General features: G+C 44.3%; 1 protein-coding gene across 5 annotated transcripts; it reads left to right on the forward strand.

Annotated features, from left to right (window-relative positions):
* The first annotated feature begins 16,056 nt into the window (after positions 1-16,056).
* On the forward strand, positions 16,057-51,470 carry RCOR3 (REST corepressor 3). 5 transcript variants are annotated; one of them, XM_040430379.1, is made up of 12 exons: positions 16,057-16,458; positions 16,570-16,626; positions 30,312-30,389; positions 31,208-31,260; positions 32,443-32,604; positions 33,702-33,826; positions 37,103-37,184; positions 37,718-37,936; positions 39,109-39,186; positions 39,310-39,367; positions 50,514-50,755; positions 51,042-51,383. In XM_040430379.1, exons 1-12 carry the CDS (start codon positions 16,332-16,334, stop codon positions 51,381-51,383), a joined length of 1,623 nt encoding a protein of 540 aa, XP_040286313.1. In that variant the 5' UTR covers positions 16,057-16,331. The 5 variants fall into 5 exon arrangements, with proteins under 5 accessions (XP_040286313.1, XP_040286314.1, XP_040286312.1 ...); XM_040430380.1 differs by having other exon boundaries at positions 16,057-16,368; XM_040430378.1 differs by having other exon boundaries at positions 16,058-16,461; positions 51,042-51,470.
* The last annotated feature ends 20,619 nt before the right edge of the window (positions 51,471-72,089 follow it).

Below are 72,089 nucleotides of genomic sequence, written 5' to 3' on the forward strand. Positions count from 1 at the left end.
GCTCCCCCGCTCCCCACTACTACTATGGCAGCCAGGACTTTAATAGCGTCCTGGGTGCCATAGTAACACTGAACGCATTTTGAAGACGGATCCGTCCGGCAAATAGAGTGCACGACGGATCCGGACGGATCCGGACAACGCAAGTGTGAAAGAGGCCTTAGTAGATGATCATTCAATGCAACACCATTGTACTTTGCTGAGCAATCAAATACTACTCTAATCTTATCTGGGGTTTTTTGAGTGGCAAACACCTTGATGTGGCATGTACCACACTTCTCCTTCTTTAGGCTGATTATTAACTTTCTCTGCATGTCCTTCTTCAAGGATGCCTTCCATGAATTTCAAGTAATAATTCTTGAGTTTGGGATCTCTATCCAACCTTTTCTTCAAACATTTAAATCTTGCTAGGGCAAGATTTCTGTTATTTGGCAGATGAGGTCGCTCTCTAAAGGGTAAGGGCATTTCAAGATGACCTTGTTGATTCTGCTAAATATTTTCTTCTAGAGTGTGTACAATCTTTATGTCTTCTTGGGATACACTCTTTTCTTTAGAACTTATATCTGCAAAGTCGGATTCAAGGATCTTGATTACTTTTGCAGGACTTACAGTTAGTAACTCTTGGACAGATATTCGATGACACAATCCTGTCACCTGTCTTGAGTTTGCGATCTGCTGTTTTCCTCCAACAACACCCCATCCTAGATCAGTTTGAACAGTGTAGGGTTCACCCTTTCCTCCTGTGATTACCTTTCATGGTACCAAGGCTTTGGGACAATCGTAGCCTATCAACAGTCCAACACCAGACTCCTTTAGCGGGGACACTTCATGAGATATGACAGATAGGTGCTCCCATTCATTGGCTGTTTCACAGGTAGGTATGCGATCTCGATCTAGAGGTATATCGTCTTTTGTATAAGCTGGAGGTAGATCTAATGTGCAGTTTGAATGAAGTCCTCTAACTCTCAGTCATTTGACCCTTTGACTGTTCACTAATGTGTCTCTCCCTGTCATTGTTGTGAGTTTGAGCGTCATTGGTTCTGTAGTCACTTGTAATTTCTTGCAGATTTCTTGATCAATGAAGGTGACGTCACTCTGGGCATCCAGTAGCGTATACCTTCTTGTTCCTCCTTTTAGGATTTAATATGCACACTGGTACAACCATTGATGTGCCATTGCTTTCTCCTTCTCTCACTCTGCAAGAGAATACCGATACTTACTTTCCTTCCTCAGTATCTTTAGGCATTAAGGATTTATCTTTCTTTGGACGTTCTTCATGTAGTGGTGTAGAATGTTGGCACTTATGTATGGAGTGGTTCTCTCCACAGAACATACACTTGAAGGTAGTCTAAAGATTTGTCGGTTCTGTCTCTCTACTGATCCCAGTAGTGACTTTGAACTTGCTCTCGTAGGTATCTGGACCTTTAGCTGCTGTGTTGGTTGCAAAGCTAGTTGCTCTTGCATGTCTTATCTCTCTTGCAGGCCTTTCTTCTAAGGATTTTAAGACGTAAGATGATGTTACTGGGTTACATGCTATCCGTGCTTCCTTATTGACAAACTCTGAGAACTCTTTAAAACTTGGGAAGTTCTTGCCTAGATCTAACTGTTCAGTCACATAGCGATTCCATCTAGAAGCCACTTCTTCAGGTAGCTTAGTTAGCATCCTGTGGTTTTCAAGATAGTCGTTCAGTACTTCCAGTCCTTGAACGTTTGGGATGGCATTGCTGCATACTTGCAGGAAGTCACCGTACTCTTGGAGTCTGAAGTGTCCTTTAGGACCTATTTTAGGCCAGTTATTCAATTTCTCTCTAAAAGCTCTTTGTACTAAGAAAGGATGACCATATCTTGCATTTAATTTTTCCCAAGCTTGCTTGTAGGCTTCTTCGTCTTTTCTATAGAAGTTACCTTCAAGAACTTTGCTTCCCCACAACATATCTCTGAAGGTAGAATAACTTGTTGATTGGACTGAAGCAATGATGCTCAATGATCATTTCAAAACTTGCCTTCCACTCTATGAACTTCAGTACGTCTCCTGAAAATATAGTGGGTTCCGGCACAGGAAGTCTAGCGAGTACTGTTCTCTGTTGTCCTGTTGGGACAATAGTTGTAACACTCTCCTGAGCATTTGCCGTGACACCTAGGAATAGAATCATCCGGTTCTATTTTCTCACTTAGTTCTGAATTAGGTGAGTCCTTTTCTTTATCGTTTCTGGTAGAGATAGAGGGTAAATTCACACACCTTTTCCCTAACACTGGACTAGGCCTCTCTTTGTTTTTCTGAGCAGGGATGGAAGGATAATAAATTCTCTCACTAAATGCTGGAGATTCCCTTCCATTCTCATGGGCGTAAGTAGCAAAGTAGGAGTCTGCTTCTTCACTTAGATTTGAACCTATGACTACTCTGATTCATATCCTCTTCGTGTACTCTGAGTCTGGCTTCTATGATCTTAACTTCTTTTTAGCCTTTCCAGACTTTTCATCTGTTGGCGCTGTGCATCTATTTCAGTTTCCATCTGATAGCGTTGTGCATTCATTTCAGCTTTTATCTGATGGCATTGTGCATCCTTTTCAGCTTCCTTTTCAGGGATCAGTTGGCGCTGCACCCCGATGGCAGCTTCCATTTCTGCTCTCTTGACAGCAAGTTGTTCAGTTAATTCCTTTCTTTTGGCTGAAGTATTTGAGGACTCTGATATGTGGGTGGCACTTTTGCTAGCGAAGGAAGTCACACTTGAGATTGTGGTTCCCCCTAAGGACCTAGCATAGTCTCTCATAAGAAGCTCGTTCATTCTACTTCTTGCTGTAACTTCATCATAATTAGCTGCAGATAAAAGTTCTCTCATGAGCTTTACTAAATCTTTAGTGACTGCAGTACATATGTCCATGTGCCTTACAATGTCCTGGGAAGGTGTCGTATCCTAGGAAGGTGTCGTAAGCGACCGCAGGTTGACATATGCTGCCATAAGCTCTGATTCAGATTCTTCTACCGTCTCTACCATATCACTCAAAGTCCCTTTTATACTTTTTTGTTTTAACTTTCCACGAATGTCTTTAATGTATAATTTCTACTTCTCATACATTCTGGTGAACTTTTTTCCTTTTAATGCTGCTTCTTGCTCCAAATTTTCTAGTATCTTTGGGGTCAGTTTTCTGGCACGTGATGAATGTCTTAGTTCATCTGTTTGGGCTATATTTGTTTGAGGCAAGACTAATGCTGCATAAGACTCTTCTACCTTAGACAGGTTCCCTTGCTCTTCCCCCTCTACTCTATCTATCTTTGTATCCTCTAACAGTGGCATGGTAATACTAAGCTCAGACATTTTACTTTAAATGATATAACAATCAATACAAATATTAAGAGTCCTTTCACTTTAAATGCAATATTGACAAATGCATAAATAAATGACTTTGACTTTAAATGTAACAGCGATAAATGCAGGCAATAAATGACTTTTACTTTAAATGCAATAGAGTCCGTGTAATACAAACTGTCCTTTGTTTTACTTTAAAGTCTCTTATTTCTGAACACAAAAAATGTCTCTTTATGCCAAAAGCTATGTGGAATGATAAGTAATAAAAGGAAAGCTTTGACCTTATTTTGAAGAGCAGAAACAAATGTCAGTCTTAAAGGAGACATGTCTTTTCTTGATATGATGCGATGCTCTGCGCTGACTTGCGATGCTCTGTGATGACTTGCGATACTCTGTGATAACTTGCGATGCTCTGATAACTTGCGATGCTCTGTGCAGACTTGCGATGCTCTGTGCAGACTTGCGATGCTCTGTGATAACTTGCGATGCTCTGTGCAGACTTGCGATGCGCTGGCTTGGATACGCTTCTGCAGGCTTTGTGCCTAGTGGCGGGAAACTAGCTGGCTGCAGTACATGGTCTCTCCGTGGATAGCGGTGCGGGCACTCTAGCTCTGGACTTTGGCCTCGCACCATGCGTCTCTTTCTCTCTCTAGGGATCGCAGGAGGGTTGGCGCTATTTCTCTGACTATTTTGCCTTTGCCGTTCTGCCACTTTGAGAGTCGTCTGCAGTTTGACTAATGCACACGTTCTATGGCCTCTATGGTAGCTCCGCTGAGGTGTCTTTGCTTGCTCACTCAGGGAACAGTTGCTGCACAGCGGTATATGCTGGTGCTCTGCTGCTCTAATGCGCTCTTTACTGTGCAAGTTGAGGAGCGCTATCGCTTCGCCCTCTGAGGGTAATAGTTCCACTGTGGCAGGCGCAGCACTATGAAGTGCCTTTTGTGCTGTGGCATTAGAAGAATTTTGATATCTAACCAGACTGTCTATTACTCTGTAATTCCTCTAGCGCCGTTCTATGGAAACAGCAGGTATAAAGAGCACAACAAAAGCTTTAAATAACTTCTTTATTAACTTCAACTTTTCTTCATATATAACAGTGCCGCCTCCGCAGTAGATAGTCCATCTACAAAACATGTGTTGAAAAGATATCACAAAATGGCGTTATGCATAGGATGGTGGTTCAACTGTTCAATCTTGTCATTCAACATAAAATGGTGGATATATTTCTCTTCTTGAGTATCTGTACTCTCACTTTAAGTTATTTAAGCACTTTATGATCTCTCTGAGAGGTATATCTGAGGTCTAACTAATAGTTCTACTTGCTCAACTTGGTTTAAAGTTTGCAGTTTGCAATTGCTTATGATCTGGTATGAGCAGTTCGCAGTTTGTATGCAATTTGTATGGAATCTGGTTTGTATGCTTGCAATTTGTATTTGCAATTGTATGGTTACAATTGGTGGAACTGTAAGTAAACACATATACAGTGGATATAAAAAGTCTACACACCCCTGTTAAAATGTCAGGTGTCTGTGATGTAAAGAAATGAGACAAAGATAAATCATTTTAGAACTTTTTCCACCTTTAATGTGACCTATAAACTGTACAATTCAATTGAAAAACAAACTGAAATATTTTAGGTAGAGGGAAGAAAAAATATAAAAATAAAATAATGTGGTTGCATAAGTGTGCACACCCTTAAACTAATACTTTGTTGAAGCACCTTTTGATTTTATTACAGCACTCAGTCTTTTGGGGTATGAGTCTATCAGCATGGCACATTATGACTTGGCAAGATTTGCCCACTCTTCTTTGCAAAAACACTACAAATCTGTCAGATTGCGAGGGCATCTCCTGTGCCCAGTCCTCTTCAGATCACCCCACAGATTATCAATCGGATTCAGGTCTGGGCTCTGGCTGGGCCATTCCAAAACTTTAATCTTCTTCTGGTGAAGCCATTCCTTTGTTGATTTGGATGTATGCTTTGGGTCGTTGTCATGATGAAAGATGAAGTTCCTCTTCATGTTCAGCTTTCTAGCAGAAGCCTGAAGGTTTTGTGCCAATATTGACTGGTATTTGGAACTGTTCATAATTCCCTCTAGCTTAACTAAGAAAAACCGCCCCTTGGCATGATGCTGCCACCACCATGCTTCACTGTGGGGATGGTGTTCTTTTGGTGATGTGCAGTGTTGTTTTTGCACCAAACATATTTTTTGGAATTATGGCCAAAAAGCTCAACCTTGGTTTCGTCAGACCATAACATCTTTTCCCACATGCTTTTGGGAGACTTCAGATGTGTTTTTGCAAAATGTAGCCTGGCTTGGATGTTTTTCTTCGTAAGAAAAGGCTTTCGTCTTGCCCTCTACCCCATAGCCCAGACATATGAAGAATTCGGGAGATTGTTGTCACATGTACCACACAGCCAGTACTTGCCAGATATTCCTGCAGCCCCTTTAATGTTGCTGTAGGCCTCTTGGTCGCCTCCCAGACCAGTTTTCTTCTCGTCTTTTCATCAATTTTGGAGGGACGTCCAGTTCTTGGTAATGTCACTGTTGTGCCATATTTTCTCCACTTGATGATGACTGTCTTCACTGTGTTCCATGGTATATCTAATGCCTTGGAAATTTTTTTGTACCCTTCTCCTGACTGATACCTTTTAACCCCTTAAGGACTCAGCCCTATTTCACCTTAAGGACTTGGCCATTTTTTGCAAATCTGACCAGTGTCACTTTAAGTGCTGATAACTTTAAAACGCTTTGACTTACCCAGGCCGTTCTGAGATTGTTTTTTCGTCACATATTGTACTTCATGACACTGCTAAAATTGGGTCAAAAAAATTAATTTTTTTGCATAAAAAAATGCCAAATTTACCAAAAATTTGGAAAAATTTGCAAATTTCAAAGTTTCAGTTTCTCTACTTCTGTAATACATAGTAATAACCCCAAAAATTGTGATGACTTTACATTCCCCATATGTCTACTTCATGTTTGTATCATTTTGGGAATGATATTTTATTTTTTGGGGATGTTACATAGCTTTGAAGTTTAGAATCAAATTTTGAAATTTTTCAGAAAGTTTCCAAATCCCACTTTTTATGGACCAGTTCAGGTTTGAAGTCACTTTGTGAGGCTTACATAATAGAAACCATCCAAAAATTACCCCATTCTAGAAACTACACCCCTCAAGGTATTCAAAACTGTTTTTACAAACTTTGTTAACCCTTTAGTTCTTCCACAAGACTTCATGGCAAATGGACATAAAATTTAAGGATTTAGATTTTTTGGAAAATTTTCCAATATAATCAATTTTATCAATATGGGTTGCCCTGATTCTGTAGTTTGCAGAAACACCCCATATGTGGTCGTAAACTACTGTTTGGCCAAACGAGAGGACATAGAAGGAGGGGAACGCCATATGGTTTTTGCAAGGCAGATTTTGCAGGGCTGGTTTTGTTTATACCATGTCCCATTTGAAGCCCCCCGTTGCACCCCTAGAATAGAAATTTCAAAAAAGTGACTCCATCTAAGAAAGTACACCCCTCAAGGTATTCAAAAATGGGTTTACAAACTTTGTTAACCCTTTAGGTGTTCCACAAAAGTTAATGGCAGATGGAGAAACAATTTAGAAATTTCTATTTTTTGGAAAATTTTCCATTTTAACCCATTTTTTCCAGTAATAAAGCAAGGGTTAACTGCCAGACAAAACTCAATATGGGTTGCCCTGATTCTGTAGTTTGCAAAAACACCCCATATGTGGTCGTAAACTACTGTTTGGCCTAACGGGAGGACATAGAAGGAGGGGAACGCCATATGGGTTTTGGAAGGCAGATTTTGCAGGACTGGTTTTGTTTATACCATGTCCCATTTCAAGCCCCCCTTTGCACCCCTAGAATAGAAATTCCAAAAAAGTGACTCCATCTAAGAAAGTACACCCCTCAAGGTATTCAAAACTGGGTTTACAAACTTTGTTAACCCTTTATGTGTTCCACAAGAGTTAATGGCAGATGGAGAAACAATTTAGGAATTTCTATTTTTTTAAATTTTTTCCATTTTAACCCTTACTTTATTACTGTAAAAAATGGGTTAACAGCCAAACAAAACTCAAAATGGGTTGCCCTGATTCTGTATTTTGCAGAAACACCCCATATGTGGTCGTAAACTACTATTTGGCTAAACGGCAGGACATAGAAGAAGGGGAACGCCATATGGTTTTTGAAAGGCAGATTTTGCTGGACTGGTTTATTTACACCATGTACCCTTTCAAGCCCCCTGATGCACCCCTAGAGTAGAAACTCCATAAAAGTGACCCCATCTAGGAAACTACGGGATACGGTGGTTGTTGTTTTGGGACTATTTTAGGGTAAATATGATTTTTGGTTGCTCTATATTAGACTTTTTTGAGGCAAGGTAACAAAAAATGTAAATTCTAAAATTGTTTCTACATTCGCCATTTAGTTTTGTGGAACACCTAAAGGGTTAACAAAGTTTGCAAAGTAACTTTTGAATACCTTGAGGGGTGTAGTTTCTTAGACTACATCAGGGGGGGCTTCTAATGGGACATGGTGTAAATAAACCAGTCCATCAAAATCTGCCTTCCAGAAACCATATGGAGTTCCCTTCGTTCTATGCCCTGCCGTGTGGCTATATAGCCATTTACAACCACATATGGGGTGTTTCTGCAAACTACAGAATCAGGGCAATAAATATTTAGTTTTGTTTGGCTGTTAACCCTTGCTTTATTACCGGAAAAAAAGGATTCAAATGGAAATGTTGCCCAAAAATGGGTGTTTTGGCACCGTTTGTATTTTATATTTTTAACGCTGTTCATCCGAGGGGTTTGGTCAAATGTTATTTTTATAGGGCAGATTCTTACGGACGCGGGCTGGGGGGGGGGGGGGGCAAGTGGGAGGGGGTCTAGGGTCTCAAAGCAAAAAAACAATAAGTTTTAGATAAAGTTCCTTTTTTTTTTCTCTTCTATCCCTGCCTAACGGTGCCTCTCCCTCACTGACCCTAACCTACCTGAAGGGTGATGGGTGCAGGAGGGTGATGGATGCCGATTAGGGGGGACTCAGGAGCGTGGTGAGGACGGTGTTGCAGGGTGCTCGTGCAGAACAGGAAGAGGAGGGGAGAGAGGAGCGCAGGAAGTTTGAATCTTGCGCCTCTTCTCCCCTGCACCAATCAGCACCCTGGACAGCAGCCATCAGCACCATGGCCAGCACCACCTCTCCAAATCTTCGTACTGCGATTGGTGGTGTGTAATTACGCCACCGATCGCAGTCTTTTTCCGGTTCATCGGGTCACCGGAGACCCGAATGGACCGGAAACGCAGCAAACCGCAGGTCTGAATTGACCTGCGGTTTTCTGCGATCGCCGATACTGGGGGGGGGGGGGGGGCCCTGGCGTTGTGACAGGATGCCGGCATTCAGCCGGCATCCTGTACCGATTAACCCCCGCGGCGCTGCAATCGCATTTTAAAGCCATGACGTACCGGTACGTCATGGGTCCTTAAGGACTCGGGAAACATGTTGTACCGGTACGTCATGCGTCCCTAAGGGGTTAACAATGAGATCCCTCTGATGCTTTGGGAGCTCTCTGTGGACCATGGCTTTTGCTGTGAGATGCGACTAAGAAAATTTCAGGAAAGACCAACTAGAGCAGCTGAACTTTATTTGGGGTTAATCAAAGGCACTTTAAATGATGGCCGGTGTATGCTGACTCCTATTTTACAGGATTGTGAATGTGATTGCTTAATTCTGAACACAGCTACATCCCCAGTTATAAGCATGCAACTACATTATTTTAGTTTTTTTTTTCTTCCCTCCACCTAAAAGATTTCAGTTTGTTTTTCAATTGAGTTGTACAGTTTATAGGTCACATTAAAGGTGTAAAAAGCTCTGAAATTATTTATCTTTGTCTAATTTTTTTACAGCACAGAAACCTGACATTTTAATAGGGGTGTGTAGACTTTCTATATCCACTGTATTTCTAGTTCAGTATACAGTTCTAAACACAATACTAACAATATGAACATTATATAACTGTTTTAAATACCTATTTTGGCCTCTTGTTCCCATAAAACTCAGCTCTCATTGGAGTGAATGTCTCTTCAGCTCCTGTCTCTAGTGAATAATTCTAGCAGCAGGAGCTGGGGGAATTCCCAGACAGGCTGTGTGTGAGGCTGGCTGTGATTGGTGAAAACTCTTGCTGTGTGAGAAGCTGGCTCTGATTGGTCTAGACTTCTGCCCAGCAACAACAAATTAACACTATACTTTCTGTTGTTTCTGCTGTGTCACTGAGCTTACCTCACATTAATATAATGAATCTTAAAGGCATATTATCTTTTTCTGCTTCTGTGAACACAAAATATAATAGTTATATGACATCCAAAACATGATGTCACAGTAAATAACTCTGCTTTTGTCTTTAACACATAAAAATAGGAACTGTATTAAGGTTATTGGCAGGATTAGCTGTATACACATATAAGCTATACTAGCAACCTAGGACAAGTCTTAGCGGGCCAGCTACACTGTGGATGACACACTGTTATGGGGCATCTGTGGATGACACACTGGTATGGGTGGATTTGTGGATGACACACTGTTATGGGGGATCTGTGGATGACACTCTGTTATGGGGGATCTATGGATGACACTGTTATGGGGGACCTGTGAATGACACACTTATGGGGGGCTCTGTGGATGACACACTATTATGGGGGCATCTGTGGATGACACACTATTATGGGGGGATCTGTGAATGACACTCTGTTATGGGGGTTCTGTGAATGACACCACACTGTTATGGGGGGATCTGTAAATGACACACTGTTATGGGGGATCTGTGGACGACACACTGTTATGGGGATATGTGGAGAACACTGTTATGGGGATCTGTGGATGACACACTGTTATGGGGATCTGTGGATGACACACTGTTATGGGGATCTGTGGATGACACACTGTTATAGGGATCTGTGGATGACACACTTAAGGGGGGATCTTTGGTTGACACACTGATGGGGGATCTGTGGATGACACTGTTTTGGAGGATCTGTGGGTGACACACTGTTATGGGGGATCTGTGGATGACACAATGTTATGGGGGATCTGTGGATGACACTGTTATGGGGGATCTGTGGATGACACACTGTTATGGGGGATCAGTGGATGACACACTGTTATGGGGGATCTGTGGACGACACACTGTTATGGGGGATCTGTGGATGACACACTGTTATGGGGATCTGTGGATGACACACTGTTATGGGGATCTGTGGATGACACACTGTTATGGGGATCTGTGGATGACACACTTATGGGGGGATCTTTGGTTGACACACTGATGGGGGATCTGTGGATGACACTGTTTTGGAGGATCTGTGGGTGACACACTGTTATGGGGGATCTGTGGATGACATACTGTTATGGGGGATCTCTGGATGACACACTGTTATGGGTGGATTTGTGGATAACACACTGTTATGGGGGATCTGTGGATGACACTGTTTTCGGAGATCTGTGGATGACACTCTGTTATGGGGGATCTATGGATGACACTGTTATGGGGGACCTGTGAATGACACACTTATGGGGGGATCTGTGGATGACACACTATTATGGGGGGGCTCTGTGGATGACACACTATTATTGGGGCATCTGTGGATGACACTCTATTATGGGGGGATCTGTGAATGACACTCTATTATGGGGGGGCTCTGTGAATGACACTCTGTTATGGGGGATCTGTGAATGACACCACACTGTTATGGGGGGATCTGTAAATGACACACTGTTATGGGGGATCTGTGGACGATACACTGTTATGAGGATCTGTGGATGACACACTGTTATGGGGATCTGTGGATGACACACTTATGGGGGGATCTTTGGTTGACACACTGATGGGGGATCTGTGGATGACACTGTTTTGGAGGATCTGTGGGTGACACACTGTTATGGGGGATCTGTGGATGACACACTGTTATGGGGGATCTGTGGATGACACTGTTATGGGGGATCTGTGGATGACACACTGTTATGAGGGATCTGTGGATGACACTGTTATGGGGATCTGTGGATGACACACTGTTATGAGGATCTGTGGAGAACACTTATGGGGATCTGTGGATGACACACTGTTATGAGGATCTGTGGATGACACACTGTTATGGGGATCTGTGGATGACACACTGTTATGGGGATCTGTGGATGACACACTTATGGGGGGATCTTTGGTTGACACACTGATGGGGGATCTGTGGATGACACTGTTTTGGAGGATCTGTGGGTGACACACTTATGGGGGATCTGTGGATGACACACTGTTATGGGGGATCTGTGGATGACACACTGTTATGAGGGATCTGTGGATGACACACTGTTATGGGGGATCTGTGGATGACACACTGTTATGGGGGATCTGTGGATGACACACTGTTATGGGGGATCTGTGGATGACACACTGTTATGGGGGATCTGTGGATGACACTGTTATGGGGGAACTGTGGATGACACACTGTTATGGGGGATCTGTGGATGACACTGTTATGGGGGACCTGTGAATGACACACTGTTATGGGGGGATCTGTGGATGACACACTATTATGGGGAGGCTCTGTGGATGACACACTTATGGGCGGATCTGTGGATGACAGACTATTATGGGGGATCTGTGAATGACACTCTGTTATGGGGGATCTGTGAATGACACCACACGGATCTGTGGATGACAGACTATTATGGGGGATCTGTGAATGACACCACACTGTTATGGGGGATATGTAAATGACGCACTGTTATGGGGATCTGTAAATGATGCACTGTTATGGGGGATCTGTAAATGACGCACTGTTATGGGGGATCTGTGGATGACGCACTGTTATGGGGTCTGTGGAGAACAATGTTATGGGGGATCTGTGGATGACAAACTTATGGGGGCATCTGTGGTTGACACACTGTGATGGGGGATCTGTGACTGACACACTGTTATGGGGAATCTATGCATGACACGGTTATGGGTGATCTGTGGATGACACTGTTATAGGGGATCTGTGGATGACACACTGTTATGGGGGATCTGTGGATGACACTGTTATGGGCGATCTGTGGATGACACTGTTATGGGGAACTGTGGATGACACACTGTTATGGGGATCTGTGGATGACACACTGTTATGGGGAACTGTGGATGACACACTGTTATGGGGAACTGTGGATGACACACTGTTATGGGGAACTGTGGTTGACGCACTGTTATGGGGGATCTGTGAATGTCACTGTTATGGGGGATCTGTGGATGTCACTGTTATGGGGGATCTGTGGATGGCACTGTTATGGGGGACATGTGGATGACACACTGTTATGGGGGATCTGTGGATGACACACTGTTATGGGGGATCTGTGGATGACACACTGTTATGGGTGATCTGTGGATGACACCACACTGTTATGGGGGATATGTAAATGACGCACTGTTATGGGGATCTGTAAATGATGCACTGTTATGGGGGATCTGTAAATGACGCACTGTTATGGGGGATCTGTGGATGACGCACTGTTATGGGGTCTGTGGAGAACAATGTTATGGGGGATCTGTGGATGACACACTTATGGGGGCATCTGTGGTTGACACACTGTGATGGGGGGATCTGTGACTGACACACTGTTATGGGGAATCTATGCATGACACTGTTATGGGTGATCTGTGGATGACACTGTTATAGGGGATCTGTGGATGACACACTGTTATGGGGGATCTGTGGATGACACTGTTATGGGTGATCTGTGGATGACACTGTTATGGGGGAACTGTGGATGACACACTGTTATGGGGATCTGTGGATGACACACTGTTATGGGGAACTGTGGATGACACACTGTTATGGGGAACTGTGGTTGACGCACTGTTATGGGGGATCTGTGGATGACGCACTGCTATGAGGGATCTGTGGATGTCACTGTTATGGGGGATCTGTGGATGTCACTGTTATGGGGGATCTGTGGATGGCACTGTTATGGGGGATCTGTGGATGGCACTGTTATGGGGGACATGTGGATGACACACTGTTATGGGGGATCTGTGGATGACACACTGTTATGGGTGATCTGTGGATGACACTGTTATAGGGGATCTGTGGATGACACACTGTTATGGGGGATCTGTGGATGACACTGTTATGGGCGATCTGTGGATGACACACTGTTATGGGGGAACTGTGGATGACACACTGTTATGGGGGATCTGTGGATGACACACTGTTATGGGGAACTGTGGATGACACACTGTTATGGGGAACTTTGGATGACACACTGTTATGGGGGATCTGTGGATGACACACTGTTATGGGGGATCTGTGGATGACACACTGTTATGGGGGATCTGTGGATGACACACTGTTATGGGGGATCTGTGGATGACACTGTTATTGGGGACATGTGGATGACACACTGTTATGGGGGATCTGTGGATGTCACTGTTATGGGGGACCTGTGGATGGCACTGTAATGGGGGACATGTGGATGACACTGTAATGGGGGACATGTGGATGACACTGTTATGGGGGATCTGTGGATGACACACTGTTATGGGGGATCTGTGGATGACACACTGTTATGGGGGATCTGTGGATGACACACTGTTATGGGGGATCTGTGGATGACACACTGTTATGGGGGATCTGTGGATGACACACTGTTATGGGGGATCTGTGGATGACACACTGTTATGGGGGATCTGTGGATGACACACTGTTATGGGGGATCTGTGGATGACACTGTTATTGGGGACATGTGGATGACACACTGTTATGGGGGATCTGTGGATGTCACTGTTATGGGGGACCTGTGGATGGCACTGTAATGGGGGACATGTGGATGACACTGTAATGGGGGACATGTGGATGACACTGTTATGGGGATCTGTGATTTTAGGATGTGCTGTTATGGGTGATCTGTGGATGACACCACACTGTTATGGGGGATATGTAAATGACGCACTGTTATGGGGATCTGTAAATGATGCACTGTTATGGGGGATCTGTAAATGACGCACTGTTATGGGGGATCTGTGGATGACGCACTGTTATGGGGTCTGTGGAGAACAATGTTATGGGGGATCTGTGGATGACACACTTATGGGGGCATCTGTGGTTGACACACTGTGATGGGGGGATCTGTGACTGACACACTGTTATGGGGAATCTATGCATGACACTGTTATGGGTGATCTGTGGATGACACTGTTATAGGGGATCTGTGGATGACACACTGTTATGGGGGATCTGTGGATGACACTGTTATGGGTGATCTGTGGATGACACTGTTATGGGGGAACTGTGGATGACACACTGTTATGGGGATCTGTGGATGACACACTGTTATGGGGAACTGTGGATGACACACTGTTATGGGGAACTGTGGTTGACGCACTGTTATGGGGGATCTGTGGATGACGCACTGCTATGAGGGATCTGTGGATATCACTGTTATGGGGGATCTGTGGATGTCACTGTTATGGGGGATCTGTGGATGGCACTGTTATGGGGGATCTGTGGATGGCACTGTTATGGGGGACATGTGGATGACACACTGTTATGGGGGATCTGTGGATGACACACTGTTATGGGTGATCTGTGGATGACACTGTTATAGGGGATCTGTGGATGACACACTGTTATGGGGGATCTGTGGATGACACTGTTATGGGCGATCTGTGGATGACACACTGTTATGGGGGAACTGTGGATGACACACTGTTATGGGGGATCTGTGGATGACACACTGTTATGGGGAACTGTGGATGACACACTGTTATGGGGAACTGTGGATGACACACTGTTATGGGGAACTGTGGATGACACACTGCTATGGGGGATCTGTGGATGACGCACTGCTATGAGGGATCTGTGGATGTCACTGTTATGGGGGATCTGTGGATGTCACTGTTATGGGGGATCTGTGGATGTCACTGTTATGGGGGATCTGTGGATGTCACTGTTATGGGGACATGTGGATGACACTGTTATGGGGGATCTGTGGATGACACTGTTATGGGGGATCTGTGGATGACACACTGTTATGGGGGATCTGTGGATGACACACTGTTATGGGGGATCTGTGGATGACACACTGTTATGGGGGATCTGTGGATGACACACTGTTATGGGGGATCTGTGGATGACACACTGTTATGGGGGATCTGTGGATGACACACTGTTATGGGGGATCTGTGGATGACACACTGTTATGGGGGATCTGTGGATGACACACTGTTATGGGGGATCTGTGGATGACACTGTTATTGGGGACATGTGGATGACACACTGTTATGGGGGATCTGTGGATGTCACTGTTATGGGGGACCTGTGGATGGCACTGTAATGGGGGACATGTGGATGACACTGTAATGGGGGACATGTGGATGACACTGTTATGGGGATCTGTGATTTTAGGATGTGCTGTTATCGGATTTTCCTATAGTTGATGCGCTTTTATGGAAGTGTGCATACTCTTATTGGGGTGTCTATAGCTGAGTCATTATTATTGGGTTACTGGCTCTGTTATGGAGGTTCTTCCTCTATCTTTCCCCATCTGTGTGTCTGCAGTCAGACAGGCACACATGCACAGCTGTGTTCACATCTGGCGCACAGTGCGGCTTCCACAGCCCTGCGCCTTGTCTCTGGTCCCCTCTCCCAGGCAGGCACGTCACTCGCAGCCGTGTCACTCCGCACCAGGACACCTCACGGCGGCCGCTTCCACCAGGTCAAAGAGTTCAGCGCCCACTCACCCCCTAATCCGCCCGGACTCCCCGGTCCTCTGCCCCGTCTGCCTACACCCGCTCCATCAACCTCAACGTGCCCGACCAGCCCGTCCTCTGGTCACATGACCGACCTGAGCGCCGAGACCTGAGCCCGACGGCGGAGTGATACGAAGCTCAGCAGTAAGAAGGCTGCGTGTGAGTGCGCTCCGAGCCTCCTCCATATTAACAAGTCCCCCCTGACGGATACCGACACCGGGCGGGAACCGCAGCCATGCCGGGCATGATGGACAAGGGCACCGAGTATCTAGGCAAGAATCGCTCCAATGGCACCAAGAGCCCGTCCAGCGCCTCCAATGGACACTACTCCGAGGAGAGCGGCGGCAGCGACGACGAGCACGGTGGTAGCCTCGATCAGTGTGGTGACTGACCCCCGTCCCCTGTCTCCCCGCCTGAGTGTGAGTGTGAGTGCGGCCTCGGCCCCGCTAGAGCCTCTCCTCTTCTCTCCACAGATGTGGGCATGAGGGTGGGAGCCGACTTCCAGGCCCGGATCCCCGACTACGAGCCCGGTACGTCTGCCATTTTGTCTCTGGGGCTGCGGCCGGGGAGGCGGTGGTAGCCTCGGTATATGGCAGGATAGCGGTGTGCGGGGGAGGGGTGATATTACAGGGGGTGATATGGCGGAATATGCAGGTAATGATCTTATATATTGTATAGCATAAAACTGTTACATCTACAGACGGTGTGCTATAGCAGTATTATAGGATATGTGCTGTATAAGGGGATATATGGTATTCTGCGCTGTATAACATGGGAGGATGTGTGCGGGTGATATGGTGGTATGTGGCGGTATAGAGGTGGAGGGTGTAATGGAATAAATATATATATACTGCATGAGATAACATATTACATGTATAGACAGTATATTATAAAGCATCAGTTATCCAGGGTGTGCTATAGCAGTGTTATAGGATGAGTGCTGTATAACAGGATGATATGGCGGTATATGCCGGTAATAATCTTATATAGGAAATATCCTACATAACGCAATATATTGTATTGCATAAACTTGACATGTACAGACGGTGTGCTATAAATCATCAGTTATACAGGGTGTGATATAGCGGTATTATAGGATATGTGATATATGGTAAACATTATGTACAGTATAACAGGAGGATGTGTGCAGATGATATAACATTATTCTACCTCTATATACCACCATATCTATGAAATATACTGTGTAACATAATATATATTAGCATAAAATTATATTACATGTATAGACCGCACAGTATGCTATAAATCTTCCGTTATACATGGTATAATGTAACAGTATTTTAGCCTCTGCTCTGTATAGCGTGATATATGGTAAATGTCAATCGCTGTGTGATATGTGCGGTATAACATGGGATCTGTGTGATATGTGCTGTATGATATGTGCGGTATAATATGGGATATATATTGATATGGACGTTTGCCCCGTATCCTTGGTATCTAATATGCTGCATGTTGTATCAGAAGGTTACACAATTTCATAAATGGCTGTTCCATAGAGTAGTATTCCCCCAACACGTGTCTCTCCACCGGTTGTGAGACTACAACTCCCATCATGCCTAATAAGAGTTGTTTTCTTTCCTAACCCCTGTAGAGCCCCAGGCTGAGAAGCACTGGATCAGTATGGGTGGCCCCCAGAACAGGGGACGTGTCTGGTCAGTGGTGGCATTGGCCGATAGTCCCGGTGCCCGCTCCGTTCAGAGTCTATGGGACGGCCTGAGATAACCGAATACAAGCGCGTGGCCGTCTCCGGCAGTCCTATAAAGTTAGATGGAGCAGCTGTGCGTATGACTGACCACTGCTTCATTTAAAAAAAAAGTGAACAGGGGCCCCCGTTCTATTGATCAGCAGGGGCCCCGGCAGTCAGACCACCACCGATCGGACAGTTTTCCCCTATCCGTAGGCTGGGTTGTTGGGACAACTCCATTAACAGTCTGGATATGGAGGTCAGATTTTTTTTTGCCACCAGGAATAGCGTCTCCCTTATCCTTAGGGCTCACGCACCCGATCGTGCCCCGGCCGTTTTTGCACTGCATCTGTGTAACGGATCTCTTGGCACCCCGACCAGGTATTTCCGTTGATAGGTGCTCCTAGTGCTTTCCGAGGACTCCAAGCACTCCACTTGACACCGTACGCACTGCAGACCCCACGAACCGCCGAAGCTTGGTTGAGGTCTCACCGTCTCCTACCCACCCTGGACCTACGACAAGGCTCCAGGCTCCAGTGGGTGAACCTCTCCTAAATCCAGAGAGCAGGAACAGCTCTTAAAAGAGCTAGTAGTTATAGCCAGGGGAGTATAGCAAATCTCCCAGCGTATAGCAATCCCCCAGTGTCGATCAGTTACCCAAACACCAGCCTCAACATGATGAAGGATAAAACAGGCACACTTTATTGAGGGCTACCCGCCCGTATTTATGCAGGTCCCCATCTGGTGGACACGCCCCTAGGGGACCAGAATAAAGACTGTGACACAGGACAGATACGTGGAAAATTTTAAATGGTCTCTTGGACCTGGAGCGTGTGTCTGCAACCTCTCTGATAATATAACTTAAACTAACAATTAAATCTTTATTGAAATCCTTAGATTACACAGATATATAATATATAATACTCTTAGGGACGAACATTTAAAACCATCAGGTGTGGGTAGATTCCAGGGTGATTGTATCTACTGCTAATGCGTATTTCACATGTGCATTCATGTATTCCCCCGGGGGGGGGGGGGAGCTGCACTCTGATGCTTTAATACTTTATTATATGCCTCAATCTACCCTTCCTGCCTAAAAGCTATAGACCTGCTTCCCTACATGTTTTGCCGAGCGATTCGGCTTCTTCAGGGGAAAACAGCACAGGTACCTACAGGACAGATACGTAGCACTCAGGATACACAGACACAACACATCCCCACATTGCATCATGGTTTCCTCCTCTCTGCCCTGGAGACACCCGAGGAGCAATTCAATAATCTCTCAGGACAAAGGGAAATCGCCAATACACATGTGGAGACAACAGGACAGAAATCACCACCCAAACACACAATGTCACACCCCCACAGCAAACACAGACATTTAACATAGCCCCAGATAGCTCAAGTCTTAGTGCATATCATTAGGTGAATGGCACTCAGAATACACAAATACAATACAATTGGCTATCTGGGTACACTCACATAACATACAATACAATTCCAAAGACAGATTTAAGCTGTGCGTCCGGTCTGTCTGCTCCTTTTAAAGTTAGTATGGGCCATAATCCTGAGGCAAGAGGCTGGTAGCCAGGCCCCTCCGAAACCCAGTGGCGAGGTTGGTTTCGCCACAATCTGCATTCCGGAAGGTCTGGTGCGTAATGGAGGCACAGTAGCACTACGGAGCGCTTCCGCTGGGTTTCTCTCCGTGCATGCACTACTTCTTTGCTGTGCGAACAGATCATGGACCCATTCAAGTTGATTGGGCCTGGATCCGTCTGTGGAATCCGAGCAGAATGGAGATTGGCCCCACTTAAAGGGGTATGTTTGATAGCTATTAGATGGAGGGGGTCCTACCTCTGGAAACCCCATGAGAATGAGAACTCTGTACCCCATGGGGCTCCCTGAAATGAATGGAGAGGTCGGTCAGGGATGCTCTCAGCTCTGTTCATTTCTGTGGGAGTTCTGGAGATGGCCGAGCAGGGTGGCTCAGTGGTTAGCACTGGTATTCTGCAGCACTGGGGTCCTAGGTCGGAGTCTGACCAAGAACATCTGCATGTTGTATGTTCTCCCCGTGTTTGTGGGGGTCTCCTCCGGGTTGTCTGGTTTCCTCCCACACTCCAAAGACAGACTGATGGGGAACAGATTGTGAGCTCTGCTGGGGACAGCAAGCGATGATGTATGCAAAGCGCTGTGGAGTAAGTCAGCACTATATACGTGAGCAAAATAAAGACCCCACCGATCTACATTGTTTTTGTTTTTTCTCAGGCCCATTGATTTGAATAGGTTAGTCTACCATGAAAATTGGGCCATGATACCACATACTGTGCCTTTTGGCTTTAACGAACTTGAGAACGTCAGACCTGAATTCTCCCACTCGCTATACAGGTCAGCAACATAACCCGGAAGCATCGCTCATCTGAACGAGGCCTAAGGAGGATTCGGTTGAATCACGCCTCTATGGAGTCACTCATCTGGTTTGGAGCCTTCATCGCAGATTTGGCCAAAAAAGCCAGACCAAAGAGTAGGCTCTCTGGCGGAAACCCAGTGGACCTCGTCATAGTCAGTTGGGCCCCTATAGTGCTGTTTGTGCTCTGTGGGTCCACTGCTATCTTCACTGTGCTTCAGTCTCTGCATGTAACGGGGATGGGGGGGGTCACATGTGCCGCTGCAGCCAATGACTGGCTTCATTGGTAATGTATCGCCAAGCGGCACGTCACTGGAGGGTCCAATGAAGGGCTGCAGCGGTGCACCAGGCGGGACGTCACATTTCCAGTCCACAGGGGGCAGGACCCTCATCGCTGGGATAGGGCACTAGTGACTAGGTAAGTGGCTTTTTATCTTTATTCAACTTGTCCGAGAGTTTTTTTTTTATTTATTTATTTTTATAAAAAATGTGCTTTACCTTCCTGCACTCGCTTCGGTCCAGCGCCGCTTCTCTGGGCTGCAGCAGTGACGTTCCGTGTACACCGTCATAAGAGGGGCATCCTTGCTTTTACCCACCTCTGAGAGCCACCCGATATGAGCAGCTTCCGGTTTTGTGGACCGGAGATGTCGGTGTATTACAAGGCCAACCATTTATCTCTATAAGTACTGATACATGCAGTGGGAAGGTCTGCACCGTCTGCTGTGTGCCAGGGAGTGAGGCAGCGCTTTGGATGGGGTTGTCTCTCATCAGATAAGCTTTTTAAATGGATTAAAAACCTCTACAGGCCTAATACTTAAAGCTGAGGGTTTGCTACAATGGTACACAGTATACCAGTGCTGGCAAAATGTATTGGTCTGGAAGGAGCATTGGATACAACTGGAACTTTGTGGCGAGAAACATAAGGAGGAATTTATTAAGGCTGGCTTTTCTCAATGTTGTGTCTCAGGAGGTGTGTGTGGCCGGACGCTGACAGCAGCCAGGTGTAGGTTTGTGGTGTAACTTACATAAGTTTTCTGGAGCCAGTAATATTAAAGGGGTTCCCCAATGTCTAAAACATGTCCCCCCAAATGCCCTCATACCTGCTGCTTCTTTCTGTCGTGCAGATCAAAACAGCAGGCCACAACTGGGACGAGCCTCCCTAGCGTCACCTGCAATGCTAGGAAGTCTTGTCCCCATCGTGGTCTGCCAATGGCTGCTCCCGGGTGGGAGCATATCTGTCTGCCAGCCCTGTGCTCTGGTGAAATCTCGCGCTGTAAAGTATTCGGCGCAGGTGCGGTGCGGAAGCTGGCAGCCTGCGAGCGTCTTTCCCTCACAGCGCCTGCGCCGACCTACTAGGTCAACATGACCTACTCTTGTCTGTTTTTTTTGGGACAAGGATAGGCATTGTTACAATGGATCTGCAAAAAAACAAACAAAAAAAACCCGGATGCAACACGGACCTCATCCGTGCTGAGATCACAGCTATCTCAATGGCGGAGGGCTACTTTAACCCCTCATATCACAGCATTATCTGCTCTACATCGAGAGATATAGCTGTTAGAAATTGAGTTGGGAGTGAGGGTTGAAAGTGAAAGCGGGAGACAATGCTGTAATCCTGGCCTTGTTTTAAAGCATATATTGTCAGCTTTCAAACAAGAACAGGCTCACATCCCGAGCTGCTATCCAGCCCAAGATATGAGGTGTTAAAGCAGCCGCCCTTCAGCTGGCTGTGATCTCTGCTAGCCTGGAGGAGGGGTGGGGGCAGTGGGGGAGCTGCTGGGTTGCACAGAGGAGTTAAAATATATATAAATTTGGCATCATCGTAATCTTACTGACCTACAGAATAAAGATATCATGTTATTTATACCACACAGTGAACGCTGTAAAAATAAACCCCACAAAATGTTAAATTTGGTGTTTTTGTTTTTAATTATGCATTATTTTTTTTTCCCTACCCCCAAATAATGGAATAAGAAGTTATTTAATACAATACATGAACGCCAGAATGGTTAAAGGGGTTGTCATCCCAGACATTGGTGGCATATCACTATGATATGTCACCAGTGTCAGATAGGGGCAGATCTCGTTCTCCAGAACGGGGCCCCAAAAATGATGGAGTGCACCATGCATGTGCAGCCGCCTCTCCTTTCACTTCTAAAGGAGTTCTGATAATATCCGATCAAGCGTGTGCGGCTATTTTCTGAACTCCCATAGAAGTGAATGGAGGGTGGCCATGCTTGCACCGTACGTTCTCCTTCAGTTTGGGGGACCCGTTCTGCAGAAAGGAGCAGGTCCCAGAGCTGGGATCCTTACCGAACATTGGTGGCATGTCCTAGCAGTATACTACCAATGTCTGAGGTGAGACAGTCCCTTCAAAAAGAAAAAAAATATATATAACTTGTCGGGCAAAGAAAATAAAAAAGAAAGTATGAAGACTGGAACACGGAGAGGTTAACCAGAGTTGTTCGCCAACTAAATTTACTACAGACATAAATTCAAAATCTACAATTAAAAATTGACATTTTCAGGAGGGTTTTTCCAATTTTATTTTGACTATTGGGAGGTAAAGGGCTTGTCTGGTTTTCTGATGTTGATGACCTATCCTCAGATATTTCATGAGTATCAGATTGGTGGGGGTCCGACACCTGGGGTTGCAGTGCACACCATCAACATTAAAGTGTTGGTGCGGGATAATTACATCCGCTCCGTCCCATTCACTTGTCAGCGGCTATCAGCTAAACACTGAATACAGCGCAGCGCTCGCATGAGTGCTCTGTCCATTTCCAACAGCTAATGGGCATCGGGAGGTGGCCTGAAGATAAGTCGTCAGTTTTGGAAAAGTTTTGGAAAACTGGACAGGCCCTTTAAATGTGTTGGCACTGAAAGCCCCCCCCAGTTTTTAGTAAAGTGGAGAACATCATGTAAATCGGGTGGCGGTGCTTGCACAAAAATTATGGATGTTTCCACACTTTCTGGTATAGAAGCTTTGAAGGGCATCTGTCAGCAGTTTTGTACCTATGATACTGGCTGACCTGTTACATGTGCACTTGGCAGCTGAAGGCATCTGTGTTGGTTTCATGTTCATGTGTGCCGGCATTGCTGAGAAAGATGATGTTTTAATATATGCAAATGAGTCTCTAAGAGCAACGGGGGCGTTACCATTACACCTAGAGGCTCTGCTCTCTCTGCAACTGCTGCACTTTGACAGGACCAGGCAGTGTAAACGTCATCACACCTGACCCTGTCAGTGCAGAGGGCGCAGCAGTTGCAGAGAGAGCAGAGCCTCTAGGTGTAATGGTAACGCCCCCGTTGCTCCTAGAGGCTCATTTGCATAAATTAAAACATAATTTTTCCCAGAAGTGCCGGCACATATGAACATGGGACCTACACAGATGTCTTCAGCTGCCAAGTGCACATGTAAAAGGTCAACCAGTGTCATAGGTACAAATCTGCTGACAGATGCCCTTTAAATCTCCATCATTGCCTACTCGTTTATAGGTACTTGCAGGAACCACGTGGCACAGGTACTGGTAAACATGGACTCCCTTGTGCTTGCTAGCGCCCACATCATGCTGTACTTCCCTGTGTATGTAGCAAGAGATGCTCTCCGCCACACTGGGGACTGGATGGCACGGCATCGTTCTCCCTCAACCCTAACCTCCAGGCTTGTGAGTGCGGACCACAGTGTTCCCAGTTTAAAGGGGAACGTGAGCAAATGGCATTAATCATGTAGAGAAAGCTAATACAAGGCACTTTGTAATGTACTGTGATTGTCCATATCGCCTCCTTTTCTGGGTGGATTAATTTATCCATCACATTATACACTACTCGTTTCCATGGTTACAAAGCACCCTGCTATCCATCTGTGGTGGTCGTGTTTGCACACTATAGGGAAAAGTGCAGGCCAGGACTGCAGGAGTGCACATAGGCTGGTGTTTTTTCCTATAGTGTGCAAGCACGTCCACCGCTGCTGGATTGCAGGGTGGTTGTAACCATGGATACGAGCTGTGTATAATGTGATGGAAAATTGAATCCAGCCAGCAAACGTATGGACAATCGCAATACATTAGTAAGTGCCTTGTATTAACTTTCTTTGCATGATGAATACTATTTGCTAAAAATATATATATATATATATATATATATATATATATATATATATACAGTACAGACCAAAAGTTTGGACACACTTTCTCATTCAAAGAGTTTTCTTTATTTTCATGACTATGAAAATTGTAGATTCACACTGAAGGCATCAAAACTATGAATTAACACATGTGGAATTATATACATAACAAACAAGTGTGAAACAACAGAAAATATGTCATATTCTAGGTTCTTCAAAGTAGCCACCTTTTGCTTTGATTACTGCTTTGCACACTCTTGGCATTCTCTTGATGAGCTTCAAGAGGTAGTCCCCTGAAATGGTTTTCACTTCACAGGTGTGCCCTGTCAGGTTTAATAAGTGGGATTTCTTGCCTTATAAATGGGGTTGGGACCATCAGTTGCGTTGAGGAGAAGTCAGGTGGATACACAGCTGATAGTCCTACTGAATAGACTGTTAGAATTTGTATTATGGCAAGAAAAATGCAGCTAAGTAAAGAAAAACGAGTGGCCATCATTACTTTAAGAAATGAAGGTCAGTCAGTCAGCCGAAAAATTGGGAAAATTTTGAAAGTAAGGGCTATTTGACCATGAAGGAGAGTGATGGGGTGCTGCGCCAGATGACCTGGCCTCCACAGTCACCGGACCTGAACCCAATCGAGATGGTTTGGGGTGAGCTGGACCGCAGAGTGAAGGCAAAAGGGCCAACAAGTGCTAAGCATCTCTGGGAACTCCTTCAAGACTGTTGGATGACCATTTCAGGGGACTACCTCTTGAAGCTCATCAGAGGATGCCAAGAGTGTGCAAAGCAGTAATCAAAGCAAAAGGTGGCTACTTTGAAGAACCTAGAATATGACATATTTTCAGTTGTTTCACACTTGTTTGTTTATGTATATAATTCCACATGTGTTAATTCATAGTTTTGATGCCTTCATAGTCATGAAAATAAAGAAAACTCTTTGAATGAGAAGGTGTGTCCAAACTTTTGGTCTGTACTGTGTATATGTGTGTATATATATATATATATATATATATATATATATATATATATATATGTGTGTGCCATGCTGTCATCCAACCACATGGTGGCAGTATTTCAGCTACAAACAGACACCGGGCATGCTAAGACACGTGTATTAGATGACCAGTGTGCCATTTGGGTGGAAATCCTCTTTGAAGTGTACTTGCACTGAACAAAAATCTAAACGCAACACTTTCAGTTTTGCTCCCATTTTGTATGAGCTGAACTCAAAGATCTGAAACATTTTCTACAGACACAAAACACCCATTACTCTCAAATATTGTTCACAAATCTGTCTAAATCTGTGTTAGTGAGCACTTCTCCTTTGCCGAGATAATCCATCCCACCTCACAGGTGTGGCATATCAAGGTGCTGATTAGACAGCATGAATATTGCACAGGTGTGCCTTAGGCCCCTTGCAGAAGAGAGTGTCCGGATGCGTTGTGGGAAAATGTGCTATTTATTTTTTTTTTTTTTTTTTTTTTTCTTCTTCTGCGCGAGTGCAAAACATTGTAATGCGTTTTGCACGCGCGTGAGAAAAATCTGCATGTTTGGTACCCAAACCCGAACTTCTTCACAGAAGTTCGGTTTTGGGTTCTGTGTTGTGTAGACTGTATTATTTTCCCTTATAAGCCCGGCTTCTCTTCTTTCTTCTTCTTTGAGGAATAGGACCTTTTGATGACGTCACTGTGCTCATCACATGGTCCATCATATGATCCATCACCATGGTGATGGATCATGCGATGGACCATGTGATGAGCACAGTGATGTCATTAAAGGTGCTTTTCCTGTGCACAGCAAAGATGAAGACAGAAGAGAAACCGGGCTGCGTGAGCAAGTGGATTAGGGTACTTTCACACTTGCGGCAGGACGGATCCGACATGCTGTTCACCATGTCGGATCCGTCCTGCGGCTGTTTCGCCGTGCCCCCGCTCCGTCCCCATTGACTATAATGGGGACGGGGGCGGAGCTCCGGCGCAGCACGGTGGTGCACGGAGAAAGCCGCCGGACTAAAAAACCTGACATGCAGTAATTTTAGTCCGGCGGCCTTAAGCCGTGCTGCGCCGGAGCTCCGCCCCCGTCCCCATTATAGTCAATGGGGACGGAGCGGCGGCCCGGGGGCACGGCGAAACAGCCGCAGGACGGATCCGACATGGTGAAGAGCATGTCGGATCCGTCCTGCCGCAAGTGTGAAACTAGCCTTAAGGTGAGTAAAATTTTTATTTTATTTTTAACCCTTCTAACCCTATTGTACTATGCATTCTGTATTAAGAATGCTATTATTCTCCATCCCGATCATCTCTTAGCAACCGTGCGTGAAAATCGCACCGCTTCCGCACTTGCTTGCGGATGCTTGCAATTTTCACGCAGCCCCATTCACTTCTATGGGGCCTGTGTTGCGTGAAAAACTCAGAATATAGAACATGCTGCGATTTTCATGCAACGCACAAGTGATGCGTGAAAACCAACGCTCATGTGCACAGCCCCATAGAATTGAATGAGTCCGGATTCAGTGCGGGTGCAATGCGTTCATCTCACGCATTGCACCCGTGCGGAAATCTCGCCCGTGTGAAAGGGGCCTTAGACTGCCCACAATAAAAGTCCACTCTGAAATGTGCAGTTTGATCACACAGCACAATGCCACAGATGTCGCAACGTTTGAGGGAGTGTGCAGTTGGCATGCTGACTGCAGGAATGTCTACCAGAGCCATTGCCTGTGTAATGAATGTTAATTTCTCTACCATAAGCCGTCTCCAAAGGCAGAGAATTTGGCAGTAGATCCAACCGGCCTCACAACCGCAGACCAGCCCAGGACCTCCACATCCAGCATGTTCACCTCCATGATCGTCTGAGACCAGCCACCCAGACAGCTGCAGCAACAATCCGTTTGCCTAATCAAAGAATTTATGCACAAACTGTCAGAAACTGTCTCAGGGAATCTCATCTGCATGCTCGTCGTCCTCATCGGGGTCTGGACCTGACTGCAGTTCGTTGTAGTAACCGACTTGAGTGGGCAAATGCTCACATTCGATGGCGTCTGACACGTTGGAGAGGCGTTCTGTTCACGGATGAGTCCCGGTTTTCACTGTTCAGAGCGGTTTGCTGACGTCAATGTTGTGGATCGAGTGGCCCATGGTGGCGGTAGGGTTATGGTATGGGCAGGCATATGTTATGGACAACGAACACAGGTGCATTTTATTGATGGCATTTTGAATGCACAGAGATACCGTGACGAGATCCTGAGGCCCATTGTTGTGCCGTTCATCCACGACCGTCACCTCATGTTACAGCATGATATTGCACGGCCCCATATTGCAAGGATCTGTACACAATTCCTGGAAGCTGAAAACATCCCAGTTCTTGCATGGCCAGCATACTCACCGGACATGTCACCCATAGAGCATGTTTGGGATGCTCTGGATCGGCGTATACGACAGCGTGTTCCAGAGGCAAATGGTGGTCACGCACGGACGTGTGAATGGACCCTAAGGCACACCTGTGCAATATTCATGCTGTCTAATCAGCACCTTGATATGCCACACCTGTGAGGTGGGATGGATTATCTCGGCAAAGGAGAAGTGCTCACTAACACAGATTTAGACAGATTTGTGAACAATATTTGAGAGTAATGGGTCTTTTGTGTCTGTAGAAAATGTTTCAGATCTTTGAGTTCAGCTCATGCAAAATGGGAGCAAAACCCAAAGTGTTGCATTTATAATTTTGGTCAGTGTATGTTTGTTTTGGTGTTTGTTTGTTTTTGTTTTTTTTCCCTTCTTCCCCTAAATGGGTCCATAATGTGCTGATTCATTTTATAATATATCTTCATAGGGGTCGGCCATTTTGATTAAGACACACAAATGAAATTCCTAAGGATCACAGTGTAAGTTATATGACAAACTACCCAGTGGTAGCTCCACAAAATAGCTTGGTAGCTAAATTAGTCTTATGGCTAGGGAAAATCACATTGCTGTCTCCCCTTGGGCCCCATGCACACTGCAGACCTGTACGCACAAATCTTTTAGGGCCACGGTGCAGGTTCACATCTTCGGAGTATGCAGCGCTATTTTATTTTCAGTAAAGTGACTCACACCATGACTGAACTTAAGACCCCAATGTAAGTCAGTGGGGTCCATCTGAAACTGCTGGGCATTTTTGGTTTTCTGTTCCTGGTGATGCAGAAGAAATTTGGAAATGATCAGCACAAATGTGAACAAATTTGCTAACATAAGAATATTTTTATTGTGAAAACCATTTTTTAAAATTACAGTTTATATTCCTAGGGTACATTTCCTTAAAAGTGGTGGTCTCACAAAAAATATTCTGCCGTTTTCAAACCAGCACCTGGAGCTGAATAGTTTTGTAATTAAGTTTAGTTTAGCCAGTGAGTTTTTCAATAAAATGTAGCTGTATAGCGCCACCTGCTGTTTTTTATTTATTTATTTTTTATTTCGCTGAGGTGGCCGCACATGCGGAGTTCCTTCCTTCAACTGTCTCTTGAGCTGTGATAGGGAGATCTGAGACACGCCCCCTGAGCTGTGATAGGGAGAGCTGAGACACGCCCCCTGAGCTGTGATAGGGAGAGCTGAGACACGCCCCCTGAGCTGTGATAGGGAGAGCTGAGACACGCCCCCTGAGCTGTGATAGGGAGAGCTGAGACACGCCCCCTGAGCTGTGATAGGGAGAGCTGAGACACGCCCCCTGAGCTGTGATAGGGAGAGTGCTGCAGCAGAAGAGAGACACCCCAGCTTGATATAAATGTAGCAGAGCAATGAATGGGGAGATCTCTGGATCCATGTGAGGTCCAGGGCTGGTTCTAGCTTTGTTAGAAAGAGATTGTCATGTACTATATGATGTCTGATTTTAATTTTTTTACATTAATCGTGGGATAACCCCTTTTAAGGCGCTGTCCTGTTAAGACAAATACTTAAAGTGCCTTATGCACCCAGAGCGTATTACACACGAAATCGGGGGAAAGTCAAAATTTTGACAAATTCCACACATTATCTATGCCAAATCCACACCAAAATAGGCATGAAAACGCTGAGAATTCCGATTGGAAAACCCACATGTGATACATTGCTGTGTGCATGTGACCTAAGGGTTCAGATCTGCCAATAAAATTGCAGCTGCTACAGAATGGCAAGATTTTGTATTTAAAGGGATTCTCTGGGATTTTCATATTTATGCCCTGTCCTCAGGATAGGTCAACATGAGGCCGGCGGGGATCTGACTCCCGGGACCCCTGCCATTCGGCTGTATGAAGAGGCTGCGGCGCTCTGTGAGAACTCTGGCCTTTTTCTAGGCCATTTGATGTCATGCTCAGCATTCACATGACCGAGGTGCAGCTCAGCCCCACTCAAGGGATTGAGACTGAGCTGCAATACCAAGCACACGCTCTATATTATGTGCATAGCTGTGCTTTGGAGACGGCGGCGCTCATTCAGCCTCCTCAAATGGCTGATATGTGGGCGGGGGGGGACCAGGTGTTGGACTCCTGACTATCTCAAATTGATGATTTGTCCTGAGGATAGGTCATCAAGTTTTAGTGATTATAGTTTATAAATAAAAATAATTCTCTAAGAATATTTGGGTCAAAAAATACTCCTTTCTGAGGGAGTATCTCTTTATCATGGGAGCCTATGGGTGATGAATGCCACGATGTCCCTATAAATTGGCATACCTCCAGTGTGATAGATCCTACCTTCTGTAGCTTCAGATTTCACATGCAGATCGTCCAGTCGTATCCACTCGGCCCTGAAAGCAGCTCCGCGTTCTTCTCGGTGGTTAATTCTATTAATTCCTTTTCATTTTTTGATGACTATAAAAGCTTGTTGATAAAATATTACTTTAGCTGGGACCCAGCTATTTGCATGGATAACAAGAAATCAGTTTTCTTTTAATTTCTGACATTTATATAATTTAATACCCTTAAATTGAATATGAATCCTATTAGTCTCTGACTTTTCCCTTTGCATTTAAGGTGCTACCAAGTACACGGATAAAGATAATGGAGGAATGCTGGTGTGGTCTCCTTATCACAGTATACCTGATCTGAAGTGTAAGTACTGAAGCATCCTAGTATTACCAATACCTGTGCATTGTGTGATCTCAAATGCAGCGCCTGTGAACGGAGAAGCTGTGAAACACAAGACCTAAAATAACTCTAGGGCTCGGTTCACACAGCACATTTTGCATGAAGTGCAATGCTGCCTCCCACTGGAGACAGTGCTGACGACAATGGAATTGGCACCAAAATTTGCATGCTATAAACTGTGTGAACAGGGTCTAAGGGGCATGCTGGTAATAAATGAAACAGTGTCAAGCATGTTCCTTGCCTCTCCATACGCTGGTGGGGATAGCTGAGTGTATTGCGCGGCTATCTCTCAGCCCCGTAAACTCGGAGTGGAGTGGCGCATGCTCAACCACTGCGACAATCTGGCATACTGCATGCAGTACTTTAGTCCGGCTGCCTCTCAGCGTGCGCTGCCGTGCTACCGCCGGAACTTCGCCCCTGCCCCCATTATAGTCAATGGGGACGTAGCGGCAGTCCGTGGGCCCACGTGAACTATCGGCAGGACAGATCCGGAACAGCCTGCTGGAGTTCCCCGAGTACTTTGTGAAGGATCTCGGACCAAAATGGCTAAAACGGATTCTCAGAATAAAGGACCCGTTTTTTGTTTTCTGTTCTTCTGACTGATCAGAACAACAGAAAACGAAACTGTGATGTGAACCCGGCCTAAAGAGCTGCAAGGACTCTGCGCCTCTCTACAGACTCCTGCACACTTTTTTCATATTCTTGTGGTTGAACTGAAACTGCACAATTAGTTGGTATATACATACACTCCTCTGTAAAAATCTGCTCCTCTTTTATTACAGTGGACGAATACATTGCTATAGCAAAAGAAAAGCATGGCTACAACGTGGAACAGGTACGCTTTGTATTAATCCTAAAATAATTCTGTTAGATCTGCACAACGGTTACGGGGAATCCAGATTTGTAGAAGTGACCAGCAGAGGATAGAACTGCAGCACCATTACAGAAAGAACCCTGCATGAAAGAGGCAGAGGGGCACAGGAACACCGTGACCGCTATGTGCCTTGATTTCAGAATCTGAGCTGCCTGCCCTAAAACGGCCACAAGATTGCAATGGTAAATAATGAACCAATGAACATTAGGTTTCCATAGTAAATCTCCACATATGAACATTGCCTAAGAGGGGGACGGAGGAGACCGAGGGCGTGTGAGTTGGAAATTTATAGGTGCACATTAAGTACTGTAACAACTGCTTCCAAACAGCCTCCCATTTATTTCAATGAGAAGCAGCACTCGGCTCCAAAAACCACAAGCAGAAATGCAGATTTGCATTGAAGTATACTCTCCCGCAACATTTGTCGTGTGACAATTTTTATAATGGTAGTCTATGGTGTCGCACTGTGACATAGTGCGACGCGACAGTCGCAGAAAAACCCATCAGTCGCAGTGCGACACCATAGACTACCATTTTAAAAATTGTCGCGCGACAAATGCCGTCGTGTAGACCTAGCCTTACCGAACCCTGTGAGAAAATGACATGTTCAGAAGTATAACTTTTTTTGTAAAATTAAACTACAGTAATGGTGGTCAATCTGCCATAGTGTGGGGACTTCCGATGCGGCCTACAGCTGTAGGCACATACAGATTTTTATTTTATTTTTTTACACAGGGGTAGTTGTGCCCTACAAATATTTTACTTGGCTAAAAACTGTTTGGATGGAGATAAGAGGATCTTACTTATCCAGTTCTTCTTTTTGACAGAATGTATATGGACGAAATGTAGTCATGTGAGAAGACCATTCATAGACATAAGTGCCCCCAGTACAGAGGAGCTCTTCTGTACTGGGCAGAGGGTTTATACAGGGGCAGACATGTCTAGTATTCTGGGGAAGGCAGCGGCACCATATGAAATTGCTTTCCCCCTGGAGGGTCCTATAGGAGGACATGTGGACCCATGCATCACTGGTCTATACATTACATGCTCTTTGCTAAAAGGAAAACCTGAAGGATACAGACTTGTGTAATGATAGAGCGTGTGTATGAATGTATGTAAAGTAAATGTGCTTCTTCTCTCAAGGCTCTTGGCATGCTGTTTTGGCACAAACACAACATCGAGAAATCACTTGCTGATTTGCCCAATTTTACCCCCTTCCCCGATGAGTGGACGGTTGAAGATAAGGTCCTGTTTGAACAAGCGTTTAGTTTTCATGGGAAAAGCTTCCATAGAATTCAGCAAATGGTGAGATATTGTGTGCTGCTGTACTGAGATCCTGTGTCGTCGCTCTCTTCTGCCATCATTACATACCGTCCGCTTTATAGAGCCACCACTATTGGTTTGCCTTCAAGCCAGTTTTTGTTCTGGTATTTTTATTTAGTTTATTTTTCGGCATTCCTTCCAAGAGCCATAACTTTTTTTATTTTTCTATTCACGTAGACATATGAGGTCTTGTATTGAAATGGGGAAATAATTTGTTGTGGGGTGAAATTGACACAAAAAAACAAAAACCTTGAGTCGCCATGTGTATTTTTTATTTTTCCCTGGGGGGGGTATTTTTACGGTTCTCATTAGCTGCTAAAAATGACATGACAACCTTATTCTGCAGGTCAGTACGATTTCGGACATAATACATTTATATAATTTTTATTATGGTTTTACTACTTTTGGGGGGAACATTTTTTTCTTTGCATTGCATATTTCAGCACCCATATACTACACTTTTTTTTTTTCTCAAGTGAATACAAAGGAGCCATCTCATTAAAAGGAATGGGACGGCAGAGTTTTTAACTACACTGCTCACTGCCACATTTTCAACGGTGACCAGGTAAACTGTGAAGAGAAGGCAGTTTGCTCATACGAGCGGTTCTCTTTAAACAGCTGATGGGAGGGGGAGTCGGGGTGGGGGTGCCGGGAGTCAGCCCCCCCAATTTAATATTGATGACCCATCGTGAGCGGGCTTGGCTTGTGAGTTTGTTCCGTAGGTCTGCTGCACACAGATTATGTACATGTACGTAATTTTGCATTAAGAGCTTAAAAGGTTACAGCCAGTCAAAATTTTATGTCTGACCTTTGAAATCAAGGCGCCCCAAATAATGCCACAGAGCATCGGATCCCCATTAACTATATTGGGATCTGACCAGTATCCAGCTGATTTCCAGCATAAATGGCGGCTTTTGGCTGGACAAAAAGATTTCACAACGCAGATAAGAACGTAGCCTTATCTGGCTAGAAAGGTGAACTTGATCAGCATATGTGCTGTAGAGTATGTTGTATTCTGCAGATTTGTATATTTGTGTGTATATATTTATAGTTTCCTAAATTTAATATAATGGATTTAGCTTCCAGATAAGACCATAGCAAGTCTGGTAAAATACTACTACTCCTGGAAAAAAACCCGTTCTCGGACAAGTTTGATGGATCGGCAAGCAAGGAAGTTGGCCAGTAAAAATAACCACAGAGAAAGGTATTGTGCTTTACCATACAGTATTTGTAGGGTTTTGTAGCTATTTGGTTTTGTTGTGTGTGTGTTTGTTTTTTTTTTTTTTTTTTTAATTCCCATCAATTCTGTCAGTCACTGGATCGACCACCCCCTGGTCTACATAGAAAAAGCAGAGATTAAAGTGAATAAAATACAAGTTATACTGAATCCATCCCTACACACTTATATATCAATCTGCTCAGCTCCACAACATGCTTGCACTATTAGGCCCCTTTCACACGAGCGTGATGGATAAGGTCCAGATGCGTTCAGGGTGCGTTCAGGAAAACTCGCACCATTTTGCAAGCAATTCCAGTCAGTTTTGTCTGCGATTGCATTCAGTGGTTCATATTTTTTTGTGTGGGTGAAATGCGCATTAATGCGTTTTTCACGCGCGTGATAAACTGACGGTTTACAAACAACATCTCGTAGCAACCATCAGTGAAAAACGCATTGCATACACACCTGCTTGCGGATGCAATGCGTTTTTCACTGAAGCCCCATTCGATTCTATGGGGCCAGGGTTGCGTGAAAAACATAGAATATAGAACATGCTGTGTTTTTCACGCAACGCACAAGTAATACGTGAAAAACAACGCTCATGTACACAGACCCATTGAAATGAATGGGTCCGAATTCAGTGCGGAGGCAATGCGTTCGCATCACGCCTTGCACCCGTGCGGAAAACTCACTCATGTGAAAAGGGGCCTTGCGGTGGCATTTTTGCTTTAAAGGGAATGTGTTATCAGAAAATGACCTGCTGTTTTAAATCACTTTTATGTTTTTTTTATATAATTTTTATCGATTGTTATTTTTAACTTTCCATGTCACTTTTTATATTTAAGCTAAAACCAAAAATCCTGCAGTTCTCGCACTGGCCACTATGTCTAATAATAGGCGCCACTTCTTGGTCTGTACAGATCACTTTACTGCAGTTATATGCTTATCTGTCATTCTAATCCTGTCTGTAATGATATCACCTCTGTGTGTAGATAGGACAGGAACCACCATTCAAAATAGAAGACAGAGCATGCCTAGAACACTCTCCCATAGAAGCCAATCGGGTCCCCTCCTGACCATTGTGTCAATGGACCATGGGGCTGCCGTAAAGCAGTTTTTTAAATGTTGTGTAAATCCTGTTCAGAACAGTTCAGGAAAGATGGCCGCCCCATAATCATGTGTAGGAAGTAAAATAAAATAAAAATCTACAATGAGAAAATAAAAACGGATTAGGAAAAAAGGATATGTCTTACTATTTGGATTTAAACTGGCAGATAAGATTTTTGGTGACGCATTTCCTTTGGGCCTCATGCACACGACCATTGTTTTGGTCCGCATCCGAGCCGCAGTTTTTGCGGCTTGGATGCAGACCTATTCACTTCAATGGGGCCCGCAAAAGATGCGGACAGCACTCTGTGTGCTGTCCGCATCCGTTGCTCCTTTCCGTGGTCCGCCAAAAAAATATAACCTGTCCTATTCTTGTCTGTTTTGCGGACAAGAATGGTCAGTTATATTAATGGCTGTCCGTGCCGTTCCACAAATTGCGGAACGCACATGTACGCTATCCGTGTTTTGCGGATCCGCAATTTGCAGACTGCACAACACACAACGGTCTTGTGCATGCAGCCTCAAACTTAGCTGCAAAATCTATCTAGTAATTACTTCTATTATAGCAAAATACTAGTCACTGGTGAATATAGTTTCCCATCATATGTACATTTAAACAAAAGTGTAGGAAGTCTACAAATTCAAGATATTGGGATTAGTGTCTCTGAGTAGCTGCACAAGCACAGAGGATCTGCTGCTACCTGAGCAGCGCAGATGCCAACGGTGTATGCGCTGCTCACATCTGGGTAAACCCGGAAGCGGAGCTGCGCATGCTCAGTCATCATCTGCACATCCTCTGTGCTTGCACAGCTACTCGGAGCAACGGAGCAGGAATGAAATTGACAGTGCCAGGAGTGATGAGAGCTGCTCTTTGGAGAAGCGCCCCACTCTGGATGATGGTAGGGGGGTCCAAGCTAGCTCCTTCTATGATTATTCATTTGAAATCACTGGATGTATCTGTAGCCTATAATGAGCATACAGCTGGCCCCCGTTCACAAAAATTATACATTGCGTACTTGGGAGAAGATTTTGTTCCGCATATACACTGGGTAACAGAGCCTTTATGCTTTGCTATGACGCCCATCAGCCATTACAGTAAAACCACTGACTGGAGGATTGCATGACCCCAATTCTCATTGCAATGGCAAGTTAACTGTGGATTAGTTGGAAGCAGGAAAAATGGGCGAATAGAGCAGCTTTGAAAAGGACCAGATGACTGGGTCTCAAAAACGGACGGTCTTATGGGATGTTCCTAGTGGGCAGTGGTTAGTGCCTGCCAGTGTGGTCCAGTAACGGTCAACTGGTGAACCAGCAACAGGTACATGGGCGCCCAAGGCTCATTATTTTATGTGGGGGAGTCAAGTCTTGCCCGTCTGGTCCGATCCCACAGAAAGATACTGCAGCTGAAATTGCAAAAGTTACTGGTGGATATGAATCACCTTTTCTTTTACATGGTATGGACAGCGCATCGCTCTCCTGGGGACGAGATCGCACCATGGGAAGATTACAAGCTGGCGGAGGCAGTGTGATACTCTGGGCAGTGTTCTGCTGGGAAGCTTTGGATCCTGACATGGATTTGACCCGTACCACCTACCTGAACACTGTACAGATCAAGTACACTCCTTTATGGCAGCAGTATTCTCTATGGTTATTATGGAAAATTAAAGGATCTACTGCTAACGTCTTAATGCCAGATGCTACGGGACATCGTTCGAGGTCTTGTGGAGTCCATGCAGCGGCATGTAGGGTCTAGAAGTCTGCTCACCCAGATTAAGGCGTTCTCTCCCCAAGGAGAGAGAGTACCCCCCCAAATTGACGTGTCAGAGTGCAGTGGGAGCCTACATAATATCAGCCAGGTGCTTCTAGTGGGTGTATGTGCAGGTGATGAGTACAACTTGGACATGTACACACTTTGCAGATTCTTAAAAAACATTTCCCTTTGAATGACGATTTGTCATGGGGTTAACTCTCTTCACTTACAGTCAGCAGCATACCCTATTTATACATTTTTAAAACCGGCCCTCAAATCCCCATTCACTTGCTTTGTACAGCTGTATCTTATACTTTGTTCCCTATGAGTCTCCTAACACCAGGGGACCTAAGCAGATCTCGGATTTTTATATATTTTTTCAATGATTTTGTGTTTGCATTCAGCGATGAGGACCTTGAGGAAAGTCATCATCCAAAGGATGGAAATGACAGTGATTATGACCCTAAAAAAGAAGCAAAAAAAGAGGTGCGTAATGCTCTGTACTGTATGTGTGATATCTGATTGAATTATCCAATGAGAAAATATCATTAAATGTATGATCGCTTGTGGTCCTGACGCTAGAATCCCCATGATCATTATTGCACAACCTCGTTATTGCAGACTTACTTCACGTGCTTGATCTGAGGTCTGATGAAGACTTTATATTTATTTATTTTTTCTTATTTTTTGGGGTCTGATGGAGCCTAGGAGGTCTAATTTTTGGGACCTGATCTGAGGTCTGATGAAGAATGGGGGTCTGATGAATTTTTCTTATTTTTTTTTTCTTATTTTCCTCCTCTAAATCCTAGGTGCCTCTAGACCGGATTTCCACAACCACTTCATCCAATTAAAATTCTACTCTGCCCTCCTCACTGCCCTAGAATGAGGAATACACCCTTTAAAAGGCCATATGGGATTACCTGGAAGTACCGTCTGTTTTCAGATGGAAATCTTGAGTTAATGCACATTCCTAAATTATGTGTGATACTAAAAAAAATGTTATTCGCTTTTTTTTTCAGCCCAGTGCAGATACCTGTATTCAGCCTGTGAAGGTTGCTCTTGGTAGAAGAGAATACCAAAGTTTACAGCATCGTCACCACTCCCAGAGGTCTAAATTTCGTCCTCCAAAGGGAATGTATATAATTAAGGATGACGTTGTAGCAGTGTCCTGTGGTCCGAACGCTGCCAGTACTATACTCCGTCAGTTGGATATGGAATTGATATCCTTGAAACGTCAGGTGGGCATTTTTGATTTATTAATGGTCTTTTTTTTTTTTTTTTTTGGGTCCATTCATACGTCCGCAAAATGGGTCCGGATCTGTTCTGCAACGTTGCAGAACGGGTCCGGACCCATTCATTTTCAATGGTGCCGGAAAAGATGCGGACAGCACTCCCATTCCGCAAAAAAAAAATAGAACATGTCCTATTCTTGCCCGCAGACACAGAAAAGAAAAGGCATTTCTATTTAAAGTACCGTCCATATGTGGTCCGCAAAATGCGGAATGCACCTGGCCCGGTGTCCGTGTTTTGCGAACACTTGCGGACGTCTGAATGAACCCTTAGTCTGTAGAAAAGGCAGAGAGATCATGTTTAGCTGAACATCGCATGTCTGTTGCTTCCAGGACCACAGTCTCCATAGTTGGATTGTTAATTTTTAATATTTTCTGGGTGTTTCTAAGGGTACTTTCACAATAGCGGCAGGACGGATCCGACAGGCTGTTTACCCTGTCGGATCCGTCCTGCCGCTATTTTCACCGGACCGCCGCTCCGTCCCCATTGACTATAATGGGGAGGGGGCAGAGCTCCGGCGCAGCACGGCACTTCACTGTGAGAGGCCGCCGGACTAAAAAGTCGGACATGCAGTACTTTTAGTCCGACGGCCTTTCGCCGTGCTGTGCCGGATCTCCGCTCCCGTCCCCATTCCCATTATAGTCAATGAGGACGGAGCGGCGGCATGGCGAAATAGCGGCAGGATGGATCTGACAGGATGAACAGCCTGTCGGATCTGTCCTGCCGCTAGTGTGAAAGTAGCCTAAGTACTGGTGTCATAGAAAGGGCTCCCCCCTGGAACCCCTTTTTTACAGCCTGCCCATAGGAGACTGCAGCACCTCTTGCTTTCGCACCATAGATCTATTAAAGGGTTTGTCTGTGATGAGACAATCCCTTTGAACTGACGTGAGTGCATGACAGTTTTTTTAAAAATTTTTAATTTTTTATTAATTTTTTTACTTCATCACCTTCTGCTTAAACCATATTTATACCTGAATCCTGCTTGCATCCAAGTGTATGAAGATTGCCCATCTAACGTGTAATTGGGAGGACATGCTGCTTATGTGTTCATGTTTGTTGGCATAGGATTTTGTTTTCTCTCTCGTTTTTGCTGTGACTGACTGTACGCTTTCATTTAAAGGTTCAGAACACTAAGCAAGTTAACAGTGCACTTAAGCAAAAGCTGGAAGGGGGCATAGAAGAGTTCAAACCGGCAGAGGTAACATGACCAGCCTGTGTGTCAGCCCGTGCCATCATCCCTGGCTTGATCCAGTGAATTGTAGCTCTTTCTATCAGCCCTTTCTTATTTTATTTCATTATTATTATTTTTTTCATGTTTCAGTCAAATCAGAAAATAAATGCCCGATGGACGACCGAAGAACAGCTTCTCGCAGTACAAGGTAAGTGATGAGGAGATTTTCTCTTGGGCCATATAATGTCTTACGGAAGAAACTTGTCTGCAACACGGGGGTAGTCCTTATGTTGCCCTCCGTACAGATGGAGGCAGCTTCACTAGAGTAGATGATAATGCAAACTGAATCTTGAACACCCTTCCCCCATAATGACACGCATCTGTACAATATTCAAAAAAAGAAAGTCAAATGGGATACATCATAGTAGTCTATGCAACAATGACACTAGTTCCTTTTAACGCCTTTGATCCACTCCAATGCCCTTTGTAAAGGACATTTACCATGTCACTGCACACCCAGCACTAGACCACAGGTAAGTGAATAGCCCTCCAATAGTGTTTCCATGTGACCTGAGCATAGAAGGCACTGGGACCGAAGCGGGTGATGGTGACATCTGCTTTGCTGTGCCTACTCAGTATCTTCCAAATTGGCCCCAATTCACATTTACTGATTTTTCTACTGAATAAAGACTATTCCGATGCAGACCCAGCGAGACGTCGATCAGCTGAGGTTATGGCTACATGGCGACATTTCATCTAATGTACTTAAATGGTGCTGCCGACTTGAATGGCTTTTTTTCGACTGTCACAGCACGTTACATTGCGACACCATTGACATACACTGTATGAAATGTTGCGCGATGGTAGCCATACCCTTTTTGTTTTCTTTGACTTGCTGTCGCCGTGTAGCCGTACCCATAATGCGGCCCAGAAAGTGGACAGAACCCTCAGTGTTAATGTGAGGCTTTTTCAAATTATTTTTAGCCCGGCGTAATGGATTTGAGGTTTATATCTTTGGTGCTGGAGTTCTGCACAGAACACTCCTTCTAATCAATGTGGATTTGAACGCATTCGTGCAAACGGACAGGGTTGGGTATTTTAAAGGGGTAGCTTAATGTAAATTAAGCTACCATCTCTACTTTGGGAATCATGTTAAGACCTTTTTTTTATGACTTTGTAATATCACTTATGAACCTTTTTTGACATGTAACCTTATGTTTTTTCGATTCCTTTCTATGTACACACCAGGCTGTGAACAAGGTCTAGGTTAGACCGAAACGTTGGCCAGTGGCTATAAATAATTTCCAGGATGGATTAAATAAAATAAAATACAAAAAGTTAATGCACCGTAACTATTGAGTGCCGTGGTCTTTGAATACATTGACTCTTTAACCTATGATCTCACTATGTCGGTGTGTGCACAGAAGGCTGTCAATCACGATGATGTGTGTAGATCATCCTACAAACTATCAGCAAGTCCGGCTATGTGTGTGTCTAGATATACTTTTAATACTCCTTGATTATTTGAACAGGCCTTGTCCACCATATTTTTTATGTACTTATATACGTTCTCGTCATAAGCCAATTTTCTTTTCAAATATCCATTACTTAGGAGGACAGACTGTGTTTTTTGTTATTTTGTATGTTGACATAATTTTTTTATGGATTTCTTACAGTGCATATATTTATGGGCCCCTTAAAGGGGTTCTCCAGGTATTAAGAAAATAAAATTACTGAAAAATGCTTAAATATGACCTTATTATAAAATATATTCCCAAATTTCATTAGATATAATGGCTCATTTTGTCTGGGGAGCAATCAATCATTGGGAGAAATAAAATGGCCGCCGTCCTATTAGTAGACACACAAGCTGTTCTAATCACACAGGAGGACAAGTTACTTCACAACACTGAGCTAAAGAGCTGCCTCATCCTCCTCTCTGCTCTGCTTGTCAGGGATTATGATCCTGAATACAGCTGAGAAGATCTTCAGCTGAATCTCTGTAGGAATGGAGTTCATGAGGAGACAGGAAGTACAGAGAGGGGTGGGGATTTGGCTGATGAGCTACAGCTCTTGTATGCATTCTCCATTACCACAGTCTGTCCTGTCCGTCCTCTCAGTACTTCATGTCTCCTCATGAGCTCCATTCCTACAGAAATTCAGCTGAAGATCTTATCTGTATTCAGGACCAAAATCCCTGCCAAGTAGAGCAGAGAGGAGGATGAGGCAGCTCTTTAGCTCAGTGTTGTGAAGTAACTTGTCCTCCTATGTGATTAAGACAGGTTCTGTGTGTACTAATAGGACGGCGCCCATTTTATTTTCCCTGATTGCTCCTCAGACAAAATGAGCCATTCTAACTAATGAAAGGTATTTGGGAATGAAGTAATTAAGTATTTTCATTTTCCTAATTCCTGGAGAACCCCTTTTTAAGGTTTTTTGTTTGTTTTGTTTCTTGTTTGTTTTTTATAACAACTAAGTATAGAACAACAGGTCTACTTATAATCCATATATTACATGTAGTCTGTAACTCCGTATACCATGTATGGTAGGAACTGCACATTTCTTTGTTATTGGATACTGGTCTGAGGGATTCTAAATGTCCCATTAGTCCCCTTTCACACGGGCGAGTATTCCGCACAGATGCGATGCGGTAGGTGAACGCATTGCACCCGCACTGAATACCGACCCATTCATTTCTATGGGGCTGTTCACATAAGCTGGGATTTTCACGCATCACTTGTGCTTTGCGTGAAAATCGCAGCATGCTCTATATTCTGCGTTTTTCACGCAACGCAGGCCCCATAGAAGTGAATGGGGTTGCGTGAAAATCGCAAGCATCCGCAAGCAAGTGCGGATGCGGTGAGATTTTCACGCACAGTTGCTAGGAGACGATCGGGATGGAGACCCGATCATTATTATTTTCCCTTATAACATGGTTATAAGGGAAAATAATAGCATTCTGAATACAGAATGCATAGTAAAACAGCGCTGGAGGGGTTAAAAAAAAATAAAAATAAAATTAACTCACCTTAGTCCACCTGATCGCGTAGCCGGCATCTCCTTCTGTCTCCTTTGTTGAATAGGACCTGTGGTGAGCATTCATTATAGGTCAAGGACCTTTGATGACGTCATTCTGGTCATCACATGGTACGTCACATGATCTTTTACCATGGTGAATCACCATGGTAAAAGACCATGTGACGTACCATGTGATGGACCGGAGTGACGTCATCATAGGTCCTTGACCTATAATGAATGCTCACCACAGGTCCTGTTCAGTAAAGGAGACAGAAGGAGATGCCGGCTACGCGATCAAGTGGACTAAGGTGAGTTAAATTATTATTTATTTATTTTTTAACCCCTCCAGCGCTGTTTTACTATGCATTCTGTATTCAGAATGCTATTATTTTCCCTTATAACCATGTTATAAGGGAAAATAATACAATCTACAGAACACCGATCCCAAGCCCGAACTTCTGTGAAAAAGTTCGGGTTTGGGTACCAAACATGCGCGATTTTTCTCACGCGAGTGCAAAACGCATTACAACGCCCGTGTGAAAGAGGCCTTACAGTTAGGGTCCATTCACACGTCTGCAAAATGGGTCCGCATCCGTTCTGCAATTTTGCGGAACGGGTGCAGACCCATATATTTTCAATGGGGCTGGAATGTGCTGTCCGGATCCGGACTTCCGCATCCGTGCTTCCGTTTCTGCAAAAAAATAGAACTTGTCCTATTCTTGTCCGCAAGATTAGGCATTTTCAATATAGTGACAGCGATGTGCAGTCCGCAAATTGCGGAATGAACGTTGCCGATGTCCGTGTTTTGCGGATCCGCAAAACACTTACGGACATGTGAATGGACCCGAAGGGCCTTCTTGGGTTCCACCCTAAACCGCAGCTTCTATTTATATGCCTGCTTCTGGCGTTCAGATATTTCTATTAGATTTATTCTTTCTACCTTTTGAACGCTCCCCACACTTCCGGTTACCCCCAGAAGTGGCGTCCTCAGCGATTCCTATCCTCGTTGGCCCATAGAGGTCTCTAACATTGATTTTAGAAGTAGCTATATTGGCCCTTTTTAAAACTTCAGAAACTTTGAAACTGACTCATTTGGTCATTCAGTGCGATTTGGTAATATATCTAGGATGATGTGTTCCATTGTGGAAAGTTTTATATGCACACCCGTTCTTACCCCGGAAGTGACACAACCCATGTGTTTCTCCCGAATCCGGCGGATTTGAGCACGGTACACATTCTAGAAGTGCCAATAGTTGCACTGTTGTATAGTTTGCTGTTTTTTTACTCCTGATGGAGGGGAGAATAACTCCCTGAAACGCGTTGAAAACATAATAAAGATCTATCCTGTGTTCCATCATGGATGACTGCTGGATTAACGCCAGGCAGGTGAGAATGGCGCATGAGGTGTGGGGGACAAGTACGTGTTCTGATCTTTTTATTAACCACCCCCATCCTCTCGTGTGGAGTGCGTACCCTACTGTGATTACTTACTATCAAACGGAATTGATTTGTGCTTGTACGAGCGCCTCACACTCTGTGTCTGCGTCCCATACAGTATGTGTGTGTGCTGCACTGAGTCACCACTTTTATCTTTGTGGTCCAGATACCACTATTGCTTTGGCGCCCACTTACACCGTCCGCTCTTCTTTTCCATTCACCTACCTCCCAGCTGTGAGCCTATCATCTCCTTGTCTTACATTTTTGTTTTTTTTATCTGTTTTACATTACTGTGTGTGGGTGGGGCAATCAGGAGTCTTGTTCTCTCCGCTTGGAGTCCTGTCAGGATTTACTCCGCTTTTTACTCAGAAATCCTGCTCCAAATCTAATAAACTTTATATAATCACTGAGTTCAGCTTCTCTTCCTCTGTCAAATAGGGCCACAGAAATCACTTGTTAGGTTCGCCTTGGACGGGACCTGTCTCCCCCCCCCCCCCCCCCTCCTCCTGACATGTATAAATTAGTAAGTAACTTGTATATCCCATCATATCACAAGTGGAACATATTTTCTTAGAACTTCACTTTGTACAACTCCTCCTCTTATTCCCCCCTAGAATAAGAGCCGTGGCGTCTGTCTGGACACCGCACCAAGAACGGAACACACACACACACACAAAGGAATGCTTTATTCTCCACTTCAGGCTGTTCACTGGAAATTCTCCGATAAATCGAGTAAATAAAACAGACTCTCAGATTACTGCTGTCCATAGAAGTTTATGGAGAGGAGGGGTGAGCTGCTATAGGAAGAGAGAGACTTTCTCTGATGAGATACATTACTTGCAAAGTTTCTTGTATTCACCTGTACTAGTTTAGTGAACATTTAAGGATGAAGGTTGCCAGTTTACTCTTGGTATTATAGTAGATTTTGATTCACTTTCTGTACTTTTTTATTTATTTTTATTTTTTATGTAGAATGAGACCTGATGGATATGTCTGAAGTATATGTTGTCCAGGTGACACAGTTCTGCAGTCCTACATTGGGCCTAGCAGTGACCGTATTGCTTAGTCAGCTACCCAGCGATCATACATTTGGCTAGGTGATTGAAATGTTGTCTATGAGGAACCCCGGTAATCTCAGTGTGTTTAATTAGTACTTTTAACACTTTATAAAAGATGCTTGTTAATTTCCCAGCAAAATATTTCTATGAATTTCTCTGTATTCAGTGTATTCTTTTACTCTGTGCTGTATTCGGATATCTATGTATATCCATAGAGGAGTTTTGTCGATTTTTATAATACATTACAGCAAGTGGAGAATGCTATCCACATCTTTTAGCGCCCTATAGAAGCAGATGGGTCCATATCTAACCGCAAAATTGTTGATCAGATGCGGAAAGTAACATACGGCCGTCTGAATGAGCCCTAAGGTGTGTAGGTATGTCAAAGTACATATGCTCCACTCCCTAAACAGCATTCATTCTGCTGGGGCAAGGAGAATCTTTTATACTGTGTTTGACAGAGGGCAGCAAAACCTACATTGGCAACTTCTCAACGATGATCTGATTTCAGATCCTTACCGCAGGCCATTTTACGGTTTACGCTTGTTTTTTTGTGCAGTGTGTGTGTGGATGGGATTTCTTAAAGAAGTATGCACACCAGGTGGGAGACAAAACCAGTGGTGAAGCCTCCACAGAGATTAGGTATAATGGAAAGATATTCATCTGTTCTGTGTTTTTGACCCGCACCTGGTTTTGGCTCGCTATATCACTGACCGCATAACTGAAGTGTGAACTCGGCCTAAATCTTCCCTCATGTGTTTGCAGAATATGCAGGCTCGCTAAGGATGTGCTGTGAATGTTTGAGGGACTGTCAGCCAAAACCAGGTCGAAAACGCAGAACGGGTGCAAATTTTCCCATTATACCTGATCTGTATAGGCTCCACGTCTGGGTTTTTGTCTCGCAATCGCTGATCAAACTCCGCCTAAGTATTAAGATAAGGCCTCATGCACACGGCCGTTCCGTGCATTGGGGACAGCAATTGCGGTCCCCCAATGCACGGCAACATCCGTGCAGCGGGCCGGACCCATTCAACTTGAATGGGTCCGTGGTCTGTCCACACCGCAAAAAAAATGACATGTGACAAAAAGAGAATGTGACAAAATGAAAGACAAATGTCACAAGCAGTGTCGGGTACCAGACTGCAGTCTCCTGTCTCCTATAGTACACACAGGCACTGTGCTCTGAAATCGTTTTGTCGTTTCGGGGGATGCAATCTGCACCTATTATGAGGGTGGCTTTTTGGCGCCATGGGTTGTGCGTCACAGAACGCTTAATTTGATTTTGTTTTACCAAATCTTGATCTGCACTACAGTGTGGAATTATATTACCGCAGAGAGCATCTGTTGTCCTGCTCTGCTCTCTTGTCCATTAGGATATTGAAATTGAGAAGACTTCAGCAGTCAGTCCAGTATCCCCCCCCCGATGTCCACCAGTTGTCCGTTTTTATGTGCAACTTCTTTGCAGCCTTTTTACCTGCAGAAGGGAAGCACCAAAATGAGTAACTACCAAGGTGTTGGCAGCACATGTTCTGCCCACTTTGATCAGGAGGCCTGCTCTAAAGCATAAACGGGTTGTCCCACGAAAAATATTCTACATTTTTCAAACCAGCACCTGGATCTGAATACTTTTGAAATTGCATGTAATTAAAAATGTAAAAGCTATTGAGTTATACACTGAATTCTATCTGTATAGCGCCATCTGTTTGCTCTTAATTTCTCTGTCCTGCTCACTGAGATGGACGCACATGCTCAGTTCCATCCTTCAGCTGCAGCAGAAAGGACACACACACACACATGTACTAGATTATGTATGATTTTCTTTTTGTACATTATTCAAGGGAGAATTTCTTTAACTTGGTCACATCCATGTTTTCCAGGCTCCCAAAAAGCAGATTATATTTTTGTGTAGTGGAAATCTGCCTCAAGGCCAATGGAAATCTGTCCTCCAGAGAGGACTCTGTTCATTTACCTTGTACCAGACTTGCGTACTATTCATAGATCTATAGTATTTCTCTTCTGTATTCGGATGGCTGTGGTGGATTGGGGTACCTCGCAGACCCTTGACCTGATAGCATGTACACACAGCTAACTCGGTATAGAGTAGGTGACCAGTAGATCAGGATCTGAGGAGATCACAAATGTCTTCACAGCCTGGAGGTCAGATGTCGTCTCAGAAAAGTTGATAATCCACTAGGGCAGGGATGGGCAAACTGCGGCTGTCCAGTGGTTGTAAAACTACAAATCCCAGTCTGCCTACAGCTATCAGCCTACAGCAGGGCATGATGGGATTTGTAGTTTTACAACAGCTGGAGAGCCGCAGTTTGCCCATCCCTGCGCTACGGCTTCAGTATACATTTCTACCATTATAGTGACTGACGCATCCTTCCCTTCACTGCTCCGCTGAATTTACGTTAAAAGGCGGCATTTTCTTAATTACAATAAATTTGTCTAAAAAATGTAGGTCCTCTCTCCTGTGCATTTCTTTTCTAATCCAAGGGAGGATCAGATCTTGAAGCCGCCACTAAGTCTACATTCAGACAACCGTAGTGTTTTGCAGTCCGCAAATTGTGGATCCACAAAATACGGATACTGACCCGTGGGCATTCTGCAATTTGCGGACCGCACAATGGTAGAAATGCCTATTCTTGTCCGCAATTGTGGACAAGAATAGGACATGCTATATCTTTTTCGCAGGGCCGTGGAACGTAACTACGGATGCATTGTGGCCCGATTAAAATGAATGGGTCCTCACCCGTTCTGCAAAATTGCAGAACGGATGCGACCCATTCATACGGTCGTGTGAATGAGCCACAAGGAAATGTTTCCCTTATGCCTATATCCATTTCCCCTTTCGATCAGAAAGATGTACAGAAGCTTGGATCTCCCTATAGGAAGTTTATAGGGAGATTTATGTCGGCCGAACACTTGGACCAACAGACTTTTCTGCCAAGGACAGATCAGATAATTGTCTGCAGATAAGTAATGTGTTTGGGTGATGCCCATTCATACTGTTGGATGGAAGTTTTGACCGAAATCATAAGGTCAGGATAGAAAATGGAGCTAATTTGGTAAAGACCTATCTTTGCTACACCTTTTAAAGGGCTTCTGTCAGCCCACTAAACCGTTTTTGTTTTTTTTGTTTGTTTACTAATAATCCCTATACTGCGAGCTCTGCATACATAAGTTAAAAAATAATTTTGGTTCAGTAGAATTTGATAAAAAGCTATTTTTAAAATATGCAAATTACCTTGCTACCAGCAAGTAGGGCGGCTACTTGCTGGTAGCAGCCGCATCCTCCGATCCTAATGACGCCCCCTCCGCATTGTGATTGACAGGGCCAGGGAACGGAATCGTTCTCTGCTGGCCCTGCCTGTTAGCATTCAAAATCTGGCGCCTGCGCCGCGGCCGTACCTGTCTTCAATCGGCGCAGGCGCACTGAGAGGCGGCCACTCGCTCGGCGCTCCATCCTCAATGCGCCTGCGCCGATGACGTCACATCTACACCAGGCGCATTGAGGAGCGAGCGGCCGCCTCTCAGTGCGCCTGCGCAGATTGAAGATAGCATTCAAAATCTGGCGCCTGCGCCGCGGCCGTACCTATCTTCAATCGACGCAGGCGCACTGAGAGGCGGCCACTCGCTCGGCGCTCCATCCTCAATGCGCCTGCGCCGATGACGTCACATCTACACCAGGCGCATTGAGGAGCGAGCGGCTGCCTCTCAGTGCGCCTGCGCAGATTGAAGATAGGTACGGCCGCGGCGCAGGCGCCAGATTTTGAATGCTAACAGGCAGGGCCAGCAGAGAACGATTCCCTTCCCTGGCCCTGTCAATCACAATGCGGAGGGGGCGTCATTGGGATCGGAGGATGCGGCTGCTACCAGCAAGTAGCCGCCCTACTTGCTGGTAGCAAGGTAATTTGCATATTTTAAAAATAGCTTTTTATCAAATTCTACTGAACCAAAATGATTATTTAACTTATGTATGCAGAGCTCGCAGTATAGGGATTATTAGTAAACAAAAAAAAAACGGTTTAGTGGGCTGACAGAAGCCCTTTAAGGAGGAAAAAAGTTTTGAGGGTAAAGCCTTGGATTGGTTTGATGCTCCTATACCAGTTCTTTCAGCATTGGTGCCATTTTGTAAAGATTGACATATACACGAACAAGACCATGTTTCCCCCTAAAATCTACTGCTCCTGACTTCACCATAAATCTGCAAAGCACCTATGCCTGTAAGTAAGGCTAGTTTCACATCTGCGGTAAAGGTGTCTGGCAGAGAAACCGTCTACCGGCCTAGCCAGATGCTGCTGTTCACCATTGGCGCCATTTTACTATGATGGGATCTGGCTGGTTTCCGGGAATGAAGTGCCAGGTTTTGGCCAGACAGAAACCAGTGCATTATAGTCAATGGGCTCTGGCGGTGCTTGGCCCTATCCGGATACCTTTTACCACTTATGTGAAAGTAGCCTTAAGGTCCCTTTACATTGCTAGATATAGCAGATGATTACTGAATCATACTGAATCAATTTGCCGGCAGCAGAGGCTATTTAGATGGCATGATCTGCTGCTGGCAAATGACTATTTAGGTGACCGCATGAACGATCATATCACCCGATGGACGAGCGTTTCACTCGTTCCTCGGGTAATCTGCGGCACCTTTACACCGGCAGGTAATCAGGAACGCTTGTTAGCGATTATCGGCCAGTGTAAAGGGGCCCTTAGATGGGTTCTGGCGACTCTTATCTCGTTATACAGCCGCTTTAAAAGGGAATTATCCCATATAAATTATCACCTATTCACAAGAATGGATTAGATAATAGTTTAAAAAAGGTTCTGACCGCTGGACTCCCCTTGCAATTCTGAGAACAAAGTGTTTTTGAGTCCCCTCTCTGAATGGAGTGGTAGTGGCATGTCAGTCCACAGATCCATTTATTCTTATGAGGCCAATGCCTCATGCACATGACCATATCCATGTTTGCAGTCCCCAAATTGCGAATCTGCAAAACACAGGTGCCAGCTGTGTGCATCCCGTGTTTTCCCTTCCTCAGGTCCTGCACTATGTTACAAATGTCTATTCATGGATGCAGAACACTTCGTTCAGTGGCTGGACTCCAACCACCATCCTATATCACCCGTCTTGTGGATAGCAACGCTAGACAAATAATAACATTTCTGCTTTTGGCAGAATAGCGGAGCACTACTTTCCTCAGGTTCTCCCGCGTGTACCAGAGGTGACCACATATGCTGTACATATTGCATATACTGACAGTATGGTCCCGAACAGCTGATGATAAGAAGGCACTGGAATACACAGGAGGGCAACTCTGAAACCAGGGGCAAGGAGAGTCTATTTAGCATGTGGCATTACAGTAGTAAATACCTGACTAAAGGTTTCCTGCCTGAAGCTACATGGATTGACGTGGTCACAGGAGGTTTTGCTTCCCTATGCTACTCGGGATTGTCTTACATTGCTCAAGAAATCTTGCATCTACAGCGTATAAAACCTTAAAGGATCTAAGTGCCCTCCGTGTACTGAGTCTTCTGGGGAGTCTTTAGGACTGAAATGGTTGCTGCAAGGAGTGTTTGCAGTAAAAGGATGAATAACATTTATAATGAATGCATATCCATATTATTACTGCTGGACCATATATGCTTGTGTCCTGGTATAATGTATTTTTTTCCCCCCTTTTATTTTGATCTTCCCATTGGCACGCTTTATGGAACCTGTAGGGTTAACAGCCTCCCCCCTTCCCCATCTCTAGGCTGAGCGCCCCTTGCAGATTTATTGACATACAAAGCTCCGCATGAGTGGATCGTCTTTGGTGAATATTGTACTTTGCCTTCCAGGTGTCCGCAAATATGGTAAAGATTTTCAAGCTATTGCGGATGTAATTGGCAACAAGACTGTTGGTCAAGTGAAGAACTTCTTTGTAAACTACAGGCGCCGGTTTAACTTAGAGGAGGTATTGCAGGAATGGGAAGCAGAACAAGGAACCCAGGCCTCTAATGGTGATGCTTCTACTTTAGGGGATGACACAAAAAACACTTCTCATGTACCATCAGGAAAGAGCACTGATGAAGAGGATGAGGTGTGTTTGTGTATCCACAGTATTGAGTTGAGAATTTTTATTTTATTTTTATTTTTTCCCCTTTTTTTTTTTTTCTTCATTCTATAATTACTGATATAAAATGCAAATAGATAATACAAATAATTAAAAAAAGGTAGAAACATAAACTGTGGTAACTGCCTGCCATTGAATGGACTGTATATGCTTAGAACTATAAAGAACAATTCGTAATGGACTGTATACCCATGTACTGAAATAACGTACGTAAGGCAACCAGTTCCTGTAATGGTTTTTGTTTTTGTTTCAGACCCAGAGCAGCCAGACAGCGCCACCCGCTGGTCAGTCTCCTCCAGCGCAACCCGTAGCCCCAGCGTCGTCTGCTTCGGTGACGGCCTTGAATCAGCCTCCACCTCTTCTACGGCCAACGCTACCCGCTGCTCCGGCCTTGCACCGTCAGCCTCCGCCTCTACAGCAGCAAGCTCGGTTCGTTCAGCCAAGGCCGACGCTCAACCAGCCCCCGCCTCCGTTAATTCGCCCAGCTAGCTCTATGCCTCCTCGTCTAAACCCAAGGCCGGCGGTGACCACAAGTTCTGGTCAACAGCCGTCCTCTCTTGGGATTCAGACTGAGCCACAGCCCACAATGCATTGATGTAAATAACTCGCTTCCTGGAGCGGATCCTGGAACCTTTTACTTATATGGGAGTAATCTTGAGCCATTCATGACGTGGAGTTTTTGCTACGTCTAAAGAAAATAAAAATAAAAACATTGAATTCAGACATTGAGGAAAATGACTGTACCATACACTAAACTGATCCAGAATGTATTGTAAGCTTTTTATATAAATATATATATATATACAGTCAGACATAAGCGTTCTGTAAACCAAAGTGTTCTCCACGTTACGACTCATCTGTTACGTGTTACTGTGTGTCTTTTTTCAGCATTTCTATGCTGGCCATATGCAATAAATCACAAATGTCGGTGAACTGTAAGTGTTTAGCTTGGTGAGGTGCTGTTTCCATATGGACATGACAGACTTCACCTACACATAGTGAAGGCAGCCATACGTCTTGTACCTTGGTGACTGTTTTGTGTATGTTGGCTCAATACGGCCTTCACTGTGTATAGATGACCACTCCATGTCTTCAGTTTCCCCATTTTAAAGGGGTTGTCTAGGATTTTACAAGCATAGGCCATCACTATCTGATCGACGGTTCCCATTCTTAACCCCCACCCACCGCCTTTTACAGAATGGTGCTGGTACCACACACCTTCATTTATTCTGTAGTGGATGGAGCTGGTTACGCTAATGCTGCTCCCACTGAAGTGAATGGGAATAGCACTGCAGTAACCACCTCCCTCCCCTACACAATGGGCGGAGCTACTCTGATAGGTGGCGCTATGCATTGTTAGTCCCTTGCTTATTAGTAGTGTTGAGCGAACTTCTGTTTTAAGTTCGGCGTCTAAAGTTCGGCTTCCGGTTAGCGGAGAATTCCGATATGGATTCCGAATTCCGTTGTGGTCCGTGGTAGCGGAATCAATAATGGCCGATTATTGATTCCGCTACCACGGACCACAACGGAATTCGGAATCCATATCGGAATTCTCCGCTAACCGGAAGCCGAACTTTAGACGCCGAACTTAAAACAGAAGTTCGCTCAACACTACTTATTAGATAATGGTGACCTTTCTTGTCGATTGACCCATCACTTTTAAAATCCTGGACACCACCTTTTAAGCTCTTCCCAGTCCATAAACTTTTAAAGGGGTTGTAAACTCAAAAGGTCATTCCCCGAAAGAAATTTCTACAGGCTCTGCCGCCATTCCTGATGTAACCAGTATTTTGTGGAGTGTAGTCTGAGCAGCTTTGTGACCAGTTCTGTATTCAGACGGCCAATTGTGTAGCTCTCTCTTCCTCTCGCCCAGGAAGAAATCCCAGCAGTATCTAAGGTCTCTCTCCCAACGTAAGTTAATGTAACTTGTCAACAAAGTTAGACATGAACCTACCACACTACACAAGCATCTGTAGTAATATGTGGTTTGTACCCCTTTATGTGATTAGAAGCGATGTTGTGGTTTTTAATTGGTCAGAAGGGGTACTTGCAATGCGCAAAAAAAGTGTTTTCATTCTGGTGGATGTTGCAGTTTACAACCCTTTTTAATACATTTTTTGATCCGTAACACATTGATTTTATCATGTTTCGCAGATTTCTTTCTGGGATCCTACCGTGTGTCTCAAAACTGTATGCACCTGTACGCATACAGTGTGGTTTTTCTAACCTTTTTGAAAACGTTTGAACGGCTCTTATTTGCTTTCCCGTTCACGGCCAAGTATGGGTAAAATGTGTTTTGAGGCTTGAGCATATCGCCATACGTACGTAGCAGAGATCATGCTAGATTTATCATGGTGGTTTTTATTTTTTATTTATTTGCTGTATTTACCTCGATGTAATATGATGAGTACCGTCCTTGTCGTCTTGTATGTGACCGTCGAGTGTGACTTGTCAGCCGTGTTTCTAGTTTTACGGACTTGCGTTTCCCTTACAGAACAGGGATTCAGGTTTGTGTGTTTTTTATTTTATTTATTGCATTGGCACTTAGTGACCTAGATTTTTTTTTTTACATTTTTTTTTTTTTATAGACTAACCCTGGTTCTATCAATATATAAATGTAATTTTTGTGTTTTTTTTTATTATTATTATTATTTTTTACATGTTCATTATAGAAAGTGCACTTATGTGATAATTTTCTCATTTTTGTGCTGCATCATGTAAGATACATTGAGTCATGGTCTATTACTGGTCCTCAGTATGGCAGAGTGAACTCTCCCCATACGGTATTACGTCATTATAAATAATTACAACAGTGGAATTGTAACTGTGCTCTTTTTGCATAAAGCTTTGTTGTTTTATTATACCTTTTTGTCCTAAACTCCTACCAACGCCCCAGGTACATGTGTTAAATGCTGTGTAAATAACGGGGGGGGGGGGGGTCAGGTTGATGATTTTATTTCTTTTTTTTTTTTCTCCCTTCTGTCTTTTTAAATATGGCAAAAATAAAAAACTGAAATAATGACCGTAAACAAGTGTCAGTTTATTCATGTTGGCATAAAATCGACTATATTTTGGAGTAATTTTATTTTAATTTTTTTTAAATGGATCTTTGCGTTGTGCTGTTCCTGTTATTCCTCCTGGAATTGAATGAGCAAATTAAAGGGGTTTTCCAGTCACCTAAGATTACACTCGCGTTTTGGTGCAGATCCATCATTGATCTGCACAGACGGATCAGTTGAGATAATACAACCGTCTGCATCCGTTCAGAACGGATCCGTTTGTATTATCTGTAACATAGCCAAGACGGATCAGTCTTGAACAACATTGAAAGTCAATGGAGGACGGATCAGTTTTCTATTGTACCAGATTGGGTGAGAATGTGGGGGAGTCACCCCCTCACCAATTGGATATTAGAAATCTATCTGGAGGATAGGTCATCAATATCAGGAGCCTAGAAAACCCCTTTAACAACTTGGCGTTGCCATTTACCTTTGTCCTTAAGGTATGGCCACATGGTCAGGTTTCCTGATGCAGCTTTTGAAGCCAAAATCAGGAGTGGATTGTAAAAGGGGGGACTATTAAGGACAGATGACTTTTTTTTTTTTTTTTTTTTATTTCACTCCCAAAACTGCATCAGGAAGCCTGACCGTGTGGCCGTACCCTTATGCACTCTGACGATGAAACAATACAGCTGGTACTGACAACTGTGTAGGGCAGCCTATTAACAATGGGAATGGTAGCACCCAACAGTCAATGCATACATATAATTCCAAGAGGAATAAGGGAGAAATTGGCCCTTTGAATCCAGAGGGGGGAAAAACAGTCCGGTTTGAGAGCTGCACTTATACAAGCAGGCAAACAACGCAAGTTTGTGAACGTTGTTCGCGTTTTTGTTTTTAAGTGTGTGTTTGTATTAAATGTGTGACTTTTGATTACGTGACTTGAGATTCAGGAACTTTAGGAGGGGACTACGGTAAGTTAGATTATCACTGTACCATATTGTATGTTTTCTCTTTTCTTGCGTAATCCCCATTTAGTATGTGTTTTATTATTGACAGCGCAGTCCAGTGCACATCTTGTCTAATGTATGCAGTCCTGGAACAGCTGTTTGAGGGTGCATATCTTTGTTCAAAATGTGAGCAAATTGCCTGTTTGGAATCGCACATCGAGTATCTAACCGGGTGAGTTTCAACACTGAGAAGCGTTGACAATTTGGAAAAGAGTTTGCTGCTCACTGAGCAGTAGTAGCGAGGAGCCTCAGGAAAGTGAGGTAGCTAGCTGGATAACAGTTAGAAAGCGGGGTAGAGGGAAGAGTGCCAGGGAGGCTAGCCCTGATCTGACGCAACCCAACAAGTTTGCAAGGTTGGAAGATGAGGGGGATGTCCGTTCAGGGAGAGCACTGCTGCAGCCAGACCCTTCCTCTGCCAGCCAGGAAAATGTCAGCTCCAGTAAGCAGGAGGGCAGGGCAGGCCAGACATGTGCTGGTAGTGGGAGACTTCATTATTAGGGGTACAGATAGGGCAATCTGTCACAAAGACCGGGATTGTCTAATGGTGTGTTGTCTTCCTGGCGCTCGAGTTCGACACACCGCGGATCGGGTTGACTGTTTACTGGGAGGGGCTGGAAAAGATCCAGCGGTCATGGTCCATATCGGAACCAATGACCAAGTTAGAGGTAGGAGGAGCGTCCTTAAAAATGATTTTAGGGATTTAGGTCACAAGCTTAGGGCAATGACCTCAAAGGTAGTATTTTCCAAAATACTGCCTGTACCACGAGCCACACAAGAAAGGCAGCGGGAGATTAGGGAGGTTAACAAGTGGCTCAAGAACTGGTGTAGGAAGGAGTGGTTTGGGTTCCTGGAGAACTGGGCCGACCTCTCTCTCGACTGCAGGCTCTATCGTAGGGACGGGCTGCACCTCAATGAGGAAGGGGCAGCTGTGTTGGGGGAGAAGATGGCTAGAAGGTTGGAGGAGTGTTTAAACTAGGGACTGGGGAGGGTAATTGGGTTATAGGATGGGAAGATAGGGCAGATAGAGACTGGGGGCAAGGTAATGGGACTGGAGGAGCAATGGAAGGAGGGACTAGAACAGTTCAGAAGGAAAGGTGTAAGATAAAAAATATACATAAACCTCTCAAATGTATGTATACAGGGAGTGCAGAATTATTAGGCAAATGAGTATTTTGACCACATCATCCTCTTTATGCATGTTGTCTTACTCCAAGCTGTATAGGCTCGAAAGCCTAATACCAATTAAGCATATTAGGTGATGTGCATCTCTGTAATGAGAAGGGGTGTGGTCTAATGACATCAACACCCTATATTAGGTGTGCATAATTATTAGGCAACTTCCTTTCCTTTGGTAAAATGGGTCAAAAGAAGGACTTGACAGGCTCAGAAAAGTCAAAAATAGTGAGATATCTTGCAGAGGGATGCAGCACTCTTAAAATTGCAAAGCTTCTGAAGCGTGATCATCGAACAATCAAGCGTTTCATTCAAAATAGTCAACAGGGTCGCAAGAAGCGTGTGGAAAAACCAAGGCGCAAAATAACTGCCCATGAACTGAGAAAAGTCAAGCGTGCGGCTGCCAAGATGCCACTTGCCACCAGTTTGGCCATATTTCAGAGCTGCAACATCACTGGAGTGCCCAAAAGCACAAGGTGTGCAATACTCAGAGACATGGCCAAGGTAAGAAAGGCTGAAAGACGACCACCACTGAACAAGACACACAAGCTGAAACGTCAAGACTGGGCCAAGAAATATCTCAAGACTGATTTTTCTAAGGTTTTATGGACTGATGAAATGAGAGTGAGTCTTGATGGGCCAGATGGATGGGCCCGTGGCTGGATTGGTAAAGGGCAGAGAGCTCCAGTCCGACTCAGACGCCAGCAAGGTGGAGGTGGAGTACTGGTTTGGGCTGGTATCAAAGATGAGCTTGTGGGGCCTTTTCGGGTTGAGGATGGAGTCAAGCTCAACTCCCAGTCCTACTGCCAGTTTCTGGAAGACACCTTCTTCAAGCAGTGGTACAGGAAGAAGTCTGCATCCTTCAAGAAAAACATGATTTTCATGCAGGACAATGCTCCATCACACGCGTCCAAGTACTCCACAGCGTGGCTGGCAAGAAAGGGTATAAAAGAAGAAAATCTAATGACATGGCCTCCTTGTTCACCTGATCTGAACCCCATTGAGAACCTGTGGTCCATCATCAAATGTGAGATTTACAAGGAGGGAAAACAGTACACCTCTCTGAACAGTGTCTGGGAGGCTGTGGTTGCTGCTGCACGCAATGTTGATGGTGAACAGATCAAAACACTGACAGAATCCATGGATGGCAGGCTTTTGAGTGTCCTTGCAAAGAAAGGTGGCTATATTGGTCACTGATTTGTTTTTGTTTTGTTTTTGAATGTCAGAAATGTATATTTGTGAATGTTGAGATGTTATATTGGTTTCACGGGTAAAAATAAATAATTGAAATGGGTATATATTTGTTTTTTGTTAAGTTGCCTAATAATTATGCACAGTAATAGTCACCTGCACACACAGATATCCCCCTAAAATAGCTAAAACTAAAAACTACTTCCAAAAATATTCAGCTTTGATATTAATGAGTTTTTTGGGTTCATTGAGAACATGGTTGTTGTTCAATAATAAAATTAATCCTCAAAAATACAACTTGCCTAATAATTCTGCACTCCCTGTACTAATGCCAGAATCCTGACTAATAAAACTGGGGAACTGGAATTAGTGATGTGTGAGGACTATGACATAGTGGGAATAACTGAGACATGGCTGGATGATAGCTATGACAGGGCGGTTGACGTACAGGGTTACAGTCTGTTTAGAAAATATTGCAAAAACCGGAGAGGGGGAGGGGTCTGCCTTTTATGTAAAGTCCTGTCTAAAGCCCACAGTCCGAGAAGATATAAGTGAGGGACATGAACATGTGGAGTCACTGTTGGTAGAGATACATGGAGGCAAAAACAATAATAAAATACTAATAGGAGATTATTATAAACCACCTAATATACCAGAGTCCACAGAAAATCTACTACTAAACAAGATAGACAAGGCGGCAAATCATAATGAGGTGGTTATTATGGGGGACTTCAACTACCCAGATATAGACTGGGAAACTGAAACTTGTATATCTCATAAAGGAAACAGGTTCTTGGCAATAACCAAAGACAATTGCCTTTCCCAACTGGTTCAGGACCCGACTAGAGGGACGGCCATACTGGACTTAGTATTAACCAATAGACTTGACAGAACAGATGTACAGGTTGGGGGACACCTGAGAAATAGTGACCATAAAGTAATAACCTTCCAATTATCCTTCAAGAGTGTTTCTTCAGGGAGGAACAAAAATACCAAACTTCAAAAAAGCTAAATTTTGTTAACTAAGAGAGGCCCTAAGCCTAACTGGGACAAAGTCCTCAAAAATAAAAATGCAGCCTAAGCATCCTAAGATCTAATTGTGAGAGGTACATACCTTTTATGGGAATAAGAGGTTAAGGAACAAGAAAAAAAAACAATGTGGATAAATAGAAATGTAAAGAAAGCAATAAATGACAAAAAGAAAGCATTTAAATCACTAAACAGGAGGGTAGCGAGGAAGCACTGAGAAACTATAAGGAAGAAATTGAATATGTAAAAAACAAATAAAAGCAGCCAAACTAGAGACCGAGAGATTAATTGTCAAAGAGAGCAAAACTAACCCTAAAATGTTACCCAATTATATAAATGGTAAAAAGTATAAATCTGAAGGTGTCAGCCCTCTACAGAGCGATGAGGGGGGAGTTGCAGAGAGCGATAAGGAGAAAGCAAAGCTGTTAAAAAAAAAAAAAAATTCTCCACTGTATTCACTGAAGAAAATAAACTGTCAGATGAAATGCAGAATGTAAAAGTAAATTCCCCATTAAAAGTGTCCTGTCTGACCCAGGAAGAAGTACAGCGGCGTCTTAAAAAGATTAAAATAGACAAATCGCCAGGACCAGATGGCATACAACCCCGTATCCTAAAATAATTAACTAATGTCATAGTCAGACCCTTATTTCTGATATTTAAGGTCTCTATACTGACAGGGAGTGTTCCACAGGATTGGCGCATAGCAAATGTGGTACCAATATTCAAAAAGGGTCCAAAAACAGAGCCCGGAAACTATAGGCCGGTAAGTTTAACATCTGTCGTGGGTAAACTGAAGGTTTTCTAAGGCTACTTTCACACCTGCGTTCGGGTGTCCGCTCGTGAGCTCCGTTTGAAGGGGCTCACAAGCGGCCCCGAATGCAGCCGTCCAGCCCTAATGCATTCTCAGTGGAGGCGGATCCGCTGAGAATGCATCAGTCTGCCAGTGTTCAGCCTCCGCTCAGCGAGCGGACACCTGAACGCTGCTTGCAGCGTTCGGGTGTCCGCCTGGCCGTGCGGAGGCAAGCGGATCCGTCCAGACTTACAATGTAAGTCAATGGGGACGGATCCGTTTGAAGATGACACTATGGCTCAATCTTCAAACGGATCCGCCCCCATTGACTTTCAATGTAAAGTCTGGACGGATCCGTTCAGGCTACTTTCACACTTAGAAATTTTTCTAAGTTATAATGCAAACGGATCCGTTCTGAACGGATGCAAACGTCTGCATTATAGGAGCGGATCCGTCTGATGAAACATCAGACGGACCCGCTCCGAACGCTAGTGTGAAAGTAGCCTAAGAGATGCTATCTTGTAGTACCTCAATGAAAATAAGAAAATATCAGCATGACTTCATGAGGGATCGGTCATGTCAAACTAATCCGCTTCTATGAGGAGGTAAGTTCTAGACTTGACAGCGGCAAATCAATGGATGTCGTACAGTACAGACCAAAAGTTTGGACACACCTTCTCATTCAAAGAGTTTTCTTTATTTTCATGACTATGAAGGCATCAAAACTATGAATTAACACATGTGGAATTATATACATAACAAACAAGTGTGAAACAGAAAATATGTCATATTCTAGGTTCTTCAAAGTATCCACCTTTTGCTTTGATTACTGCTTTGCACACTCTTGGCATTCTCTTGATGAGCTTCAAGAGGTAGTCCCCTGAAATGGTCTTCCAACAGTCTTGAAGGAGTTCCCAGAGATGCTTAGCACTTGTTGGCACTTTTGTCTTCACTCTGCGGTCCAGCTCACCCCAAACCATCTCGATTGGGTTCAGGTCCGGTGACTGTGGAGGCCAGGTCATCTGGCACAGCACCCCATCACTCTCCTTCATGGTCAAATAGCCCTTACTTTCAAAGTTTTCCTAATTTTTCGGCTGACTGACTAACCTTCATTTCTTAAAGTAATGATGGCCACTCGTTTTTCTTGCCATAATACCAATTCTAACAGTCTATTCAGTAGGACTATCAGCTGTGTATCCACCTGACTTCTCAACGCCACTGATGGTCCCAACCCCATTTATAAGGCAAGAAATCCCACTTATTAACCCTTTCAGGACCAAGCCATTTTTCACCTTAAGGACCAGGCTATTTTTTGCAAATCTGACCAGTGTCAGTTTATGTGTGAATAACTTTAAAACGCTTTTACTTATCCAGACCGTTCTGAGATTGTTTTTTCGTCACATATTGTACTTCATGACACTGGTAAAATGGAGTCAAAAAAATTCATTTTTTTTAATAAAAAAATACCAAATTTACCAAAAATTTGGAAAAATTTGAAAATTTCCAAGTTTCAATTTCTCTACTTCTATAATACATAGTAATACCTCCAAAAATAGTTATTACTTTACATTCCCCATATGTCTACTTCATGTTTGGATAATTTTGGGAATGACATTTTATTTTTTGGGGACGTTACAAGGCTTAGAAGTTTAGAAGCATTTTTCAGAGAATTTCCAAAACCCATTTTTTAAGGACCAGTTCAGGTCTGAAGTCACTTTGTGAGGCTTACATAATTGAAACCACCCAAAAAAGACCCCATTTTGGAAACTACACCCCTCAAGGTATTCAAAACTGTTTTTACAAACTTTGTTAACCATTTATGTGTTCCACAAGAGTTATTTGCAAATGGAGATGAAATTTCAGAATTTAAATTTTTTTGCAAATTTACAATTTTAATCCATTTTTTTCCAGTAACAAAGCAAGGGTTAACAGCCAAACAAAACTCATTATTTATGGCCCTGATTTTTTAGTTTACAGAAACACCCCATATGTGGTCGTAAACTGCTGTACGGGCACACGGCAGGGCGCAGAAGGAAAGGATTGCCATATGGTTTTTGGAAGGCAGATTTTGCAGGACTGTTTTTTTTTTTACACCATGTCCCATTTGAAGCCCCCCTGATGCACCCCTAGAGTAGAAACTCCATAAAAGTGACCCCATCTAAGAAACTACACCCCTCAAGGTATTCAAAACTGATTTACAAACGTTGTTAACCCTTTAGGTGTTCCACAAGAATTAATGGAAAATAGAGATACAATTTCAAAATTTCACTTTATCGGCAGATTTTCCATTTTAATATTTTTTTTCCAGTAACAAAGCAAGGGTTAACAGCCAAACAAAACTCATTATTTATGGCCCTGATTCTGTAGTTTACAGAAACACCCCATATGTGGTCGTAAACTGCTGTACGGGCACACGGCAGGGCGCAGAAGGAAAGGTGCGCCATATGGTTCCTGGAAGGCAGATTTTGCTGGATTGTTTTTAGACACCATGTCCCATTTAAAGCCCCCTGATGCACCCCTAGGTTAGAAACTCCAAAAAAGTGGCCCCATTTTGGAAACTACGGGATAAGGTGGCAGTTTTGTTGGTACTATTTTAGGGTACATATGATTTTTGGTTGCTCTATATTACACTTTTTGTGAGGCAAAGTAACAAAAAATAGAAATTCAGAAATTTCATCTCCATTTGCCATTAACTCTTGTGGAACACTTAAAGGGTTAACAAAGTTTGTAAAATCTGTTTTAAATACCTTGAGGGGTGTAGTTTCCAAAATGGGGTCATTTTTTGGAGTTTATACTCTAGGGGTGCATCAGGGGGGCTTCAAATGGGACATGGTGTCAAAAAACCAGTCCAGCAAAAGCTGCCTTCCAAAAACCATATGGCGCTCCTTTCCTTCTGCGCCCTGCCGTGTGGCCATACAGCAGTTTACGACCACATATGGGGCATTTCTATAAACTACAGAATCAGGGCAAAAAATATTGAGTTTTGTTTGGCTGTTAACCCTTGCTTTGTTATGGGGAAAAAATTGATTAAAATGGAAAATTTGCCAAAAAATAGCTGTTTTGGCACTGTTTTTATTTTTTATTATTTACAACGTTCATCTGACAGGTTAGATCATGTGCTATTTTTATAGAGCAGGTTCTTACGGACGTGACGATGCCTAATATGTATACTTTTTTATTTATTTAGGTTTTACACAATAATATCATTTTTGACACAAAAAAAAAACATGTTTTAGTGTCTCCATAGTCTGAGAGCCATAGTTTTTTCAGTTTTTTGGCGATTGTCTCAGGTTGGGTTTCATTTTTGCGGGATGAGATGACTGTTAGATTGGTACTATTTTGGGGTGCATATGACTATTTGATCGCTTGCTATTACACTTTTTGTGATGTAAGGTAACAAATAAATAGCTTCTTTGACACAGTTTTTATTTAATTTTTTTTACAGTGTTCACCTGAGGGATTAGGTCATGTGGTATTTTTATAGATCAGGTTCTTACGGACATGGCAATACCTAATATGTCTACCTTTTTATAATTTATCAGGGTTTTACACAATAATATCATTTTTGAAACAAAACAAAATCATGTTTTAGTGTCTCCATAGTCTGAGACCCATAGTTTTTTTATTTTTTGGGCCATTGTCTCATGTAGGGGCTCATTTTTTGCGGGATGAGGTGACGGTTTGATTGGTAGTTTTTTTGGAGTACATGCGACTTTTTTGATCACTTTTATTACCTTTTTTGGGAAGTAAGGTGGGCAAAATTTCAATTTCCTCATAGTTTTTATTTTTTTATTTTTATGGCGTTCACCGTGCGGGTAAAGTAACATGACCGTTTTATAGATCAGGTCGTTACGGACGCGGCGATACCTAATATGTGTAGTGTGTTTTTTTTTTTTTATTCAGTGATAAATGTGTTTTTTTCAAACTTTACTTTTTTCACTTTTTTTCACTTTTTCTTTGACCCAGACCCACTTGACTCCAGTGGGTCTGATGTCTGTATAAAACAGTACAGTACAATATATATTGTACTGCACTGTATTTTACTTACACTGAACAGATCTATGCCTTTTATCACAGATCTGTTCAGCACCATGGACAGCAGGATGCCTGAGAAGGCGTCCTGTTGCCATGGGAACCTTCCCCGTCTGCTCAGTACTGGTCAGAACTGTGCAGACGTGGAAGGGTGAGCACGGGCTGTCTGGGGGCTCTCTCCCTCTCCCATCGGGGGGCTGCAAAGGCACAGCAGCCCCCCGATGGGAGAGGGAGGGAGGGAGCTGAGCTGTTAACCTTTTCCATACAGCGGTCCGATACAGCGGTCCGTACGGACCGCTGTATGGAAAGGGTTAAATGGCTGACATCGCATCGCAGATGTCAGCCGTATATACTAGGGTGCCAGCAATGTGCTGGCACCCTGGTATACCCACTAGACGCCAACGATCATTCAAGGGGAGGCGGGCGCCTTACCGCACCTCCCGCACCGCCTGCGACACCCCCCCCTGCACCACCCGCCCACATAATATCATTCAGGGGTGCAGGGGGGGTGAAAAATCTTTATTTTGGACATACTAAAGTTTCTGATCCCCGCAGTCAGGGACCGCGGGGATCAGCACTGCAGAAAGCGCTACAAACCGCAGGTCTGAATTGACCTGCGGTTTGCAGCTATCGCCGATAGGGGGGGGGGTCACAGGACCCCCCTTGGCATTGACCCAAGGTGCCTGGCTGTGTGTGACAGCCGGGATCTCAGCGCTGTCACCATGTCTGCAGACATGGTGACAGTTGAATGCCATGACGTGTATACTCATCATGGCGCGCAAAGTAGCAGTGCTCCATGACGAGTATACTCATCATAGGTCGGGAAGATTTTCAAACTATCTCCTTCTCTGATCGCTTCCCTGACAGGAATTGGGGCGATCAGAGAAGGAAAAGCACATAGTCCCTCCCTAACCCCCCCTTACCTGCCCCGATGCGCTGCGATTGGTCCCTCTGCAGTAATGGACCAATCACAGCGATCGCGGGCGCGTCAGAGCTCCGATACAGTTCCTGTCGGCTTCTCTGGTTGCCTAGCAACCCCAGCACGCCGGCTTCACTGAACCTTCAGCGTTTCGCTCCCTGCGCTGACAGAGAAAGCCGATCACGTACATGCACGTGGGGATGCGGTGAGGCACCACATTCTCCCACGTACATGTACGTGATGTTGCGTGAAGGGGTTAAACCTGACAGGGCACACCTGTGAAGTGAAAACCATTTCAGGGGACTACCTCTTGAAGCTCATCAAGAGAATGCCAAGAGTGTGCAAAGCAGTAATCAAAGCAAAAGGTGGCTACTTTGAAGAACCTAGAATATGACATATTTTCAGTTGTTTCACACTTGTTTGTTATGTATATAATTCCACATGTGTTAATTCATAGTTTTGATGCCTTCATAGTCATGAAAATAAAGAAAACTCTTTGAATGAGAAGGTGTGTCCAAACTTTTGGTCTGTACTGTATATCTGAACTTCTCCAAAGCATTTGACACTGTACCGCATTAAAGGTTAGTATAGAAAATGAGAATGCTTGGACTGGGAGAAAATGTCTGTATGTGGGTAAGTAACTGGCTCAGTGATAGAAAACATAGGGTGGTTATTAACGGTACATACTCAGATTGGGTCACTGTCACTAGTGGAGTACCTCAGGGGTCAGTATTGGGCCCTATTCTCTTCAATATATTTATTAATGATCTTGTATAAGGCTTGCACAGTAAAATATCAATTTTTGCAGATGACACTAAACTGTGTAAAGTAATTAATTGGAGGCTTGGGCAGATAAGTGGCAGATAAGGTTTAACACTGACAAATGTAAGGTTATGCACATGGGAAGGAATAATGCAAGTCACCTGTACATACTAAATGGTAAAACACTGGGTAACACTGACATGGTAAAGGACCTAGGAATTTTAGTAAACCGCAAACTAAGCTGTAGAAACCAGTGTCAGGTAGCTGCTGCCAAGGCCAATAAGATAATGGGTTGCATCATAAAAGGGCATAGATGCCTGTGATATGAACATAGTCCTACCACTTTACAAATCACTAGTCAGACCACACATGGAGTACTGTGTACAGTTCTGGGCTCCTGAGAACAAGGCAGACATAGAGCTGGAGAGGGTTCAGAGGAGGGCAACTAAAGTAATAACTGGAATGAGGGAACTACAGTACCCTGAAAAATTATCAACATTAGGGTTATTCACTTTAGAAAAAGACGACTGAGGGGAGATCTAATAACTATGTATAAATATATCAGGGGTCAGTACAGAGATCTATCCCATCATCTATTTATCCCCAGGACTGTGACTGTGACGAGGGGATATCCTCTGCGTCCGGAGGAAAGAAGGTTTGTACACAAACATAGAAAAGGGTTCTTTACGGTAAGAGCAGTGAGACTATGGAACTCTCTGCCTGAGGAGGTGGTGATGGTGAGTACAATAAAGGAATTCAAGAGGGGCCTGGATGTATTTCTGGAGTGTAATAATATTACAGGCTATAGCTACTAGAGAGGGGTCGTTGATCCAGGGACTTATTCTGATTGCCTGATTGGAGTCGAGAAGGATTTTGTTTCCCTTTAAGTGGGGAATATTGGCTTCTACCTCTCAGGGTTTTTTTGTTTTTTTTTGCATTCCTCTGGATCAACTTGCAGGATAACAGGCCGAACTGGATGGACAAATTTCTTTTTTTCGACCTTATAGACTATGTTACTAAATGAGCCTAGAAAATATTTCCCAGAATTAGGGCTCATGCACTCACCTGTAGCCGTTTTTGCGGTCCACAAATTGTGGATCCACAAAGAACAGCCTTCCCCTAATAGAACAGTCCTATGCTTGTCCGTTATGCGGAAAATAATAGGACATGTTCTATATTTATTTATTTTGTGGTAAGGACACAGAATGCACACAGTCATTTTCGTGTTTTTTTTGTTTTGTTGCGGCCCTATTGAAGTGAATGGTTCTGCATATGGACCGCAAAAAAAAATTAAAAGCGGAACGGACACAGACAAAAAAATGTTTGTGTACATGAGCCCTTATTGTTTCATGGAGGATGCAAGTATCTGCTAAAAGGAGAGCTGATGGGTTCTCTTTTTTTCCCCAGCGCCTCGCCAGTGGCACTGACAGAAGGGTGTCCCCGCCCCTGGACAGGAAACAGCACGGGAGTTAAAGCTTTAAAAGGGCCTCCTCCCCTTACCTAAATCAGTGTTGTTTCCTGTCCCAGGTAGCATGGAAGCTCTTCCTGTGTCTTCAAGAAGCACATGGCTTGGTCTCTGCCCCTAGTTGGGAGGGCCGCTGCAGGGAACGGGCTCCGGGGACCTGCAGCCTCCCTTCACTGTACCTCGGCATAAGTCTTTTGGTAGAAAGCAGCCCCGGGCTTCCGTCTGTATATTCCGTTAGGAAGAGTATTACTTGTGGCACTCCAGCAGGCGGAGACTCCCCTTAGGGCATTAGAGAGTCTCGTTCCGATTGCGGGCGTTGCGTGCATCGTGACAACATGGCGTAACGGCGTCACGTACAGGCGGAGCGTCATGACGTCACGCCGATTTAGGGAACATCAGGGTCTAGGCGAAAAGAAAAGACATGTTTTTTCAATCCAGAATAATATTAAAGATTTGATATCTAAGGAATGGAAAGACCCTGAAAGAAGAGCCCCTATAACAAGCACTTTCAAGAGAGGTATCCGTTTTCGGAATCTGACTCAAATCTTTGGGACAAGACTCCAAAAATTGATGCATCAGTGGCAAGGATTTTCAAGAAATCCTCCCTCCGGTTTGAGGACATGGGGTTACTTCGTGACCCGATGCATAAAAAAAATGTGAAAACTTGCTCAAGAAGGCCTGGAAGACAAATACTGCTATGTTCAAACCGAGTATTTAATCTACCTGCACTGTTAGATCTCTGGCAGTATGGCTTAGCCAGTAAGAGAACCATCTGGCAGCAGGAACCGCTAAAGAGATTCTAGCTTCATTACCAATGCTCAAACAAGCCTCATATTTTCTTGCGGACGCCTTAGCAGATCTAGTGAGGTTATCAGCAAGATCAGCCGCTATTTCTAATGCCACCCGCAGAGCCATATGGCTCCGTTCTTTGTCAAGGGATGCAGGTTCTAAAAACCGTCTATGTTCCATTCCAAGTGAAGGCGATAGGCTGTTTGGGTCTGTATTGGATGACATTTTGGAGCAAGCATCTAATAAGAAGAAAGGTTTTCCAACTGATTCCATATACTTCCATCAGAGACGCTCCTTTCGCAGTAAAAAAAAAAAGCCCAAAGCAGATCAAAAGAAGAGGGAATACTCAGGAAGATGGCAGTCTTCAAGAGGAATGAATAAGGGTTTCCTCTTCAATCCTGACAGTTCTTCAAAATCCACCCAATGATGCCAAAGGTCAGGTTGGAGCAAGATTAGGAAATTATGTTCCAGAATGGGAAGAGATTGGAATCTCCCCTTGTATACTATCTGCCATCCAAGAGGGTTTCAAACTAGAGTTTTATGCCTACCCACCAGATCACTATTTAATCAACAAGCCTTTTACCAAAAAAGAGTAACAGTTATCCCTAGAGACAGAACTAAACAGTTTGATTCAAAAAGGGGTCCTGCTCCAAGTTCCAGAAAGCCAGCAATAGCAGGGGCTTTATTCTCCGGTGTTTTTGATTAAAAAAAAAAACAGGGAGGTCTTTCAGACATCATAAATCTGAACAAATGCCTATCTTACAAAATATTAATCAAATCAACAATAAATCTGCTCCCTCAACATTGTTACATGGCGACAATAGATTTGCAGGACCCATACTATCACGTACCCATATTCAGAGACCACCAAACATTTCTCAGAATAGTAGATTTTATGGAACGCCATCTCTGTCACTTTCAATTTCAAGTGCTCCCCTTTGGACGATCATCGGCTCCCAAAATTTTCACAATAGTAATAGCGGAAAAAAGGAGTCATCTTCCTCTCCAGGGCATTCTTATTATTCCATACTTGGACGATTTTCTGATTGCTGCCGAATCAGAGGATCATCTTTTCGTACATCTAAGGGCTCTTTCACACTTGCGTTCTTTTCTTCCGGCATAGAGTTCCGTCGTCGGGGCTCTATGTCGGAAGAATCTCCTGATCAGTTTTCTCCTAATGCATTCTGAATGGAGAGAAATCCGTTCAGGATGCATCAGGATGTCTTCAGTTCCGGACCGGAACGTTTTTTTGCCGGAGAAAATACCGCAGCATGCTGCGCTTTTTGCTCTGGCCAAAAATCCTGAACACTTGCCGCAAGGCCGGATCCGGAATTAATGCCCATTGAAAGGCATTAATCCGGATCCGGCCTTAAGCTAAACGTCGTTTCGGCGCATTGCCGGATCCGACGTTTAGCTTTTTCTGAATGGTTACCATGGCTGCCAAGACGCTAAAGTCCTGGCAGCCATGGTAAAGTGTAGTGGGGAGCGGGGGAGCAGTATACTTACCGTCCGTGCGGCTCCCGGGGCGCTTCAGAGTGACGTCAGGGCGCCCCACGCTCATGGATGACGTGATCGCATGGATCACGTCATCCATGCGCATGGGGCGCTCTGACGTCATTCTGGAGCGCCCCGGGAGCTGCACGGACTCTAAGTATACTGCTCCCCACTACTACTATGGCAACCAGGACTTTAATAGCGTCCTGGCTACCATAGTAACACTGAACGCATTTTGAAGACGGATCCGTCTTCAAATGCTTTAAGTTCACTTGCGTTTTTCCGGATCCATGTAATTCCGGCAAATGGAGTACACGCCGGATCCGGACAACGCAAGTGTGAAAGAGCCCTTAGCCTTGTTCAAAGAACTTTCTCAAACCTTGGGTGGATAATAAATCTGAAAAAATCCAATCTCATTCCAGTACAGCAAAAAGTCTTTTTAGGAATTCTTCTTGACTCTCGTTTGCTAATGTCCTTCCTCTCAGAAGACAAACAGTTAACCCTTCAACAGAAAGTAAATCAGTTTTGCGGTCTGAAAACCTCTACTATCAGAAATGTCATGACAGTCTTGGGGATTCTGACACCTTCAATACCTGCGGTCAGGTGGGCACAGTCACACCAGAATTCTGCAGGCCTTTCTGCTAACATCTTGGGATGGCAACGGGAGTTCTCTGGACAAGAAGGTTGCGATTCAATGTATGTTAAACTCTCCCTGGCTTGGTGGATGATAAGGAGAAATCTTCAGACAGGGGTCTTCTGGTGTCAAGAGAATCAACTAGTGGTGACTACAGATGCCAGCAGTCGAGGTTGGGGAGGTCATGCGGGAGACCTAATTGTTCAGGGAATCTGGGACAATTCCATGTCAAATGCCTACTCGAATCTAAGTGAACTCGGCGGTTCACGAAGTTCTTTTAGCCTTACACTCAAAAACCTCTCTTGGTCATATAAAAATCTTTTCGGACAATACAACGACAGTCGCTTATTTAAACAGGCAAGGAGGTACCCGAAGCAAATCTCTGGCAGATGCATTAAGATAAATTTTTCTTTGGGCAGAAAAAGACCTATCCTCCTTAACGGCAGTGCATGTAAAAGGAAGCAGCAATGTGGTGGCCGATTTCCTCAGCCGTCAGACCTTAAAAGAAGGAGAGTGGACTCTTCATGCCAGTGTCTTTCATCAGATTACGGAAAATGGGGAGTTCCAATCCTGGATTTATTCGCAAATCGGATGGGAGGGTAGAAAGGTTTTGTTCCTTGTCTCCCCTGAATGGTCTAGAAATATTAGACGCCCTATCCCGCCCTTGGCCAAGGGGTATGTTGTATGCGTTCCCTCCGTTCAGCCTGAAGTAGCAGAAGAAAACGCACAAGTCATCATGATCACTCCCTTTTGGCCCAAAAAGGCCTGGTTTCCCTTCTTGCTCAACCTGTCAGGGGGATTATCCTGGACTCTTCCAGTGTTTCCAGGCCTCCTTCAGCAGGGGCAGTATTCCATCCAGGGGTCTCTTAACTAAAGTTGACGGCCCGGAAATTAAACGCCAAAATCTGAGGAAGAAGGGGCTCTCTGACCCTGCAATCTCCACCTTATTGAAAAGCAGGAAAATTATAACTTCTAAAATTTATCTTAGAGCATGGAAATCTTTCCTCTCATTCTCCAGTGACAAGATCCAGCAAAATTCCTTGGATAATATCCCTGTCATGCTGGATTTCCAGCAAGCAGGTTTGGACAAGGGTCTTAAAACCTCCACTCTTTAGGTACAGGTCTCCGACTTAGCGGTCTTTCTTGACACTAAATTATGAGACCATCCTCTGATCAGAAGGTTCATCAAGGGAGCAATCAGAGACTCCCCCCAGTTTCAGCTCTACCATCCCACCCTGGGACTTGAACCTAGTTGTCACAACCAGACAGCTGAGAAGCTCTGACAGGAGCCTTCCAGATCCTCCTCCTTGAGTTTCTTTGTTTTGGTTTCAGTTCCTCATCTCGTTAGTCTATCTCAGCTGTCATGCAGTTGGACTGATTGCTTCCCTTTAAGTTCCTCCCCATAATGCAGTAGTGTGCGGCTTATACAACTTCCTGGAGTGTGTGTGCATGCTGTTCCTATTTCCCAGTCCTCTGCAAGATAAGTGCTGTTCCTTTATTTGTGATTTTCTGTCTGCTGGATTTCAGGAGACCCTGACTCCCTCCGTGTCTAGTGTAGGGAGCCGGTGGTCGTGTCCCCTCACTATTGTAGGGTCTTCAGGTATTAGATAGCCGAGGTACGTGGATATGCACCCATCCACCTTTGGGGTGTTCGCATAGGCTGAGCAGTCAGGGAGAGTGGCAGGTCTCATGCAGGGGTCTCCCTTTTGTTCCTTAGTTGTGGATCCAGTGAGTCATTGATTATAGTGCATTGTCTTGTTTCCTGTACACCATCCGTGACACTAGTTCTTTCAGTGCTGATGGAGGCCCCGTTTGGGCCCATTGAAGATATCTCCCTCAAGCTCCTGACTTTCAAAACCGCTTTCCTTCTAGCCATAACATCTGCGAGAATGGTGGGGGAAATTCAGGCTCTCTCTTGCTATCCTCCGTATCTAAGGATCCTGGGCGACAGGATAATCTTAAAATATTGTCCATCCTTTCTCCTGAAGGTTGTAGACAGATTTCACTGTAAGGCTACATTCACACGACCGTATGTGTTTTGCGGTCCGCAAATTCTATTGTAACAATGCCTATCCTTGTCCACAAAACAGACTAGAATAGGACATGTTCTATTTTTTTCTAGGGTTACGGAATGGGCATACAGATGCGGATAGCACACGTGTGCTGTCCGCATTTTTTGTGGACCCATTGAAATGAAAGGGTTCTCATCCAATCCGCAAAAAAAACGGAACGGATATGGAAACAAAATACGTTCGTGTGAATGTAGCTTAATGAAAAGATTGTTTTACCATCCTGCCCGTCACCTTCAACGGACTTAGAGAGAAAATTCCATGACCTGGATGTGAGGCGCTGTGTGCTGCTTACCTAAAGATCTGGGAGAAAATTAGGAAATCGGACCATCTAGGGCCCAATAAAGGTCGGTCAGCCGGCAAGGCCACTATTGCAAGATGTTTAAAGCAGACAATTGTCTTTTGTTATGCTCAAAAGAACCTAAATCCACCAAAGGGTCTCAAGGCCCACTCGACATGGACTATGTCGACCTTTTGGGCAGAAAATGCTGCTATCTGGATTAAACAGATCTGTAGAGAAGCTGCTTGGGCAAACCCAATGACTTTTTTCAACCACTATAAGTTAAATGTCATCTATAAAAAGGATTTGTCATTGGGCGCAGAATTCTTTCTGCAGTAGTTCCAACCTCATTGATTTCTCTGTCAGTGCCGTTGGGGAGGCGCCGGGGAAAACAGTTAATTACACTTACTGGTAATTGGTTTTTCCAATAGCCTCCCAAACGGCACTGGGGGTTTTCCCACCCTTTAAAGGGGTTGTCAGGGTTCAGAGCTGAACCTGGACATACCCTTATTTTCACCCAGGCAGCCCCCCTGAGGCTAGCTTTGGAGCATCTCATGCTCCGATGCGCTCCCTTGCCCTGCGCTAGATCGCATTTTCCTCCGTTATTGAGACCCTATGACGGATCTAAATAGTGGAAAGGAAAAGCGCAGATGTAAAAGTAGCCT

This window comes from Bufo bufo, chromosome 4 (genome assembly GCF_905171765.1).
Source record: "Bufo bufo chromosome 4, aBufBuf1.1, whole genome shotgun sequence".
NCBI lineage: Eukaryota > Metazoa > Chordata > Amphibia > Anura > Bufonidae > Bufo > Bufo bufo.

Coding starts and splice junctions, on each gene's coding strand:
- RCOR3 (XM_040430378.1), top strand. CDS start 16,332: ATGCCGGGCATGATGGACAAGGGCACCGAGTATCTAGGCAAGAATCGC. Junction 32,605..33,701: donor TCCATAGAATTCAGCAAATG/GTGAGATATTGT, acceptor TAATGGATTTAG/CTTCCAGATAAGACCATAGC. Junction 50,756..51,041: donor GCACTGATGAAGAGGATGAG/GTGTGTTTGTGT, acceptor TTTTTGTTTCAG/ACCCAGAGCAGCCAGACAGC.